This window comes from Mesocricetus auratus, unplaced genomic scaffold (assembly GCF_017639785.1).
Source record: "Mesocricetus auratus isolate SY011 unplaced genomic scaffold, BCM_Maur_2.0 Super-Scaffold_100001, whole genome shotgun sequence".
Lineage (NCBI taxonomy): Eukaryota > Metazoa > Chordata > Mammalia > Rodentia > Cricetidae > Mesocricetus > Mesocricetus auratus.
Window position 1 is genome coordinate 1,896,199 of NW_024429187.1, and position 72,089 is coordinate 1,968,287.

Below are 72,089 nucleotides of genomic sequence, written 5' to 3' on the forward strand. Positions count from 1 at the left end.
TTCTGATTGTCATAGAATCTTTCACTGACTCAGCTATTCTTACAAGATAATGGATATCAAGACTAACAAGTCAACTACTAGTTCAGTTTTTATATGAAATTCTTGCTTGATCAGGAAAACTGAGGCATCTGTCAGACATCCCTTATACAGATTAAGCATTGCCTGACCCAGACAGGATATGAATTAATTCAACCACCCAGAATTTCAACTTTGTAGTTTTTGTCTTTAAAATCCTTGGATTAACAATACCTAGCAACTTACCTAAAGAATCACAAGTTTCTTTATGATCCTTGTATAATAAAAGGTCTGCCAATCCTTGAGCTCAAATTCCCACCAATCCCCACCTTTGACATCTCTAACCTTCAAAATTCTGCCCCCCAAGAAGCCCTTTAAAAAGCCTGCATCCTGCCAAGTTCCCTGCTGGCAGTCATCTGCTTGTGTCTTTACCAAAAAATCCCAAGTAATGTTTGTTGTGTGGTGAGACATGGTTGAATTCCTTAGCATTCAACTGGTAGAATGCCTTTCTCTTCAGAGGTGCAATACTTTCATAGAAGAAACCTTCCACCTGAGAGATTCAATACCTCAATTGGGTAAGTCTTTCCTCCTCAGAGTTGTAACACTTACAGTTCTAGCCAGTGTTTTTAAATAAAAGCCCTTTCTTCTCAAAATACTATTCATTGTTAGGTTTGTGAATCTCTGAATTGGGCATGGTCAGTGTCACAGGTGCCTATATCTCTCCCTACACTGAATGATCCATAACAGTTCAGATCCTGGCAGCCAGAAAACTGACAGAGAATGTTTCAACTCATGGACACTTCCAGTGTTTTCATTCCATTAAGACTACAGGCCTATATTGCTGCCCACATTTAGGATGGTGGTTTCTATATCTGTTTTCATCAGTTATTGAATGAATACTTGCTGATGACAATTGAGTTAGGCACCAATTTTATCACAGGAGGCAGCCAGTTCAGGTTAATATCCACGATTTATGGGAGTCTTACTTGGTGTCCTCCTTGTGGATTTGTGGGAGTTTCCCTTGCATCAGTGTTTTACTAGACCCTCTAAAGCCCCCCTCACCAGCCATCTCCTTCAGTACTCTCCCCCTTCACCATTCCAGTTCAGTCCCTGAAGTTCTAATCCTAATCCACACCCACTCCAAAAAGGAGATTTCTTCTATTTTCCCTTTCCATGAAGACACAAGCATTCCCCCCGCTTGGACCCTTTTTATTACCTAGCTTATTTGGGTCTCTGGATTGTAGTGTGCTTATACTTTACTTAAGGATTGATATCCACTGTGAGTACATACCAGTTTTGTCTTTTGGGGTCTGGGATACCTCACTCAGGATGATTTTTTCCATCCATTTGCCTTCAAATTACCTAATGTCATTGGTTTTAGCTGCAAAGTATTAGTCCATTATGTAAATGCACAGAAGTTTATTTATCAATTCTTCATTTGGGGGGACATCTAGGTTGTTTCCAGGTTCTGTCATATTGATTTCCAAGGAGTTTGTGCAAGTTTGCACTCCCAACAGCAAATTAGGAACATTCTCCTTGCTCCATATCCTGTCCATAATAAGCTGTTATTCACTTGTGGTTCTCCCAGCTCTTTATCTCCCATCTCTATTATGTGCCTGTGACCATGCTCAAACGGGTGTGGTCAGTGCTACAGGTATGTAAGATCTCCCCCTGCAGTCACCCTTTTAGTCTGAAGATAAGATTTAGACTTAAAACAAAACTAAATTGTGTCAACATACAAAATGTCCCAAGCATATATCAAACATATATACATGATAAGAATAGTTATGCATCAAGCATCATTAATAGAAATAAGAGTTTACACAGTATGATGAATTACGATAAACAAATTATAAATAACTAGAAGATATAATAATCTATTTATGTCCCATCCTAAATATATCTATTCCATCTAACCCTAAACTTATCTGAAAGAGATGTCCCAGTCTAAACAACTCCTTCCAATCCCAATTCTAAACAATTTAAAGCTAACTGTAATAGGTGTATATTATCTGGTAACATCAACAGCAGGATAGGGGGCCTATTATTCTCAAAATTACTTCCTGCTGAAATGGAACAATGATAACCTCATGGGATATTGTAGGGAAAAATATATTAGTGAAGTGAAAGTCTCGAGTGAACTAGCTACAACATTTGTACCCAGTCTCTGTTTGGCAGGAGATTCTTGATTGAGGTTCTTGAATAAAGTTCTTATCTTTATTGAAGCTGTTGTCTGAGGCTCTGGTCATAGTGTAATAAGAAGGTACACTGTATTAGTTAATTTTTCTGGAGTTGACTAGAGTTATGTAGTCCTAAACCAGTTCAGATGCATCAATTGGGATCAGATGGAATCTATGAAGTAGGGCCCCATTTTCCTTCTGGATTGTTCAAAGATTGTGGCTAGGAAAGTCTTTGTTAGCTGTGGAAAAATAAAAAAATAATGTCAACAAACAAATTTAAACTTTATATGTATGCATACTAGGAAAGGCAACAATAAGGAAGATAGTAAACATGAGGGAAATTAGACTTTCAGAGAAAGAACCAAGTAAAGACGAATGACAGTCCCTAGATTTTTGTTCCCTTCTGTCTTACATCAATTGACTTCTTGATATAATACAGAAACTCTGAAAGTTTATTTTAACAACATGCTTGCATTTAGCTGCAGAGAGCCATATTCAACTCCAAAGCCAGTGTTGGTTTAAATGAATTGGGACCAAAAGAGTATTAGGAAGTAAGAGAAATAGATTTTATAATATAAGTTAAGGGAATTATACATTGATACCAAATACCAGATTTTCTTTTGTTTGGTGGTTCTTTTGGCTAGCCAGCCTCTCTTCTTTAGGTTTCTACATGATCAGTGTCTTCTTGGCCTTTGGAGATGCATTTTACTGTTAAGACAAGAAAAAACAACAACACTTCCCTTTGCTTTGTGATGTCTCTATACACCTTGTGGAATATGCCTTTGTGGATGAGCTGTCATCTTTCCTCCTCCCAAGGTTTCTCCTGTTCTCATCCAATCTTGTTCAATTTTGATGGAATCCAAAGTTTCTCTTCTCCTGTGGAAACAAAGGTGAAACCCCTACCCCAACATAACACATATCCTGGTTTCCAAACTGGGGTTATTACATCCTTGAAATACACCGGCTGATTTAGTTCAGAAGTTTTTTTATCTGTAGTTCAGTGTCTTTCTGCAGCTGTTTGTTCTTTCTCATTAGCATTAAGAAAATCACCTAATTATTTACACTAACTCCTAATTTGGGTCTGTTATCCTGTATAGAAGTTTGCCAAAATATACATTTTCTGTTTCTTTCAGTTATGATTCATTCATGCTCAGTAGTAAATCCATTATCCATAGTTATGTTATTCTTTACAAAAGGCAGTGAATTTTCTAATTGACCTAGGGGAGATTATGCACCACAGTGACTGGGAATGTTCAGACCACTTTTGACATGGGGGCCTTCAAGAGGCTCCTCAAGAAATTTCCCAATTTTAAAGGTTTACCTTGTCTGTCTGTGGTTGACCTACATTTGTTGGTCCACTGTCGGCCATTGCCACATCTCCTACATAATCCAGAAGGCTGAGTCCTTCTTTTTGAGTCATTCCTGGGAGGAGCATTATTTCTAGGAATTATTTGCCTACAATTTCTTCTTAGATGTCCTATTCTACCACAGTTAAAACATCTGGTACTTCAATGTCTATTTTAACCTCTGGAGATTCTCTTTCCTACCCAGGTTTCTATATCCTCATGGGTAAGGTATTTGGCATCTTGGTGCCTCTTCAAACTTTTAGAAATCATCCCTCCTACCCAAGTTTCTGTATCCTCACTGGTAAGGCATTTGCATCTTGGTGCCTCTTCAAATCTTTAGAAATTGCCTCTCCTACCGAAGTTTCTATTCTTGATCTTTATATTCAATGTTAGCTGTAAAGAGGATCCATTCCTCTAATGGTGCTGATCTGATTTTTAATGGCCAAAGTACTTCTTTGCATTGTGGATTTTCATTCTCATAAGTTAGAGATTCGATAAGTATTTGCCTTGAATCTGAATCAATTACATATAATTCTACTGCTCTGGACAATCTTTCTGAAAATTTAATGAATCTTTTCTAGTACCCTGTATCACTTAGGTATAGGGTTGTATTTTTTCTCCTAGTTCATGAACCTTATCCAAATCATTCAGAGTTGATATATGGAATAAATAGAAGATGTGTTCATCCTATGCATTCTGAGACTATGGGTCAAGAAAAGCACCCTCACCAAGAATCTGGAAGCTCGAGGGTTCAAGGGCTTTTTCCTCTTATCTTCATAAACTTTTCCATTGTGTTTGAGATGTATTTCCAGCATAATGAGGATCAATTGACTCCAGTTCTTTGGGCTCACCCAATTCATGCTTTCCCAAGAGTTCAGTAACTCTTTGACATAGGGAGAATGAATACCCTAATAAACCATAGCTTATTTGATTCTCTTCAGGTCCTTCATCTGCTTCTGTTCCTATTGATAAGCAACAAAGCCATTGCTGTTTTTTCAGTCACAGATACTGGGGGAGACCATAGGAGAGGACATACCAACCTTAGAAAGGTCTTCTGGGTGTCTGAGAGGTGTAGGTAAACCTCTTTCATGACCTGTTGCTATTATTTCTGTTTCTGATGTGTCAGATTGGAGTTTGTCTAAGACCTGTAACTTATTCAACATTGTTTCTATAAGTGCGTGAACTTCTTGGGTTAAAAAATTTCTAAGGACTTCAGAGAATCAGTCATTTTTTTGGATTTATCATTCATATGAGATTTCAAACATTTAATATTCTCATCCTTAGATATTATAGGAATGGTATGTAATTTGCCTTCTAGAATCAATGTTCTATCAGCTAGCTGGTAAGTATCCTCAGACACGGAACACATTTTTTTCTGCAACTTTTCCAATCTGAAGTTGTAGTCTTTGAGTTTTATTAACTGAGTCATCAGACATGAAGTGAGTTTTTTCTGCCAGTCTAGGAATGCCATCCTGAATTAATCCTATTTTGGTTATTAGGGCAGCAATCTTGAAACCAATCCTGTCTACTAGGTGGTCATTTCCCCATTGTCCTCAAGATTCTGAGTTCTTGTCTCTAATTTACCAGTAGCTTACAGGACTTTCCTGATTTCTGCACTATTATCAAGGCCTCTCTTCCAAGATATTATATGGATTATGAAGCTAATTATTAGCATTAGACAAAAACATATTAGGGGCATGTCATAATCTTCTCCCAAGATGCCATTCATATAAGAAGCAATGAGATCCCTAATGTTCTGTATCGTAAGATTATCTGCCATTGGTATAGAGTAGTTAAATTTTCCCCTCCCCTCGAGTAGTTAATCACTTAAACTACTAGAATACAAAGCTTTACCTTCAATGATTTTGAGCTGAGGTGTGGCTATTTACTTGCAGTAACTGGATTTGACCAGTAGGTGGCACAGGCGTACTGCCAAACACATTTCCATTGCGGGTGCTCTGTATTTTCCCGGTGGAATCTGAAAACATTCTAAGTAGCTTTTACAGAAATTTAATGATTTTGCCAAAAGGAAGAGAAAAGAGTCCGCACAGATTGGATGAACATTCCATTGCGGGTGCTCTGTATTTTCCCGGTGGAATCTGAAAAAATTCTAAGTAGCTTTTACAGAAATTTAATGATTTTGCCAAAAGGAAGAGAAAAGAGTCCGCACAGATTGAATGAACATTCCGGGAGAAAGGGGCAAAGTTCAGCAGACTGCTAGTAGAGGGTCATGTGGCTGTTCCAGAAACCTCAGTTTGGGATGCTGCCCCAGATGGGGAAGACCGTGAAACAAGCAGGAGCAAACACAGCAGCTGTGGTGGCTTTTGGGGTAGTTGTTTCAGTGGTGAGTGGCGGGAATCATTCTGTGATGAGTAGTTAATCTCTAGGGCAGGAGCTTGCAAAGAGGTAGAGAATGGTGGCAGTGGCGGCACTGGTGTGGACTAGTTCAATGCGTGCAGGTCCTGTCTTGCACAAGTGGAAGACTCGGGTGCTGGGTTGAAGCCAGATATAGCACAGTGATAGGGGAGCCCACACGTGTTCGAAGTCGGCAGTGCAGGCAGCCTTTGGGCTGAGGAGGAGCAGCTGCTTCTGGGCATCACCGATGAGTTAGCTTCCAGAGCCCGGTTGCGATACCAGCTCCTGACACCAGATGTCACTGAAATATAAATTGCACGTTCTATAAAGGATATAGGTGACTATTTATTGTGGAAGGTACTTGCAAGAGAAACCTGCAACGCAGGTTGGTCTCAGTGACTTCTGAGACCCAACTGGAACCCTGAAAAGAGACCATGTCTCCCTTCTCCCAAACAAGCATGGTCAGCGTTTCAGGTACATAAGATCTCTCCCTACAATGTCCTTTGCCTTACAGTAGCTTTTCAGTTTCATGAGGTCCTACTTGTTAATTGTCAATCAATGACTGGTGTTCTATTCCAGAAGTTGTCTACTGTACCAATGTGTTGAAGGTAATCCCTCCCTTTCCTTTCTATCAGGTTCAGTGTAACTAGATTCATATTGAAGACTTTAATTCATTTTCCTAAGTTTTGCACATGGTGAAAAAATGTGGATCTCTTTGCATTATGCTACATGTTGATATCCAGGTATGCCAACACTATTTGTTGAAGATGTTTTCTTTTTTCAATTGCACAGTTTTTGCTTGTTTGTCAAAAATCAAGTGTCCATATATGTAAATATTTATGCCTGGGACTTCAATTAAATTTCATTGATCAACATGTCTGTTTTTATGGCAATAACATGCTGTTATAACTACTATAGCTCTGTCATAGAACTTGAGATCAGGAATGGTGATACTTCCAGCCATTTTTTATTGTTTTAGCTATCCTTAGATTTTTGTTTTTCCACATTACGGTGAACATTCTTCTATCAAGATCTGTGAAGATTTATGTTGGAAGTTTAATGATGATTATTTTGAATCTGCAAATTTTTTGTTGAGGTTGTCATTTTAGTATTTTCATCCTACTAATCTATGAACATGGAAGGTATTTTTATATTCTTATATCTTCTCCAATTTTCTTCTTCAAAGACTTCAAGTTATTGTCATACAGGCATTTCACTTGTATTATTAGAGTTCTTCAAGACATTTTATATTGCTTGTAAATTTTGTGAAGGTTGTTTTTTCCCTGATGTCTTTGTCAGCCCTTTTATTGTTTGCATATAAGAGGATTACTGAATTTTTGCATTAATTTTGTATTCAGGCACTTCTCTAAAATGTGTTTGTCAGCTATAAGATTTCTTTGGTGAATTTTTAGGGTTGCTTATGTATACGACCTTATCATTTACAAATAGCAATAGTTTGGCTTATGATTTTCCAATTTGTATCCTGTTGATCATGTTTGTTTGCCTTATTGCCTTAGCTGGAACATTGAGTACTATATTGATATGGACGGAGTGGACAGTCTTGTCTTGTTCTTGATTTTAATGTAATTACTTTGAATTTTCTCAATTTTTTCTTTTTGGTTTTTCGAGACAGGGTTTCTCTGTATTGTTTTGGAGGCTGTCCTGGAAATCACTCTGTAGACCAGGCTGGCCTCGAACTCACAGAGATCCGCCTGCCTCTGCCTCCCGAGTGCTGGGATTAAAGGCGTGCACCACCAACGCCTGGCTTGAATTTTTCTCAATTTAATTTGATATTGGCTGTTGACTTTCTGTTTACTGATTTTATTACAGTTATATTGCTTGTATCCATGATCTTTCCAGGATTTTTGTCATGAAAGAAGAAATAAAGTAACACTTCCAAGAATTCAAGGAAAATGAGTGTAGAAAGTACTCAAACTTTTGGGTCACAGTTAAAGCACTGATAAGAGGAAAGTTCATAGCACTAAGCTCCTTCATAAAGAATTTGGTGAAATTTCACACTAGCAACTTAAGAGCACACTTGAAATCTCTAGAAAAAATAAGTGAATACACAAAGAGGATTAGAAGGCAGGAAATAAATTGAGGGCTGAAATCAATAAGATGGAAACAAAGAGAGCACACAAAGAATCAATGAAACAAACAGTTAGTTTTTCAAAAAATCAACAAGATAGACAATACCTTATCCAAACAACCTGAAAGTCAGAGAAGATATCCAAATCATCAAAATGGGAAAGGAAAGGGGGAAATAACCACAGATACTGAGGGAATTCAGACAATTATTAGGTCATACTTCAAAACTTGTACTCCACAAAATTGGAAAAATCAAAAAGTAAACAAATTTCTTGATTGATACTGCATACCAAAATTAAACCAAAATCAAAATAACCTCTATGGAAATAGAGGCTTTTATTAAAAGTCTCCTAACAAAGAAAAGCTCAGGGCCAGATGATTTCATCATAGAATTCTCCCAGACTTGAGTGCTCCTCAGTTTATTTCTCAAAGTAGAAACAGAAGGAACATTTCCAGATTATTTTTGTGATGCCACTATTATTCTGATACTAAAATCATACAACGACTCAACAATGAATAAGAATTACAAACCATTTTCCTTCATGAATGCTGAATAAAATGCTGGCAACCAGAATCTAACAACACATCAAAAAGACCATTCACCATGATGAAGTGGGTTTCATTCCAGAAATGCAGGGATAGGTCAATGTGTAAAAATCTTTCCATGTAATCCACCATAGAAACAAATTGAAAGAAAAAATGCGCATGACCATCTCATTAGATGCTAAGAAAGCCTTTGAATATTTCAACTCTTATAAAGGGGCAGATTTAATTGTGGCTGTCTTAGAGCTTCAGAACTGTATTTCGTTATCATTGTGGTCACAAACATGGCAGCATGCAGTCACACATGGTGCTTGAGAGGTTGCTGAGAGTTGTACATCTAGATCAACAGGAAGCAGGAATAGAGAGAACCACTATACTTGGCTTTAACTTCTGAAACCCCTACCCCCAGTGACACACTACTTTCAACAAGGCCACACCTACTCCAACAAGGACACACATCCTAGTCCCTCTCAAGTACCATTACTCCATAATGAGTAAGCATTCAAATATATAAACCTATGGGAGTCATTGGTATTGAAACCACCTCAGAATCCATAAACATGTCAGTTCACTAAAAAATAAAAATTCTCTGCCACAGTGATATGTTATTCTATGTATCAGCATATTTTTCAAAAAATGAAGTTAGAAAGCTAAGAGCTGTATCTAATACGAGGAAACAAAAAGTAGAAAAAGAAAGAAAAAAATCTCTACATATGAGAAAAATCAATCATTTTTTGAGAAGTAAATCTATAAATTTTTGTTTTGTTAAAAAATACACATGAGATTCTCTGCTAAATAAAATTTATAATTATTCCACTACTTGAAGGAGGGAAATCCAAGAATGAAACTAGACATAAGAATAACAGGCATGCTTTATACGTAATCTCTGTTTGGCAGGAGATGCTTGACTGAAGTTCTTATCTGAAGCTCTGGCCAGGGTGTAATAAGAAGGTGCACCATTTCAGCTAGCTAGTCTGGAGTTGTCTAGAGCATTATAGTGCCAAACCAGTTTGAGGGTGGTGTTTATTAGCTCAAAGATATCAAGTCAAATCAAGTGGAATTGATGAGGTGGGGACCCATCTTCTTTCTGAAGAGCTCAAAGATTTCTGCTAGGAAAGTTTTGGTTCACTGTGGAGGACTTAAACTTTAATATCAGCATAGAAAGTTTAACTTTAATAGGTAATATACAGGGAAAGGTAACAATAAGGAGGAAATTAAGTATGAGGATAATTATGATTTTAGAGAAAACAGATTTAAGACAATAGTAGTCCTAGATTTTGGTTACACCAATGCCCCTTTGATATGTAACAGAAACTCTTCATTTTATTTTTAACAACATGTGTAAATTTGGAGAAGGAAGGCCAAGCCTATGATTGTACTGGGAAGTAAGAAAATATGAGTTTAGTATAAATATTTTACCACTCATCAGGTTGTTCTTTGTATGATGGTTCTTTCTTGATAGTTTAGTATAAATATTTTACCACTCAACAGGTTGTTCTTTGTATGATGGTTCTTTCTTGATAGTTTAGTATAAATATTTTACCACTCATCAGGTTGTCCTTTGTGTGATGGTTCTTTCTTGATAGTTTAGTATAAATATTTTACCACTCATCAGGTTGTTCTTTGTATGATGGTTCTTTCTTGATAGTTTAGTATAAATATTTTACCACTCATCAGGTTGTTCTTTGTATGATGGTTCTTTCTTGATAGTTTAGTATAAATATTTTACCACTCATCAGGTTGTTCTTTGTGTGATGGTTCTTTCTTGATAGGTTAGTATAAATATTTTACCACTCATCAGGTTGTTCTTTGTATGATGGTTCTTTCTTGATAGTTTAGTATAAATATTTTACCACTCATCAGGTTGTTCTTTGTATGATGGTTCATTCTTGATAGTTTAGTATAAATATTTTACCACTCATCAGGTTGTTCTTTGTATGATGGTTCTTTCTTGATAGTTTAGTATAAATATTTTACCACTCATCAGGTTGTCCTTTGTGTGATGGTTCTTTCTTGATAGTTTAGTATAAATATTTTACCACTCATCAGGTTGTTCTTTGTATGATGGTTCTTTCTTGATAGTTTAGTATAAATATTTTACCACTCATCAGGTTGTTCTTTGTATGATGGTTCTTTCTTGATAGCTATCCTCTCTTCTTTAGGTATCTACAGGTTTGGTGTCTTTTGGCTATTTGAAGATGAGATTTTTTTTCTGTTTTCCTGTAAAGACAAGAACAAAACTCTCCCCCTACCTTTGTGAGGGCTTCATACACTTAGTGGAATATACCATGATGGATGACTTATCATTTCTCCTCATCAAGAGGTTTCTCCTGTTCACAATGTGTCTTGATCAAATTTGATGGTATCCGAAGCTTTTCTTCTCTTGTAGAAACAAAGGCAAAACCCCTACATCAACGTAGCATATATCCTGGCTTCCATACCAAGGTCAATATATCCTTGAAGTATATACCGGCTGATTTAGTTCAGAAGATTTTCTATAGTCCAGTGTCTTTCTACGAATGTTTTTCCTTTCACAATAGCACTGGGAAAGTTTAATGTTAATAAAGGATTATGTAATCTATATTTGTAGGGTCTTTATTTGCCCTGCCTATTCATAGAGCATTTCTTTAAAATGTGATTAGATCTCTCAGCCATTGCTTTTCATATAGGATTGTGTGGTATACCAGCTATGTGCTTTATATTATAATATTTGAAAAAATGTTTCAATTTGCTGGAGCATTGTCAGTTTTTATTTGTGCAGGTAGATCAATAATAGCCATTACCTCTAATAGGTGTATAATAACAGAATGAGCCTTTTCAGCGCTCAGAGCAATGGCACATTAAAACCCTGAAATGTGTCTGTTGTATGGTACACATTTTTTAATTTTCTAAATTCTACAAAGTGAAACATCCATTTTGCTAGATTTCATTACCCGCTGATGTAGGAGTTTGGTTATAGAATGAACGCGTAGGAAATTTTTTTACTATTTCCTAAGCTTGTTGTCAAGTGATGGAAAATCCTTTTTTAAATCTTTGCTATTCACATGGTGTTTTTTATGAAATTCTGAGGCTGCCAACACATTTCCAATTAATAAATTATCAATTTCTTCATTTCCTTGTGATGGAGGACATGGCAGACCTATATGGGAGCTGATGTGTGTTATATTTATAGGATGACTCCCATTCCTGATTGTTTCTTCTAATTGAATGTATTGTGAAGTTAATTTTGTATCATCAATAATAAATTCTGCAGTCTCAATGTGTAAGACGACTCTCTTCGAATATTAAGAGTTGTAACTATGTTGAGAGGTTCTGTAAAATCTGTAAGTTCCATGAGAATGATATACAATTCTGCCTGTTATAGAGAGTTATAAGGGCTTTTAACTACTTTATTTATATTTCCTGATTCATATCCTGCCTTAACTGATTTGTTTACATGAGTGTAGAATGTAAGGACTCCAGAGATTGGTGTTTTTCTTACAATATGTGGAAGGATCCAAAACATTTTCTTCATGAACTTTATTCTTTAACTTTTGGGATAATTGTTGCTAATTGTTCCCCAAAAGTTACTGTAAGCCCCTTGCCAATATTCATTATTTTTCCATAAGGAGGACATTTCCTCATTAGTTAAAGGTACTATAATTTCTGCTGGGTCCCTTCCTGTCAGTTGACAAAGTCTTCATTTTTCTTTGAAAATCAAATCAGAAATCTTTTCTATATATGTTTTTAGTTTTTTATTCCATTTATGTGGTGCTTTACAATATTTACTCCACAACAATGAATGTGTTTATGGTTCATATCTAATAGTAGAGGAATGGTAATCTGGATATTACATTGCTGCAATGGATCACAACCCTGTAGACTTATTGTTATATCAGCCACATATGCTCTCAGTCTTCCTCTTTGTCCTTCTGGACCCATTCATTATACCCATCATGTGCTTTGTTTTACTTGAAATAGGGTTCTGATCACTAATAATAGAACATTTACCTACTGCAGGGGCCATATTGGCAGCCAAGATTTTTGAGTTATAAAGGTCACCTCAAATCCCATGTCAAAGAGGCCCTGAATCATTCTGTTATTTATTTGTACTCTTAATTTAGGTTGTTTATCATTTATAGAAGTTTGCCAAAATATATGATTTTTTTATTGTTGTTTTCTCAATGTATGTTTGATTCGTCCTCCATAGCTAATCTACCATCCAGAGTGGTATGATTATTTACAATAGGCACTAGATTTTTCTAATTGTCCTGGGGAGAATTGTCCTCCACAGGGACTGGGATTGACTGAATCACTTTTGACATGGGGATCTTTGAGATGCCCCCCACGGAGTTTCCCAATGGTAAAGGGTTTCCTTGCTTGTCCCTGATCACTCTATATTCATTGGTACAGTGACGGCTTTTGCCACATCTTCTGCATAATCCAAAAGGTTGAGGCTTTCTGTTTGATTCATTCTGAGAAGAAGCACTATTTCTATGAAAACCTTTTCTACAATTTTTTCTTACATTTCCTATTCTATCACAATTAAAACATCTATTATTTTGATATCTTTTCAAACCTTTGGAGATTGCTTCTTCTACCCAAGCTTCAATGTCCCCACAGTTAAGATATCTGTTATGTTCAAATCTTTTCAAACCATTGGAGATTGCTTCTCCTACACAAGCTTCAGTGATATAATTGCTACATCAGTTGTGTGCAGAATCTATTCATCCAGTGGTGCTGATCTGATCTTCAAGGGCCAAATCATCTTTTTGTATTGTGGATTCTCATTCTCATAAGCTAAAGATTCTATGAATATTTGCCTAACTTCTGGATCTGCTACCCCTATTTGTTCTTCTTTAGACAGTTCTTGCAAAAATGTACTATGTGTTCCCTCAGTTCTTACAACACCTTGGTATAGGGTTCAATTCTCTCCCCTTGTTCATGAAACTTATCCCAACCATGCAAAGCTGCTGTATGATATAATCACAAGTTGTGTTCATAATATGCAGAATGAGTGTCTGCATCAGCATAAAGACCCTCACCAAGGAGCTTTATAACTTTACTTTAAGCTTTTAAGTTCAAAAACTTTAGCTTCTTCTCTCCATAAAACCTTCATTCAATTTGAGATGAATTTTCAAAGACAGATGATATTGCCTCCAATCCTTAGATGTCTTCCTATTACTACTATTTGACAATGACTCCACTAATTGCCTCATGTATGGTTAGTACATGCCATAAGAGACTACTGCTTCCTTTATGCCCTTTAAATCATTCATACAAATTGGTTCCCACTGGCATTCAACAAAATATGTTGGGTGTTTTTTTTCTTTGCTGGTATTTTAGTAACAGCCATGGGGAAAATCATAGGAGATGACATAATGACCTTAGGTAGGTCTTCCCTGATTCTGAAAGATGCAGATAATAGTCAATCCTTTTCATGCCCTATTATTTTTATCTCTGCTTCTGATATATTAGATTGAAGGCATTCTAAGGCCTGTAATCTATTTACAATTGTTTCTTTTAGTGTTTGAACTTCCTGGACCATATAAGTTTATAAAGATTTCATTGACTCAGTCAATTTCTTATTCTCTTTATTAATATATGACTCTACACAGTTAATATTCTAATCCTCAGATATTACCTGAGTGGCATGTAAACTGCCTTCCAGAAACAATGTTCGATCTGCTAGCTTGTTATTAGTCTCAGACATGGAGCAAATTTTTCCTGTAGTTCAATCTTATGTTCAATTCTTTTTGTATTTTATTTGTGGAATCATCAAGCGTGGAACATTTTTTTCTGTTAGTATTTCAATGTTATGTTCCATTTTTCTATTTTGTATGTTGAATCATTATACATGGAACAAATATTTTCTGTTAGTTGGTCATTTTTGTGGTCCATATTTTGCATTGTGCTTGTCAGATCTCCATTGCCATTTTCAATATTCTGGATCTTTTTTTTTCTAAATTCTCATTATACATCTGTAAAATCTGTATGGTTTCTATAAATTCCTTATTCTTTGCTCTATTCTCAAACCATTTCTTTAAGGATATTATATGGATTATGGAACTAATTGCCATCATTAAGAATAAGTGTAGTCCAGGTAGGTCATAATCTACTTCTAAAATTCTATCCATATAAGAAACAAAAAGCTTCCTAACATTTTGGATTGTAAGATTGTCCACCATTTGTATGGAGCAGTTAATTTTATTTATTATTATTAGCTTAAAATACAAAGAATGGAGTAATTGCCTTCAGTGACATCCTTATCCTAGAACATTGGTGTTCCCTTTAAACTTATAGATCTCAACTACATGTAGTAACTATTTGTGGCCAGAAGGTGGCAGAGGTGTACCGCCAAGTAGAGTCAGACAACAGGATGCTCTTTTTGGCTTGAAGTGTTTCTCATTTGCTAGATTCTGTGAATTCTAAACAAAACTTTTGGCAAACTCAAATTTTGTCAGAAAAAGAAAAATGTGAAGCTTGCAAAAATAGCAGGGAGCTACAGAGGAAGCATGTTCCCAACAATTCAGCAGTGAGTACAGTGGCTGCTATATAGCAGATTGCAGTAGCAATGAAAGCAAAGCTTAAACTGCTGAGGCTATGCTGTTACCACTGGCAGGGAAGCCTATGTGGCTGCCAAACTGGCCCCTGGGAGCTCACATACCAGTGGGGAGCAGGAGAGCAGGGCAGGGAGCAGGGGAGTGGGCGGGGTCAAGGCAGGAATAAGGAACCTGCAGCACAGACCAGCAATGGGCAAATTGCCCACTCCCCACTAGCTGCAGCATGTTCCAGTGGGCTAGTCAACCAACCCTGCCTGTGTTCGGGTTTGGAGGTGGGGCGCCAGATACTAATGCATAGATCAAGATTCAAGGGACTCAGCTCAGTATAGGTTAATATAATTTTATTTGGGAAGATGTCATTTGCACAAGAAGCAAACGGCTGTCGGAAGTTCCCTCTCCAAGGATCCACACCAGGATGCTCTCACTGACCCAACTGGAAGCCAGAGAAAGTCCACCTGTGCACCAACCCTAGACCTAAACCCACTCTCTGTTGTGTCTGCACCTGTGACAACACCCAAACAGGCGTGGTCAGTGCTACAGTTGTGGACAGGGTGGATATATCACTACAATCAGTTTAAATGCTGATTCTTAACATCAGAAAATATTGCACACAAGAAGATACTGGCTGAAATAGTAATGTCTTATTTTAAGAATATTATCTTTAAAAACGTATAGATTTGAAAACCAAGATGCTTATGATGTATTTCATACACACAGTGTCTTATGATTTGTGTTTTCCTAAATTAAATACTTAAGTGTCTAATTATATTTATCAAAATTGACATAATAGAGATTTAAACATTTTGTAATTTCATGGGTTTACCTTTAACATTTGATAACATCAATATCGTTTCATTGTTAACTATGATTTTTCTAACTCACATATTTGTTAAATATTTATTTCTTTTATTTTATACATAGGAGTATTCGACTGAATGCATATGAGCACCACATGCATGTAGTGTCTGCAGAGACTGAAATAGGGCAACAGATTCCATGGAACTGGACTTACAAGCAGTTTTACTCTGCTGTGTGGATGCTAGGATCCAAGCCTGTATTCTCTGCAAGAATAGCAAGTATGCTTAAACATATTCAAAACCATAACACAACATGTGTTAAAATTTTGATAACATTTTCCTGAAATGAGGTAATAATTGTTACTATACTCAAGTTAGCAATGAGAAGTGTCCTAAGGCTATTGTATTATCACAAGAATTTCTCTTTGTCATATATATGTGTGTGTGTGTGTGTGTGTGTGTGTGTGTGTAGAGAGAAAGAGAGAGAGAGAGATTTATTTATCTAAGTTGAACTATTTATGCCAAATGTGTCAAATTTGTTGGAGTAAAAGGAAATGATGCTTAGAAAGAGTGGGTTTTTTCTATAAATTGTGTGGTTACTAAGAACTTGTTTTACCAAGTTATGGCATTATTACCTTCATTTATTTGCAAATTTACTGGAGTCCCAGGCAAGAAAAAAATTGGAGGCCTCAAAATCTTTTTTGATGGACTTCAAGTATTTTTTCTTCAGAATCTATCATCTTGCCTAATTTATGGAATCTATGTAGTTTTAATACAAAATATTGGGTATAGTTTGGAAGACAACATGTAAAGATGAAGGAGGAAATAGGGTAGTGTATCTAAGTAAAATAATGTAGAAAACACAATAATAATTTAAGAAAATAAAATAATTATATTTGAAAATATTAAGAATGTCTACTTCTAGACTTTCTTCACAATTATTTTGTATTTTCTTTTTCTCTAAAACAGTAAGAATATCAGTTGAAGATTTAAGATATACACAAAATATGTACTTTTATGCATATATACCAGACACAAATACACACACACACACACACACACACACACACACACAGTATTTGCCTTAGAAAATAGTCAATTGCTTATATGATGGATTTTTTTCATCTGACAGCTGGATTGTACACATGGGAAGATACAAAGGTAGAAGCATCCATGACACAGGGTCCTGGGTGCCAGTAAATTGTGTCTAGAGTATTCAAATTCCAGGCTAATTTACACCCATAAATACAGAAGAATCAGAAATTAGATGCTTGTGATTTTATTGGTATTAAGAAGATAAATTATGGCTACATTATTTCAGTTGCATAATCTTCTTATTCATTTTCAGAAACAAACACAAAATGAAGTTATACTAAGATGAAGTTTATCTTTCCTAACATCTATAAAAATCCTGTAGATAGAAGTCCATGTCTTTTTTTCTCTTCCTCTATGGTTTGTCCCTTCCCTTTCAGGTTCCCTTTACTCATTCTTGTTACCCTCCTAGCCCATAATGCAGTCTGAACCATAGCTGGTAAAATGAAGAAAATATATTTTATTGGTTATATGGCTTTAGCATGAAAACATTCCATCTTAAACTAGTTATTATGACACATGCCTATAGTCACAGCACTTGAGGACTAGAGGTATGATGATCAGGAATTCAAGGGCATACTTGGTCTTATAGCAAGTCTGAAGGTAGACTATATGAACCCTGTCTCAGAAACTCATTACCAATTGTAAGATATACTTAGAAAGAGGGTTTCTATGACACACTCTATACTAGGGAAACACAGAAGCCAGCTTGAAAGTTTACTAACAAGATACTAGCTAATCAATGCCAACAGAGGCACAGATTGTAATGGGTCACTAATGTAAAAACCAAACCACCAAAACTATCAGCACACATATGCTGTCTCTGTGAAATATTGCAGATGTTTTAAAATAAAATTTGAATTAATATAAGTGTAATATGCAGTTGTGAAAATAATAGAAAATATCTGTGTGTGTTGCTAATGGGATGTTGAAAGAATGAGTGATAGCCTTTAATGATGGGGGTGAAGAGGGATGATGACATATACTTACAAGGGTTAGGTTGACACTTTGATTTCTGTTTTTTGTGCATATGCTGATATGAATACATTACAAAAATACAGATAACATTTAATAGCACTAAATTAACATCCTGTGTACCAGAGATACAATGAATGATCAGGAAGACTGATGTTGGCTGTTGGCATGTTCAAGGAGGCAGCGGAATTTACAGAGAATATTGTATTTTTGCACAGAAAAATAGACAATCATATTGTTAAGCATGTATAGATGTTGTTCCTTACACGCACAATACGTTGAAGACTATATAAAACAAAAATTATCTTCCTATACCACTGCAGAATATCCAAATAATAATACTGTAACAATAGAATATCCAAATAATAGTAATAATAATAGTAATGAGAACCCAATGTAAGCAATATAAATGTGTTTAAAGTTGAATTAGTATAGCTTGTGTTGGTAAAACTATAGGAATTATGATGTTTCATGAGGAGTAAATACAAATCCTACCTGACAATGTACCTTTGATTACTGAGGATACTGGCCCTGGGAAGGTCCCTGTGGTATACCTCCTTGTTGGGGTGGGCCTTTCTGGTTTCCGGACTGAGGGCCTTGGTTTTGCTGTGAGCCTCCTTGTGGGGGGTGGGTCCTGCTGCTTTCCAAGATGAGGACCTTGGTTCTGCAGAGGGCCTCCTTGTTGGGGTGGGCCTTGATGGTTTCCAGGTTGAGGGCCTTGGTTCTGTTGAGGGCCTCCTTGTTGGGATGGTTCTTGATGGTTTCTAGGTTGAGGGCCTTGATTCTGCTGTGGGCCTCCCTGTGGGGTTGGGCCTTGCTCGGATGGACCTTCCTGGGAGCCCAAAACTTTGGTTGGCCAGGAGTCCTTGGGGGAATCCTGAAATAGATGGTGTTTGATTATGGCTCTGGTATGCAGTCTGAAGTACACTATGAATACATCACTAGAAGACATACGTTTAGTGATGAAACAAATGCCTTCTTACCTTTTATTAACAATTCAGTGGCTATTACATAGTTCCTCTTACTCATTTGCCAATCACCCTCATAATCATTCTCACCTAGTTTTTATGGAAATTCTCTCTTAATTCATATATTGATGGTAGCAAACATTGTATCTTGATGCTTGCAACTACCCTTTGACGTCTCAGACAACCAGTTTTCTAGGCATTGTCTCCATGGACAAGAGAGAAGCAAAGGGATAGGATTTTCAAATTAATTATTTGAGTATCCTACCCAGAAATGGACTTACATCCTTTCTTTCTTCTGTCCCACATTCACTGAAGCAAGATGACTATTATCCACTGACTAATGCAGTACAGGATCTTCACTGCTAGACTACCAGCTGTGAGCCTTCCTGTTTACACACAGGCAAGAGAATCTGCAAATCCCACCCTTCCTTACCATCATTTAGTTCAAACACTCCATCAACTCTATTGCACGCAACAGCATCCAAGTCCTCAGTGTGGAATGAGGATTCAAATGCCCTACCTTTGCTGTGTTTCTACAACCCTGCCTTTCTGCTCATCCTCTTCTCTCTCTGCATCTTCTAGGAAGGACGTGTGATCTGTTTCCCACAAGCAAATTCACTGAACAAACAACCATGTTTCTTACCTTCACTGAAGTGTTGAACAGAGCTCAGGGCCAGCCAGGTCGCTGTGAAAAAAGAACAACCAGCATCTTGGAGAGGCTCTGAAGTTTCGTCCAAGTCTGTGCTTCCTGCAGTGGGGTAGCTGCCTTTATAAGACACAGCACAAGAATGGTGCCTTTGATCCCCATCCTGGGTGACCTCATATTTGAAAAAGTAGCATATACTGCATCCTTGACTCCTCTTCAGGACTTTTGCTAGGTAGCATAACATGAGGCCCTGGCAGTGCCACTTGGACTAAGAGTTGTTGAAGTATAACTATGATGTTTTGCCATTACATGAATTTTGTTGTAGCTGAAAGGCAGTTTATATACATGCTTGTTGTATTTTTGCAAGCATGAAGATTCCTCATATTTAGCTCATTTTCTTTCACAGGCCATCATTAATGCTGTAACTATGGGTGTGATAACTATGTCATTCCTGTTTGGATAACATACAATCACTGCAACCTCATTCATGTCCACAGAAACTGCTCATATTTCCTAATTTGTTATTTCCAAATGGAGATACTTAGAGCTTTATACTCCATAAAGCATTCTATTCCTCGGGTGTGAGTGTTTGAATGGATAAGTGTGTGTGTGTGTTTATGTGTGTCTGTGTGTGTATGTATGTGTGTTTGTGTGTAAGTTTGTGTGTGTTTGAATGGATATGTGTATGTATGTGTGTATGTGTGCTTATGTGTTTGCGCATGTGTGTGTTTGTGTGTTTGTGTGTGTGTTTTGGTGTGTATATGTGTGTATTTTTGTGTGTGTATATGTTTGTGTGTTTGTGTGTGTGTGTTTGTATGTTTGTCTGTGTGTATGCTTGTGTGTGTTTGTGTATGTTTCTGTGTGTGTGCATTTCTTTACATACATGATAAAGCACAGAGGGAGACTAACTTTTGCTCTTGGTACTCACATGTAACTTTCCACTTCATATATAGGATTAGATAACTCATTTGCCTGAAACTATCTTGTTGAGATTGTAGTTGGTTTGTAAGCTTGCAGAGACACAGGTGTCTCCAACTCCCAAATCATAATTGCTGTGATTTTAGCAGTCTGTCCTGACACTTGGCTTTTCCCTTGCATTTAGGGGAACCAGAACTTGGTTTCTCATGGTGAGGAGAAAAGTTCTTCAGTGACTAAGCCATCTCCCTAGCTTCCAAATATTATAACCTTGTTAACAAAATTGCTGTGAGATTTCTACAACACTTAAGACAAATACACAATTTGTTAACAAGCTCATGCTATTTCATGTTTATGAAATGTCCACAGGCAAATCCATTTCCAGAACACTCCATGAAACTGAGCTTATACCTTTTAACTTTTAAGAAATGTTTTCAGTCAGTGCCAGTAACCAATGATTAGACATCATTACACAATAGAATTAAGCAATTGGCTATCAACTGCAAATTTAAATCGCGTTACATTTATGTTCTCACTTGTAGTCTGATCATATTCTGTCTTCATAGACTGATCTTCAACAAAGAATAATTTCTCTGCTACATGTTGATACCAATTCATTTCCAACCTCTGTCTTAACCCGAACTGCTGTTATGAGAAGTTGTTGGACATTTTTTGCCATATCTTTTCTTACTGTGCCACCAACTTTATTTTCCAGACATTACAGGATGATTTCTACAACTCCCCAAATCATTATCATTTCTATTCTTCAGTGTGTTGTTTTGCTTGATAACAAACTGCCTCCACATTTCTGGCCAGCTGTCGTAGTTTGCTCCCTTTTACTGAGTGTTTATTTGTCATATATGCAAATAGGCAGTTCATATAATTCACATAAGACAGAGGTTTATTAGCTTAGGCAGCTGGTATTTTCACAACTCACTCATTTGAAACTTATGATATTGCTCATTTAAATACAAAATTAGTTTCAGTTTTTGTGAATTATTTTGTTTTGTTATGGTGATGGGCTATGAGAACAGAAATTCAAAGCCAAACTCATTCCTGACTGCAGATAACTGTGTACTCAGATATACACATATACACATGCATATGTGTATATCTGATATTTGTCCTTTCTGAGATTTCAGGAAAGCTTTCTCAGTATGGGTTTTGCCAGGCCGAGTAGTCTTGCAAGGGAATATATTAGGATTTGGCAACTCTCCCTTGCTTTATGGAAATCTGATTAGCTATTGGTATTTTGCTTGATTGGGTGTAGGGTTATTTTCTTGGTCCTGGAGGTTCCTTCAGTTTATTTCCAGAACTGTCTCTGATTCTTGAGACAATGTGTGGGCAAAGTACAGGATACGAGTCACCCACATACTTAGTTGCAGTTAACCTTCATATAAGATAGAAGGAGCAGAAGGAGGAGCATGCTTACCTGTGAGTGGGTATTAAATTGACATCTAGAGATAAGTCATTTTGCCCTATACTAATTCTACTACATATCACATTGTTAGTGCTATTTTCCTGAGCTTCTTCAATGTCAGCAAATTGTGAAAGAGATTAATGTATCACAAAAGAAAATATCAGTTATGAACAGAGGTGATAAAGAATACCTATGACCAAAAACCATCAACTAAGTGAGACTCCGTGAAGCCATGAGTTGGCCTTCAGCAAGTCTCAAGGTCATTGCTGTGTGAGGAAGCTCTTCGGCATTCACCAGGCTTATATTATGGGCCCAACAAGTAATATACATCTGATAGCTCTTGTTTTCCAATGACTCCCATAATAATTTACAGTCCAGGCCAGCAGACACAATAGGTTTGGAGACTACAAGGCCAACAGAAAGGTGGGAGATATATGAACACTTTCTCCTTGCATTCCAGTGGTTGGCCATGATGACATGTTCTGTGTGCACAATCTTCAGTAGTGCTTCCCGGTGGACCCATATGTTCCCTATTTCTTTTGTTAATTTTTTAAAACAGTTTTGGTAAACTTAATATCCAAGCACTGCTTTTTATATAATTTCTGTACGTTCTTTATGTATAGGAATACAAGTCAGGTCTTGTCTCTGTAGCCCCAGACCCCATGCTAACACCAGCACACTAAAACAGGTCCTAGATGACTTTGTCCTCTGCTATCAGAGGCTCTGCTTCCTGAAGCCAGGTTACTGGAGGCAAGGCAGCTTGCAGTGAATCAGGCTGTGTTCGCTCCAGCATTCATCAAAGATTTTGTTTTTGTTTTTTACCAGCAGCTAATTCCCAAATAAACACACAAACACATTTTATTTATAAATGTTTGGGTGATAGTTTAGGCATGTTACTAAGTATCTCTTGCAATTTAAATTAACCCATATTTTTAAATCTACATACTACACTAGTCAGTACCCTTGTGCAGAATGGCAAGTTCATCTTGCTTCTCTCTGCATCTCCTGGAAACCCCACTGTTCTTTTCCTGAATTCTTTCAGTCTGGTTTGCCCACCTAATCTTTTCCTGAGTAGCTATTGGCCGGTTATCTTGTTATTAAGCCAATAAGAACAACACATCTTCACGGTGTGCAGAAAAGATTATTCAACAGCAATTTCCTACTTTTGTCTGGTTAAAAAGGAAGGAAGATTTTAATTTAAACATAGTAAAATTATATACCACAAAACAGTTATCAAGTAATAATTACAGTTACAGTATGCAGCCCCTTTGTATTTGTCAAACTTGGAGAAAATATTCTATTATTTGTCTTACGTGGCATCTGCACCATGGACAAGTCTGAGGGATTGGGAAAAGAAAGACTAGAAATTCAACTGTTTGTGCTAACAGAATGTGTCTGCCGCCTTTATTGCCAGGAGAATGCGTGTGTGTATGTCTTTATTGCAAGTGCCAATCTCTCTCTCTCTCTCTCTCTCTCTCTCTCTCTCTCTCTCTCTCTCTCTCTCTCTGTCACACACACACACACACACACAGAAAGAGAGAGAGAGGGGGGGGAGGGAGGAGCTTTATATATATAGGCTTACAGGACAGTGGAAAAACCCCAGGTGTAAGAGCCAGTGTTTTCCTCGTGCTAGATGTTGATGTCAGTGGGGCAATGCAGGGACAGTAAACCAGGATTGGGAAACAGGATGCACCTGTGGCCATCAACTGAAAAACAACTCAGAGACCCTGTGGGGGCTGGGACCCAACAATGTTAGTGAGTTCAAATTTTTATATCGAATTTACCTTTTATCATCATTAAGGAAAGCTATAAGTCTAACTCCATCAAAGACCCCAGAAGGATGTAAAATTAACTAGATAGGGACATTTGGATGCCTGGACAATCACCCAAAGTTCCTCTTCAATATTGGGGCATATATCTTTGGCCTATAGCCCTAATATATCTGCCAGATATTTCTGAGAATCAAGGAATTTTGAAGAACTTTCCTACTTTGTCTTGGCAAAGTTTGGTAGTCAATTTCTTTTGTGTTCTGTTTGTCTAATTTGGACACCATATTGCCAGTAGTTAAGGTATTAGTAGTTTCTTGTCCAAGTGGCTAGCTTTATCCACAAAAAATAAACTATATATGGAGTTGTTTTGATTCCCATTATCTTCCCTGAAGGTAGTTGGTACTGTCAGGATCAAGTGTGCCTCATGATCATGGAAAGCATCAAGGTTATTAAACATTTTAAATACCATATTCTGTACATCTCTGAAGTATTTGAAGACCATCTGTGTAAACATATCTGTTTAACCTTGAAAGCATACCTAATATAACTGACTATTGGTTTCTTTATTATAGATGAAAAACTGCCAACATCTATTTCTTAATTATATATTGCATTTTTAATGAGCTTCATAAGCACAATACCCCCAGAAAGATTTGAAACACACATACAGTATAACGAAAATATCCTTAAATTTGTATTGACATACAAAAATACAAACCAAAGTAAATATTTAAGACTAGTAGTTGCTTTTGTAGTTTAAAAGTAGATTTAATAATCTAACCTGTTTTTTCTGTCATTTCTATAGCCCCCTCCTTATTTTCTTTTCAGAATGAGATCCCTCGATCTAATATCCTTTGCTCAATCTTACATTTTTTAAACATTACCAATAATAACTGGTAACTAACCCTGCCTAATGATGACAAACACCCATAACAAATCTCTTAGTGATTGGGGCATTGTAGGGGGAAATTTAGCACTCCGCCATTAACCATGTGGCATATTAGAGGCGCATACAGATGAGGTAGTAAAAGGGTGGTTTACCACAAAGCTAACCACACCCACTTTAGGCATGACTAAAGACGTTTATGGAGGTAGGCGGTGAACTATGTCACTAGTCAGGCCCATTTTTGGGCCTGGCTAGGGGCATATAAGGAGGAAGGACTAAAAAACTGAGCAGCAAAACCTCTTGCCCTCTGTTTGGCTTCCAGAGCAGTGGCAAAAAAAATACTCCACTCATCTGGGTTGCTTGCTTTTCTCTTGTGAGTAATTTCTACAATAAATACTTACCTATACTTTCAATAAGCGTGCTGTTTATCGTTGCAGCATCAAGGCATTATTTTTTCTACACTATTTTGTTGTTGTTGTTGTTTGGGGGTGCTGACATCTTTGAGAGACCGTTAGAAAATCAGGATAATGGACAAATCCCAGCAGGAATACTTTGTGTGACGTGACACTCTAGGTCACAACCTCAAAGCTGTTGATGCAGAGCCCTGAGGAAACCATAAAAGAGGAGCTCCAAGACATTGGATCACCTGAGCCATCTGTTTTTATTGGTGTGATCCCTTTTATTCTGTAAACATATGAACTTTTAAATGTAATATACATATCTATATTCACACAAGTATGGAATTGCAGTTTGCACAAATTACTTAAAGACAATGTTTTGTTTTATGTTTCAGTAGGTAAGATATTCATTGTGTGTTTTGGAGGGTGTTTTTTTATTTTTTTAATAATGTCTATAGGCAGGATTTTCATGGGGTCTTCCCCATTCAAACACAATTCATTTTAACCCTAACTGCATCAACTGCTTTTTGTTTTCTGGGAGAACAAAAGCAAAACCTCTTCCCCAAAGAAATATTAGTTTTGATTTATATTTTGAAGTCAAGGCCTTTATAAGATATATAGGCTGGTTTAATCCAGCAGCTTTTGTAATCCAATGTTTCTTAATAGCTATTGTTTCTTCTTCAGAAATCAAAAAATTCAAAGACAACACAATAGCATATAGGATCAAGACTCCCTGTGTATTTTTTTTCATGTGGTCTTTTTCTTTATATTATTTTACTCTTTTTAAAAAATTTTAAACTATGTTATGGTCATCTATATACTTTCTCTTTTTTTCTTAATCCTAAGTACATTTTAAACTTATTGTAACCTATTTAGAGATGTTTTCATCTGGATCTGTAACCATTTTTGTCTGTGTAAGCAAAAGTTACACCACAAGACAGCTTATGTCATGGCATAGTGGTGGTTGGCTCTACACTCTAGGGCCAAGAAACAAAAGAATCGCCAAGTTTCCAGTGCTACCTCAGTGGAAGAATTCTACAAAGGCAGTGACTGGGGTCTTCCCAAAATCTTCAAATTTCCATTCCCAGACCTAACTTCTACCAATAATCAACAGGCTCATGGATTTTGCCTGAAATGTATCTGTGATCCGTCACTGCTTTCCAAATTGTAAAATGTGTTAGAAGACAAAATGTACTGATTCCTGGGAACTGTTGTTTATGAATAAACTCTTTAACTGAATCCACAGAGAAGAAAATTCAGACAGCAAACAAGTTGATTTTTATCAATTTAAGTTATTAAGATAGTGTGGTTCACAAAGAGGAAAATCTGTTCATGGAGGCTCCTCAGAGAAGAAGCTCCCACTTGAACAATCCAGTACTGAATAGGATATGAATAATTTCATTCAGTTCAAATTCAGTAAACTCTGGTCAAAAGAGAGGCAGACAATAATGAACTGGCAAAGATGTTCCAGAGCCACATGGTCTACTTTCACCAGGAGGTTCTTCTACAGTGGAGACTGTTGTCTTCACCTGAGAGATCTCCAGATACAAAGAGAAATCTCCAATATTGACTGTCTCTGCAATGCACTCCAGTTCTGTGACAGCCTCCCTCAGTCCGAAATCAAAAAGGCATTTGGGAGATTGCTGCTATACAGTGTCTTCACCATCATGAGACAATGGCTAGAACAAACCAGAATGAAAAAAACAAACTGTTTTTTGAGAAACAAAATCTAATAATCTCACATTTTCCAAATTATTTGCCCTTGTTTGAAGAACTGTATATTCAAAGCTCTCTCATTTAAATTCAGGATTTTCAGTCTTTAATAGAACCAGCCATATGGTATACAGTGATGAGTTTGTCTCCTGTGACTGAGACCCTGTCCTATGAATGAAACTCAGCTGCCCTCCTACAAGCCAATGGAGGAAAAATGATTTTCTCAGCTGCAAAGGTCGTCTGGCCTGAAAAAAAAAACAGGAGAAAAGATGGAAGAAAACAATGCACATGGCCCTGAGAAGGTCAACGGACCCTGCGTAACCAGAAATATTCCCATGAAATTGATCTGCCAGTAATTTCCAATACCAGAGACCCTACAGCCATTCTTGGAACACACACACACACACACACACACACACACACACACACACACACACACACATGAGAGAGAGAGAGAGAGACAGAGAGAGTGACAGAGACAGAAACACATAGACCTACCTGGGGGAGATACTTTTAGAAGTTATCAAGAAAGCAGGTTACACAACACTAACTTCATTGACTCCTAAGAAACAGTTGACAATTGGTATAGACTTTAAGAATCTGGGGCTGTTGATAATTCTGTTTGTCTCTCACAGATTCCATACTGCATAACTACTGTTTTAGCAACTCTTCACACATATTGTTGATTTCATAGTTGACTTTGCTTATGTGGGCACTGAGTTCCTAAAGAACATTTTCCAGGGCCAAAAATTGTCAATCTAAAAAGATTTGTTTTATAACTAATATCCACTTATAAGTGAGTATATACTTTATTTGTCTATCTGTGTTTGGGTTATCTCCTCAGTATGATTTCTTCTAGTGCCATCCATTCACCTCTGTTTCACCCTTCCCACATGGGGGTCTACTGACCAGCTTGTAACTAGAAGCTTCTAGCAAAATACCTCTTGCCCCCTCCTCCCAGTATATTCTGAATGCAAATTCCTGTTTTCTGCCCATCTTTACCGTCTAAATTCAAGTTCCTGCTGTTTGCCCCTCCTTTACCAGAGGACTCTGGGGATGTGAGCTCCTGACCTTAGTAGACCTTGGTAGTTTTCCACCATGCCTTCTATTGGTATTTAATGCTCTGCTCTTATTAAAATCAATGCCATTTTCCTTGCAAGAATGAGCCAGTCTTTGTCTTCATTTAAGTCCTTAACCATTCGCCCGTATAATTGTGAAGTGTTGTAGCCCCAAAGCACAGTAAATGCTTCCTACATACTTCCAAATTTCAAGATGATGTCATTGCTTTTTATCACTGAGTAGTACTTCTTTGTGTATATGTACAAAATTTTCCTTATCCATTCTTTGGTTAAAGGGACATCTAGGTTGCTTCCAGGTACTGGTTATTATGAATAATGCTGCTTTGAACATATTTGAACAATATCATACATAAAGAAAATTATAACCAGCCTACAGTCCACAACTCCAGAGAAGCCAGGGAATAAGGAAGACCCTAAGATAGACATACATGGAAACTCCAAGAAAAGGAAGTAGACAAGATATCCTGAGTAAACTGGGAGCTTGTAGGAAGAGGGGAGGATGTTAGGAGAGTGGGGAGGAGATAAGGGGAGGGGGGTGAGAACATGAGGGTTCAGAAAAGTTGAGCTGGGGAAGGACAGAGAGAGAGAGAGAGAGAGAGAGAGAGAGAGAGAGAGAGAGAGAGAGAGAGAGAGAGAATAAGGAAAGAGATACCTTGACAGGAGGAAACATCGTAGAGATAAGTTGAAGCCTAGCACTAGAGAAATTCCCAAGAATCCACAAGGATGACCGCAACAAAGAATCTAAGCAATAATAGAGAGGGTACCTTAGCTGCCTTTTCCCTATAATTAGATTAATGACTACCTTAATTGCAATCTTAGAGCCTTCATCCAGTAACTGATGGAAGTAGATACAGAGATCCACAAGTATGCACTGGGCTGCACTCCTGGAGTCCAGTTCTACAGGAGGAGGAGTGGTAATGTGTGCAAAGGGGCCAAGACCATGTTGGGGAAACCCACAGAAATAGCTGGTCCAAGCAAGTGGGAGCTCACTGACTCCAGTGATAGGAGATATTATTCTGTATATGTTTCTCTTATTGGTAGATGAGTAAAAAACACTGATTGGCCAGGCAGCAGGATAGCTGGGACTACCAGACAAGGAGAATTCTGGGAAATGTAGGCAGAAATGAATCATAATGTGAGTCCAGGATGAGAGGACTCAAGTCAGATATTCTCCAGTAAGATAAGACCATGTAGAAATACATAGATTAGTAGTTATGTGTTAATAATTAAGACAGAGCTCGCCAATAAGAAGCTGAAGCCACCAGCCAACAGTTTCATAATTAATATAGCATCTGTGTGTTCATTTCTGGCAAGGCGGCTGCAGAACCAGGCAGGAAATCCCATAACACTCCAGACTAACAGCTGGGGAACCTGCATAAAACCAAACTAGGCCACCTGAATGTGGGTGACATTTGGGGGCCTAGGATAGTTTATGGAGTCACTAGCAGTGGAACTAGTATTTATTCCTAATGCATGGACTGAATTTTTGGAGTTCATTCCCTATGAATAGACACCTTGCTCATCTTAGATACAGGGGGGAGGGCATTGATCCTACCACAAATGATGTGACAGACTTGATAATTCCTCATGGGAGGCCTCACACTTTCTGAAGAGTACGTGGGGGGTGTTGGGAAATGATGGGTGAATGGGAAGATGGTTGGGAGAGATAACTGTAAAATAATATTGTTTTAAAAAGAAAAGGAAACCATTTGAAATGGAGCCAAATTTTTTAAATGCAGGAATACAGGCTGGCTATAAATGGATGAGTCTGGGAAATTCTTGTTACATCAAGTACAGATTTTCTTCTTGTTTATAGCTCTAGGTTATCTTTGTCCAATGAAAACTAAATTATAACCAGTTGCTTTTCTCTCAGTACCCTTAACATTGTCATTGCTTTATTGGTACAAGTTTAAATCCCACTGTTATCTGTTATATAATCTCATTAAATGATCCACATTATATTTCTTCTTCTGAGCTATTTCTACTCCTTGTTAGTAGCTTTCCTTGGCAGGTATCCCATAGTGCTGTTATCTCAAAAGTCCTTGAGTCTCCAAAGTAATCCAGGTTTCAACTTTACAGCATCAAGAAATGGCCTCTTTGGGCTTCCATTCAGGGACAACCCTGACACATGCCTGATCTCAATGGATTTTCTTATGTTTAGAGGCAAATTCCATAGCCCATTCCTTCTATCCTTAACTCCAGATCCAAATGGAAAAAGCTGTTATGGCCTGATGCTTGCTGGGGCTCTAACATGGATCCCTTGTTTCATTACCTAAGCTTGGTTGTTCTTTGACTTGCTCTATAGACCATACTGGTCTCAATCTCAGAGATTTGCCAATCTCTGCCTCACTAGTGCTAGGAATAAATGTGTAAATTACCACACCCAGTTTTAAGTCTTTCTTTAATACCTTTTACAAGTTCGAAATTTAGCTGAGTGGGATCTTGCCCCGTGGTTACCACTCCCATTTTTTCCATTTCTTAATCCATTGTTTCTCCTTGAACATAGGATTTAGCTCTATTCCTCTTTCTGGCACCCTTTTTATGAATCTATGCATTTTGAATTTTTGTTTTCTCATATTACTCCTTTGCATTACAAATCTTCATCAGAGTTAACACTAATAACCACACAACAGAATCTATACTAGTCTGTTTTGAGATTTCCTCTGCCAATAGAATTAATCCAAAACTCTTCATTTTAACTTCAGGCAGACATTTTTTGATGAGGGCAAAATGCAGCCATATTCTTCACCAAAATATCACAGGGCCAGTCTCTTAGGGCACATACTAATATTATTCTCCTCTGAAACTTCATGATCTCCACAGTTCAAAGTATGCTCATCACCATTGTCTTCCATGCTCTTGCTAGTGTGGTCTGTGAAGATTAAAGCATGCCACTGCTTTTCTAACCCAAAGTGCCAAAGTCCAAATACCTCCAAACAAAAACATGGTCATGGCTATCACAGAAGTACCCCAGTTCCAGCTACCAACTTATCTTAGTTAGGGTTTCTATTTCTGTGAAGAGACACCATGACCACAGCAACTCTTTTAAAAAAGCCTTTAATTAAAATGGCTACTTCTAGTTTCAAAGGTTTACTCCATTATCAACATTGTAGGGAGCATGTCAGTGTGCATGCAGATATGATGCTAGAAAAGTATTTGAGAGCCCTATTTTTGCAGGAAAAAAGAAGTGTTCCATGACACTGGGCACTATCTTGAGCATATACTACCTCAAACCTCAAAGCATACCTCCACAGTGACAAGTATCCTCCTACAGGACCACATCTACTCCAATAAGGCTGTACCTTTTAATCATGCCACTCCCTATGGAAACCATTTTTCTTTCAAACAACCCCACTCCTCCTAGGATCAAAGGACCTGCTACAATTCACTGCTCCTCAATTCAAGGTTGTCCACATTATGGCTGTAAATTATTCCTAGTAAAAATAACTGTAGAGATTTAGACAAAGCAGAGCCAGGAAAGTTAACAAAGACTGTTTCCTGAGAAAATCAGAGAGCTAGACTCTCTTCCAGGAAAAGAAAGGTACATAGCTATTAATAGACTAAGGGATAAAATGTACCTATTATAATGGAAAAGGGAAGGCATTAATGGATTTTAAGCCATATAGTACTCTGCTTTCTATTGAAGTTTCCTCAGTGGCAATGGAAAGCATAAATAAGTGTGTTTTAAAATTTGATCACAGACAAAGCCTTCCAAAAGTGACATCAACAGCAACGAGTAAGTGTGCTGCCATGATCATACTGTCATACACTCTAAAAATAGAGTCAGATGGTTTTATTTTTACAGTAATTTGGAAAAAATAAGTATCATAAAACAATATCTATATTTTTGAAAATTGGTGAAAAAAAGCTAATTAATGGAAATATGACTGAAATGTATTATGAAACATAATTTGTTCTGTTACTCTCGGTGTTCCTATTGATTACTTAAACATATTATCAGAATGATTAAATTAAATGGAAATTCTGATGAAATTTAAATTAGATCTGCTATACAAATCAGCTAAAATACTACTACACATAAATCCAGAGGACTTTATTACCTATGATAGGGACACATAACCATGTTCATTACTGCTGTTTCACAATAGCTAGGAAATGGAAACAGGTTAGACATATATCAACTTCTGAATAAATAATGAAAATGTGATGCATATGCACAATGGTACTTTATTCATCACTAAAGAAAAATGAAATTAGGAAAATTTCATTAGAAAAAAATGAAATTGATACATTTTATCAAATACTGTAGCTTAGAGAGAGAAATGTCATTTTATGAAATAATGCAGTTCAGAGAGACAAATGTCATGCTTGTTCTCTTAAATGACTTGTAACTTCATAGTGACTTTTGAACTTAATTTGGAGTATCTTTTGAGAGCAGAACACTGGAAATGGTCTAGGGTGGAGAGGTTGGCCTGGAATAGGGCAAATGCTAGGACTTATACAAATTAACATTGTAGCAATAGAAAATGGGGTGAAATGTTTTTAATGAAATGGTTTTGATTTATTCTTTAAGACATTCATGAATATATTTATATATTTAGGTCATGCTCATGCATATAGTTCTCTCCAGACCCTCAACATGGCATCTTACAAAAATTATATCAGCACATTACTTCTTATATTCCATTAGATTCAATGGGTGTTGCCTATATTCTAATAGGTGTGAGGTCATCCCCTAGAAAATAGTCAACTTACCAGTAGTCACACTCCTAAAGAAATCTGACTTCCCCTCACTTAGCAGTCATCACTGATAAAGAGTGGTACATTTCAACCTCCCCTATGCATTTTGAGTTGGATTAATCTTGCGAAAACCTTCCACAGGTAATCAGAGATGCTACAATTTCAGTGGATATTGGTAGATGCCAGGCAAATGGGGTTTACTCTCTTCAGTTGTTTGTTTCCTAGAGAGTCCACCAGGATCAAGTGGATAGTTCTGCACCAAAAGGCAAAAGAATACATGGTGAAGCTCAGTGAATAACAGAAGATAATGAAAAAAGACATGAACCTAAGAAGGGGCTTGTAGGAAGGAGGAGATTTCACAGGGGTGGAAGGAAACTGGAAAAAAAGTCATAAATAAGCATCATCAGACTGTGTTATATACATGAATCAAACTTTCAAAGAACAAATGTAACTTGTTAAAGCGTGAAAGACATGGATCATTTATTAGCCAGTTACTTCCAATTGGCTGCGTCTTATAAGGAAAGGGCACTAGATAACACAGCCCCACATGAGCAGTGGGCAAACATCATATAAGCAAAGAGAAGCAAGGCAAGGAAAAGGGTCTTTGAGGAAGTGGTCTTCCATGTAATATTGTTCTTGGACACGTAGAGGAAAAACTTATGTGCAAATATGCTCTGTTTATGCCAAAGGGATTCCAGCTTTTACTCAGTGTCAATATTGAACTGATATACAAGGATTCGGATAAAGAAATTACAAATTCTAAATTAGTAGACTCTTTAGATATTTTATGTAATGTTGCCTCTCTGTATATACATACATATGTGCATACATATACAATATATATATATAAATTCACAGTGAATTTAGATATATGCTGTGAATTTAGAACATGTATGTATGCACATATGTATGTATATACAGAGAGGCAACGTTACATAAATGTGCTTCAAAATTTTACTATGTATAATCAAGTCTGCTATAGTTCTCATGGCTTTAAGATCTCAGTTCTTCTAGATTTTTGCCTCTGTGGTATGTGATGATATTTTTCTTTTCATTATATACTAATGTCTTTCACACACTGCTGACACTAAGAAGGTCAAGGAAATGTCCTGAACAGAGTGATATTTGGAAGAAACAACTACTGTGTTCCAGGATGCAAAAATTCAATTATAAGACTGACTTTTACCAAGAATGTCAATACTGGGTACTAACACATCACATGTATCTTAACTATGTTCCATATCTGTGACTTCCTGGACAGGACATATTATCTTCAGACTATCTTGCTCTATGGTTTCTAGGGAAGATATAGGACATAGTGTGTTTATAAAGAGAGACCTGTCATGAGGAAGAAACTCATTTTTCCCAGAAATCCCATGAAAGCAAGGAAAACAGCTATGCTTTTAGCATAACCACGAAAGGATGGTGAACTTCAAAAAAAACTAGAGTATAGATGTAATTATCCTAGAAATGTAACTGTGATACTGGTCATCTTGAAAAAGTCACATATCATGTAGCATCTATAGCCCATTTTTGATGGACCTTTTCTGTATTGTTCACCACAATCAGGTGGAAAAGAAAAGACTGTAATTCACATACATAGCATAGAGTCCAGTGGCCCCAAATGCACAATGGGCCCAATTTAAGTTTGTCAATTACATATCCTTCTCTGTCTCTAATTAAACAGTCCTCAAATACCACAAACCCTGTGCTATACCTAAAGAAGACACAAATAAATTTTATAGGGACTTTGAGTTGGTAAGAAAAGAATGAGAAAGAAACTTATGAAGCATATATTTTGTATATGTTTAATCAGATCACAGAATTAGACAAGTTCTTTTCTAATGACTGAAAAATGTCCAAGTTTAAGAGTAAAAACAATAAAGAGGAGCAAATTATAACACAAAATATGAAGAAAAAGTGTTCAGAAAGAGAATCTTGAGATGTGATACTCAAAATGACAGTTCACAGAATGGGAAAAGATACTCACCAACCCCATATCTGACAGAGGGCTAATATCCAGAATATACAAAGAACTCAAGAAGCTAGTCACCAAAACACCAAATAATCCAATTAAATAGTTGGGTACAAAACTAAATAGAGAATTCTCAAGAGAGGATTCTAAAATGGCTGAGATACACATAAGAAACTGCTCAGTTTCCTTAGCTGTCAGGGAAATGCTAACCAAAACTGTTCTGAGATGCCATCAAACTACTGTCAGAATGGCTAAAATCAAAAACACCGATGACAGTTTATGCTGGAGAGGATGTGCTGATGGGAGTGCAAACTCGTACAGCCACATTGGAAATCAGTATGGCAGTTACTCAGGAAAATGGCAATCAGTCTACCACAAGATCCAGCTCATGGACACCAGACTGATAGCTGGGAAACCAGCATAAGACTGTTCTAGACCCCTTGAACCAGGACGTCAGTTTGGAGGTCTGGTTAATCTATGGGGCCTCTGGTAATGGATCAGTAATCATCCCTAGTATATGAATGGACTCTGGGAGCCTATTCCTTATAGAGGAAGGGTCTAGGCCCTGCTCAAAATGATATGATAGACTTTGGAGATCCATCATGGGAGGACTTACCCTCCCTGGGAAGCAGAAAGGGGATGGGGAAAGGGGGGTTGTTGGGGGGCAGACAAAGAGGGGGAGGGAGAGAGAACTGGGATTGACATGTAAAACAAGCTTGTTTCTAATTTCAAAGAAAATGGAAAAAGCTATCAGAAAATCATACATAATCTGTGATATAAGTTACCCTGAGGACCCAGGCTATCACTGATTTTGAAAAAATGTGAATGTATGCAGTTGAATCTTTGAGGGAAATAATAAGGCTGCCTTGCTCAACTCTGTAACTGTGGCCTTTAGTAATTTGGAGAGAATACTTTGGACAATGGAACTTTGTACAGATCTTATAAATATAAAATGGTAGCATGACTCATCAAGGAATTACATATTCATGGTTCTGTGGCCACTTCTGGTGGGATTTTAGTGGTGTTTTAAGTCTTGTGGATTACTGACCAATGTTCCTGTTATAGGGTCAGATCAAGAAAATGTTGGGAAGTCGTGCTGAGGCCTAGCAGTCTAGGAATTCCAAGTGTGATCTCCTAATTAATTCAAATTTGTGTAAGAAATGCCTCACCACCATCACTGTTAACTAAATATAACATATAGCCCTTTATGTGTTATACATATAATGGTACAGTTTCAGCCATAATACTGATGAGAGACAGTTACCATCTTCTCATTGCTGACAATATAAATACTTGTGTGCACACACTGCTCCTACCCCCAAATGCACAATGGTGTACAGAAAATACTCATCATATAAAATGAGATTCATATAATGAGAGCCTTTCAACTTTAATATCTGTGCTATTCCCTTGCATATGAATCCTTTCCATTTTAATCTAATCATCTATTCTACCATTTCAAAAGGGGACACTTGGCACCTCTTCCCTACCTCATCCTGCTGGGCAAAAGTCCCAGTATAGCGTTATGGTTGCAAGATTTCCTGCTTTTTTAAGAACAGAATATCATAGAGTGAAATTCAATGGCACCATTCTTCTGCTCCTCCTTATAAAGACAGTTGCCTTGCTTCTTCCAGAACAGACTTGGGAACAACTCCAGAGCCTCCTCCAAGATGCTGGTGGTCCTGCTCACAGTAGTCTTGTTAGCCCTGAGCTCTGCTCAGAGACAAGGAGAAGGTAAGAAAATATGAGTATGGGTGCTGTGATTCTGCTTAAAGAGCAGGAGACAACATTGGAGGGGACAAGAGAGACAGGAGGGAGGACAGGAGATGAGAGATAAATGGAACCACAGAGTATATAGGAATAGGAAAGCCTCAGTTTTGAAGACACTGGTAGTTAAAATACACTGAAGATGCCAGTAGCCTTGCTGTACTGTGTGTTTAGGAGAAAAATGACAGAGAGAAACACAGGCCACAGCAATTTAAGTACAGGAAATTAAACAATAAAATTGTGGACAGAGAAATGGAGTCATCCTCTCAGGTCTCCTTTTTCCCTACTCTTATGGAATATTTCAATGTGTCATCAGTTGTGAGTGTAAAGATTTGCAAAAAAAGATTCTTATTGTTGTTTGAGAAAACATGGGAATATAAAATAAGAAGTTATTAAATAAAGAAGATATAAAGACAGTACTATTTTAAGTTACTGAACATGTATATTACTTATATCTCACACACATATCATAGATATCTATGTATATGAATATTGACATGTGTGTGTTATTAGAATAAACAATAAAATTCTAGGTAAAAGAGGAAGGACCAAAGGGGAATTTTATGTTATGAGTTAGTGGTTGACAATCAGCGTAACAGTCAGTGGCTAAAAGTTCCCTTAGGGGATATACAGAGTGTGGCTAAAATCAGTTGTTACCTGTAGGATGTTGCTTTAGTGACCTCATTTTTGATCATATCCTTGCTTTATATCCCAATGATTTCTGTAAATACCCTTCCTCACTAATATCAACACATCATCAAACTCCTTTTCTGTATGTAGTAAGTATATTTTAATTATACAATGCCTGTCACTTCTGTTTTTACTAATTAATGAATTCAGGTTTCCCAAAGTTACAAACATTCCCCAACCTTGATAGTAAGGACTATTACCAGGGAGGGCAATAATGTGAATAAACTAGAGGTCTGGCACACTCAAAGTAGGAGGAATTTGCCTTTTCGTAATCAGAGGGTCAAACAAACAAGAGGATCGGCTCCTAAGAGCATGGTCAGAAACTAGGCCTCAGATTCAGTTTACTGGAACTGAAGGACCTTTTCTCAGAAAGACTCAGGGACAACCAATCAGCAGTTGCCCCACAACCTTCTGTTAGCTGAAGATAGTTTTTTTTCTACTCTGCCACTGGAAAGTCCCTAACCTCTAAAACCAGAAAACAATCCAATAAAGACTGGGAGACTTTTTATTTAAACCTACCTCAACACCCAGATTAACCTCTCTTTCCTGAAATTCCCCTAACCTTGCTTAAAAGAAGCCTGTGAGCTAGTCTACAGGTGGCTGTTTTGCCATGGTATCTGAGGACTCTTCCCTTAATGCTAGAAAAAAAACTCTTGTTGATTGAATATCTCTCTGAAGGTCTTTTCTGGGACTTCTTGTAGCAGGAGTGGTTGCTACAGACAGAACTTGGATGAAGTGCCTGATTATGACTCTTCTACATACCAAGACTACCTCAATAGCTTAGTCCATCTCCATGTTTCCTCAATGGCAGTGTTTTATGGTAGCAAGAAAAATGCACAAATGTGAATGTTTCTATCTGATTGTGTATTCAGATAGTGTATTGAATCCATAACTGATAACCTCTCTTGAATTCACTCAGTGAATACTGTGTGGAATGCTACTTTTGTCTTTTTCTTCCCATTGCTACTATTCTACACTCTGAGCCAAGACTTATGAATGAGTTGCTTGAGTTTTAACACAAAAATGAGCTCCTTGATTAGGGGTCACAAAACCAAACCAAAAACCAAACAGTTGTATCATAAAATATAACATGAAAGGGAACTTAGCATGTGTGAGTTCATTTCTTTGTTTTACATTTATTTAAGGAAACTGATTAAACTGATTCTGAATAATCTGTGGACTTATTCTGGAATCTATATCATGAATACATATATGTCATCAAATACACAGATTAACAAGAACTCTTCAGGAAAACATAAGCGAGGCTGCTGTTGAATGGGAGTTTCCTGGAAAATATGCTATGTGAAAAAGCCATTGAGGTAAAGGAGAAGAAAATTAGCTGGTACTAATCTTATCTATGATTTGCTTTACTCATTCAGGTTTTCAGAGCCTAAAGCAGATCCTCAATCAGAGACCACCTCATCAAGGACTTCCACAAAGACATGGACCTCCAAAAGGAGGAAACCAACAGCAAGGTGGCCATGCTCAGCCTGGGAACCTGCAAAGCCCACCCCCACAGGGAAGTCCACAGCAGAACCAAATCCCTCACCCTGTAAACCAGCAAGGCCTAACCCCACAGGGAGGCCGCCAGCAGAACATAGGTCCTCAGCCTGGAAATCAGCAAGGTCCATCCCCACAGGGAGGTCCACAGCAGATCCAAGGCCCTCATCCTGGAAACCAGCAAGGCCCATCCCAGCAGGGAGGCCCACAGCAGATCCAAAGTTCTCAGCCTGGAAACCAGCAAAGCCCATCCACACAAGGAGGCCTGCAGCAGATCCAAGGTTCTCAGCCTGGAAACCAGCAAGGCCCATCCACACAAGGAGGCCCACAGCAGATCCAAGGTTCTCAGCCTGGAAACCAGCAAGGCCCATCCGCACAAGGAGGCCTGCAGAAGATCCAAGGTTCTCAGCCTGGAAACCAGCAAAGCCCATCCACACAAGGAGGCCTGCAGCAGATCCAAGGTTCTCAGCCTGGAAACCAGCAAGGCCCATCCACACAAGGAGGCCCACAGCAGATCCAAGGTTCTCAGCCTGTAAACCAGCAAGGCCCATCCACACAAGGAGGCCTGCAGCAGATCCAAGGTTCTCAGCCTGGAAACCATCAGGGCCCATCCCCACAGGGAGGTCCACAGCAGATCCAAGGTTCTCAGCCTGGAAACAAGCAACGGCCATCCACACAAGGAGACCCGCAGCAGATCCAAGGTTCTCAGCCTGGAAACCAGCAAGGCCCATCTGCACAAGGAGGCCCACAGCAGATCCAAGGTTCTCAGCCTGGAAACCAGCAAGGCCCATCCGCCCAAGGAGGTCCACAGCAGAACCAAGGCCCTCAGCCTGGAAACCATCAAGGTGCATCCCCACAGGGAGGCACACAGCAGATCCAAGGTCCTCAGTCTGGAAACCAGCAAGACCCATCCCCACAGGGAGGCACACAGCAGAACCAAGGCCCTCAGTCTGGAAACAAGCAAGGACCACCTCAATCTTTGTAATGATTCAGACCACCGGAATGCTCCCAGGCCTTTGGTCCTCAGTAAACTAAAATTCAATGACAGGTATGACTTACATTTATCATCCTGAATAAATGCCAGACTCCTTTATTTCTTAGAACATGGTAAATTACCAATCAAAATATTTAGAAATTATATAGTCCTGGATCCAATTTCAATTATTTTTGGTAACTATTAAATGACTTATTCATGAAGCAATGTCTATTTTTAGAGGAACATCACTTCTACATTTTGTGTTTCATAATTATTTTGTGTCTCATTTGTTTTTTAAAAGAAAATCCCTTTTCTTCCTAAGGTCCTCTCCCTCCTTGCTTAGACTCATCAGTTCATATGGATACATAGACCTCATGAAATTTTTCCTTTGACACATCCCTGTTGTTTATTTTTGACATGCCAAGTCCTCTCTGTAACCTGCCTTCATGATTTGTTTATTTCAGGAAGTAAGAAGATAACTCCCTCACTACATTCTTCTATTGGACCATCAGGATCAGAACTATAACTTTACTACCTTAATAAAATGGTCAGCATACAAATTGTCATTGTTGTCTTTCTTTTTGGGTATGTTTGAGCATGGAATTTCAGGGTTGACAACAATGCAACTCACAGCATCATCAGTACTCACTCTTTTATGGATTCTCCCATGAGGCTTCCCTTCTCATTTGTACATAATCCAGTTGCCAGTTGCCAGTGTTCCACTGTTACTATACTTGCCTGGTCTCTATAACAATGGATTTTTTGAACCATGTGATCCCATGTGCTGTGATCTCCTTTGTGTGGACTGTATCTTTTAAGACTCAATGAATATTTCCTGTCGTCATTGTCACCTTGGAATAACAGAGATCTGTCTACCTCTTAATTCTTTGTTCTGGTATTAAAGCTGTGTATCACCATTGCCTAGCTTCTGTAGCTAACTACTATAATTGGCTTTGCATACTGTACGAATCATGTAAGCTTTATTAAATCATTAATAATATATCACTACATTTCTCTTATCCAGAAAAAAGAAAATCAAAACTGTTTCCAAACCCTAACTTTGGGGAGTTTCCAAATCTAATCTGTCAATTTTGATTCATGGTTTATCTTGAAATCTTTGTCTTTCTGCTAAAGCTCCTCTATCATCCAGAGCAGTATGGTTTTCACAAAAGCATAAAGGTTATTTAATTGCTCAGGGAAGGAATTTCCATGGTAACAGTTTCCAGAAAATGACTGAACAGATTTTAGCATGGGGGCTTTCAAGAGGCTCCTCATGGCATTTCCTGAAGGCAAAGGATTATCTTGAATGTCTTTTGTTGACCTACATTCTTTAGTCCAGTGCCTGCATGTCACACCTTCTGCATAATCCAGAAGGGAGGGCATTCTTTTTTAATTATGTTCATAAAAAGCCTTGTTTCTATGAATGCCCTGTTTACAGTCACTTTTAAGGTGACCTTGTCTGCCACAATTAAAACATTTGACACTTCTATTTTTCTTCAAACCTCTTGAAATCACGTCTCCTATATATGCATCATAATAATGATCATGAACTTCAATATTAATTCTATCTCAGATCCAATCCTCCAAAGGCACTGACCTTGCTTTTTAAGGCCTAATGATCATTTTACATTGGTCATTAGTATTTTGAAAAGCTCTAGAATCAACTACTATTTGTCTAGCTTCTGTGTCTGATATCATTCTATTTACTGCTGATGACAGTCTTTGTAAGAAATTAGTGAAGGTTTCCTTTGGACCCTGTATAACTTTTGTAAATGACTCAATTTTCTTTCCTGTTTCTCCAATTCTATCCCAAGCATTCAAAGTTGATGTACAGCATTAACCCAAGAGATGATCATCATATAGACATTGCCTTTCTAAACTTGCATAATCTCTTTCTCCAAGAATTTGATCTTGAGAGATATCTATACCTTTTGCTTTAGTCTGTTTTTCAATAGTCTCTGAACTAGGAAGTCCATTGTAACTTTAGTCCAGGCTCTAAAACAACATTAATCAAATCCATCCACTCTATATGGATAACTCTGTTACAATCAAACCATGTGTTTATCATCTGCTTCACAAATGGTGAATGCATGCCACATGAGACTACTACTTCCTTAAATTTCCCCAAATCTAACAATGTCACAGGTAACCAATAAGCTTTCGAAGTACCTCTATCATTTGTCACTTCCTGTAAGGTTACTAGATATATTAAGGTTGCTTTTCACAAGAACTTAGACTGATCAACTTTAACTTCATAATTCAATGCTGAACTTGATTCTCCATTAAATTCCTTAGTCTGGTTTTGATTATCTTCATGATCCACTTTAAAATGTTTTTCTAAGGCCTCCATCTTGGCACTCCTATCAACAAACTCTTTTAAAGATAAACCAAGAATGACCAAACCAACAAAAAACATTATTAAAATGATAATTAATAGTATGCTAATTCTGGTGTAGTTGATTATCCCTTTATTTACTTGTTCCACTTTGAAGTCATCCATCATGTAATCACACAGAGACCTATTTTTCTCCATTGTAATAGTGTTTCTATTTTCATGTGGGAAAAGAAAACTTTTGTTTCTAACTATTCCTTTCTTTAAGAATTCCTAATGGTCTTACTAAATCTACCGAGAGTGTCAGTGAACAGTAGAGGTAGCAGCCCCTAAGGAGGGGAGCTATAGGAAAGCCTGAAACATACAGGGAAGAAGGGAAGGAGAGGCAGAGAGAGAGAGAGAGAGAGACAGAGACAGAGACAGAGAAAGAGAGAGAAACTGGGCCCGAGCAGTGGCCTCAAAGCAGCTTTTTCATGAATTTGTACCTTAACTTTGGGTGTCAATATGGAACACAAATAATAAAAACCCAGAGAGAGATAATGGAGTTCAAGCTTTAAGATTGTAACAGTTAAAATTAAAAATTTCAAGCAGGCCTCAGCAGTCTTAGTAGAACCAGACACACCAAGGACAAACCTATCCCCCTTAACTTCACAGGCACTGTAACTCCAGGAAAATTTTTAAAAGACCAGCTCCGGGAAAGATATATAACTTCACAGTAACCATAATACATCCTCAAGAAGCTACAAAATGTCCCTTTCCTGAGCCAACAAATGCAAATAACAAACTATACTACCAAAAAAATGTGAGTCCCCTAACACTGAGTAAATGTCAACCAATCAGAAATGAACCCATCTTTCCCCCACCCACCACCGAAGTTTTGTTGTTGTTTTTTCCCAGCAGCCATACTAGCTAGCCATAGACACAGATAGTAGTGACACACACCTAAATTCCAGAACTCAAGAGACAAGCAGATGGACCTGTTAGCTCAAGGCCACACGGAACTACTTGAAATTTATCCAGTCCTAAAGGTAAACAGCTCACACAAAGGTGATCTCAGCAATTGGGATCACATGCCTTTAATCTTATATTGGCCACCAGATTTAACACAATTTCTTATTTGTCTTAATAATAAAAATCTGGAGTCAGACATTAGGGGTGTGAAAGCTGATAGATCAAAGAAGCAGAGCAGCAAGTCACTAGTTCTTACCTCTACCAAAACAGACAAAATGATTCATCTTGTCTCTATAAATCCTCAGACTAAAGGCTGTCTCTAAGAAGCCTCAGACTGAATGCTCTGAGCTCCTGTCTCCTCCTGCCTTTTATTTCTCTCTCAGCTGAGTGATATCATTCTTGCCTCCACCCTTTTCATGCTGGGATTAAAAACTTGTGACTCCCAAGTACTGGCATTAAAGGGTTGAGCCAACACCTCCTTGCTCTGTTTCTCTTTGAGAGTGAATCAATTGGATATAACCAGGTTGTACTTGAACTCAAAGAAAGTCCTCTGCCTCTGTCTAGGTGACCCCATCTCTAGGAATCCTCAGATTCATTGCTTTGATCTCCTGTCTTCTTCTGCCTTATATTCCTGTCTCTACCCAACTATATCACTCCTGTTTCCACCTCCCTATTGCTTGGATTAAAGGCATGTAACTCTCAAGTACTGGCATTAAAGGTGTGAGCCTGTCTCTGTTTTTCTTTTGGACTGGATCAGTCTTCTGTAGTTCAGGGTGGCTTGGAACTCACAGCATCCTTTGCTTCTGCCTCCAGAGTGCTGGGATTAAAGGTGTGTACCACCACTGCCTGGTCTCTATGTCTAACTACATGTAGTTTGCACTCTGATCTTCAGGAAAGCTTTATTTGTTAGATCAAATAAAATATCACCACAACTAATGGCAGATGTGCTGCTTCCAAGATGTGAGGATTTCTCCTACTAGTTTCTTAACATTAGCTCTTCAAGCAGCTCATGTCCCTCCCTGCATGCTCCTGAGCAGCTACATTGAACCTCTGACCTAGCATGCAATTATCACAGCTTGGGGTACCCCACTGCACACCAAACAGATATGCAGTTTTAGGTGTCTTCAGTCAGGCTCATGTAACAGAGAAACAGCCTACTGTGATCCCACCAATCACCATGGTAGTCTGATGGACTGGGTGCCCAACATTGCCACAATACTGCAGCTACAACTGGCAATAATTCTCCATACTCCCACCCCCTTATACACACACACACACACACACACAGACACACACATTTCTGCCTATACTGCCAACATCATGAGTTGTGCTAAGGCACTTGAGAATTATTAAACAAGAAACTAGATTTAACAAAAAAGAAGGGGTAAGTCTTTCATATGTTAAGTATCAGAAATATCACAATGTAGGGAGTTAGGACCTTCTTTAGAGTTACTATCAATATCTTACAATGGGAAAATAAATTAGGGGATCAACAACTTAGCTGGGATTCCATAACATTGTTCATAATTATTTTCAGTTTGCTAATTCATATTTTATCCTTAAAAGTGGTTTGATAACTGTCCCAAATATGATATTTGACTGATAAAATATGACTCTTAGAAGGAACTACTATTGATAAAGTACAAGCTGGTCATCCTGCCGTATCTTCTCTTATGATTCATCCCCCCTACCTACAGGCTACTAGGTTAGGGTAGAGAGAAGAACAATTTAAGTTCAGATTTTGTTGAAAGCATTAAGAAAAGGAACTATTTATTGTTTGTCTATGGAACGAGAGAAATACTAAGTAGTAGAAGAAAAAGGTGTGCTCAAAGGTAGAAAGACTGACTGTAAGTCAAAGCTGACTGAAATGATTACCTAAATTGTTCCAGTATATTAAAAACTCAGGAGTCAGAAATTGAGCTAAATAACTGATAAATTCAAGGAAAGTAGAGAGCATATTGACTGACCTCTTTTCTTAGTTCTTTCCAATCAACCAGGCCCAGAAATTCTTTCTCCTCTCCTTCTGTCCTCTGTATCAGACCTGGTAAGTACTCCAAGAACTTTATGGCTAATGTTGGTCAGTCAATCATTGACTCTATCCTTTGATTTCAGGTGACTTTATTGGCCCAGTGGATTGGCTTTATGAACAATTCTTCTGCAATATTTCCCTCTTTTTGTCTCAACACAAATGAAAGGTAGATATGTTTCATGGTCAAGAAAAGGCTTACCAACAGACACCACTGCACTGATTAAAGAAAGAGGTGAGAGATGGGTGTCCTGGCTGGACAACCCTGCATCTAGGCCTTAGGTCCCATTCACATACTGGGCCCATTCCTCACCCTTTGCATCCCTACTAGCCAGTTAGCAGGTAAGACTTCTGTGGGCAGGCTGTCCCATAACCCCCTCCTCCCACTGGATACTGTAATCCACAAGTCCCATTCTACCCCACAAAGACAACCAGCTCCTAGAGTATAATATTTTCCTAGAGGCAGAAACACTGCCTGTCCCAATTAGAGGAAGAGGTAAGTGACTGGCCTCCTTGCCTGACAGCCCCATCTCTAGGCCTTAGACTTTGTGGCACATCCCATTGCAGCCCCATTATCTAGACAGCATGTAAGACTCCTGCTGGCAAGCCACTACACCAACCCATTTCCTATTGGATTCTATAATCTTCAAACCCCACTCCACCACACAAACTCATGGAACCCATCATTCTCACAACCACCAACCATCCCCCATAGCATCAGTGGACCCCAGAAGCACAGGGACCACCCACACGAATTGGAGGAATAGGTGAGTGACTGGTCTCTGGGCTCCTTGCTGGGCAGCCTCATATCTAACTCCTAGTCCCCAGGCGACATTCCATCAACCACCCCACCAATCACAGCACCACTAGAAGGTAAGTAGGAAAGACTTCTGTGGACTGGCTGCCCTACCATCCCTGCCTCCAATTGGACCTTATAATCTACAATTCCTGCTCAAGTTCACAAAGCCAACCATCCACCCCCATGGCATAAGCAGCCAATAGAAGCACAGGCACCACCTGCACTGATTGGAGGAAGAAATGGGTAGACAGCAGTGTAAAAATACATTTAACAACTTAAAGAACAGTATGGTACTAACAAAACCTAGTGGTTATATAAGCAGCAAGACCTGAGTATTCCACCTCAGATGAAGCAGAATAAAACGACCTTAAAATACCTTTATAAAGATGATAGATTCCCTTGAAGAGGAAATGAAAAATTCCCTTAAAGAAATCATGGAAAAGATAAACAAAATTTTGAAGAAAACAATAAATTCCTCAAAGAAAGGCAAAATAAGCAACCAGACAGGGGAAGGAAACAGTTAAAGATTGAAAATTATAATGGTGATAATAAAGAAAAAGCAAACTGAGGGAATTCTGGAAAGGGAAATTTGAGTAAGCAAACAGGAACTACAGAAGCAAGAATAACCAATAGAATGCAAGAATGGAAGAGAGAGTCTCTGGTGTTGAAGATATCATAGATGAAATAGATTCATCAGTCAAAGAAAACATTAAAGTCATAATTCAAAATGTCCAGGAAATATTGGGCATCATGAAAAGATGAAACCTAAAATAAAAGGGGGATACAATAAGGAAAAGAATACTGAAAGTCACAGAAAATATATTCAACAAAATCATAGAAGGAAGCTTTCCCAACATGAAGTAGGACATGCCTATGAAGATACAAGAAGTTTGTACATCACCAAAGAGCAGATCAAAAAAAGTCACCTCATTGTATAATATCAAAATACTAAACATACGTAATGAAGAAAGAATGTTATGAACTGCAAAAGAAAAGGGACATATAATATATAAAGGCAGGCCTATTAAAGCAACACATAAAAAGACCCAGAGACTGATGTTGGGGTTCAAATCTTCAAGCTGAATATCAGCAAAGCAAAGCAGCTTGCCACTATATTTTTACCTCTATGTCTGGGCTGATAATTTCTCCATGAGCTCTCACCAAGCTTCAGACTATAACCTCTCATCATCTTGACTGAAGAATGAATACTTTATATTGAATTGTAAGACCCTGATTATATCTTTTATACCCATCTAGTGCTGAGAATAAATGAGTGGGAACTGCTACTCTTTTAGATTGATTCAATCTCATGCATCCCTGGGTGGTTTTGAGCTCAGAGTCCTGAGTCCTAGGGTTAAAGGTGTGTACCACCACCTCCTAGCTTCTGGCTGCTGAAATTAAAGGTGTGTGCCTGGATTTTATGGTTTGTGGCTAACTTTGCTTTCTGAAGCCTCATGCAAGCTTTAATAAATCATAAATAATATATCAGTACACATCACAATAACACTTGACTTCTCAATGGAGACTCTTAAAGCCAGGAAGTCCTGGACAGACTTTATGCAGACACTAAGAGATCACAGATGCCAACCCAGACTATTATACTTAGCAAAAATTTCAGTCACTATAGATGGAGAAAACAAAATATTCCACAGCAAAACTAGATTTAAGCAAAACCTATCCACAAATCCAGCCTTATAAAAAGCAGTGGAAGGAAACCCCATCCCAAAGAAGTTAACTGCATCCATGAAAATACCAGAAAATCCCAAAGAAAAGACCCCCCATACACACACACAACCAATAACAACAACAAAACCAAAAAACAACAGGAATTAACAATCAGTGGTAATTAGTACCATTAATTATCAGTGAACTCAATTTGCCTATAAAAAGACACAGGCTGACAAGAAATATACCTCGACTTCAAAGATAGACACTCCCTCAAAGTAAAGGGTTGGGAAAAACTTTCCAATCAAATGAACCTAAGAAGCAAACTGTTGTAACTAACCTAATATCTAACAAAATAGACTTCAAGCTAAAAGTAATCAAAAGATAGCGAGAAGGACATGTACATTCACTACAGGAAAAATATATCAAGATGAAGTCTCAGTTCTGAAAATTTATGCTCCAAATATTTGAGCAATCACATGTGTAAAAGAAGTATTACTAAAGCTTTAATCACACATCAAACCCTATAGACTAATTGTGGAAGGCTTCAACACAATACTCTCACCAATGGACATGTCTGTCAAATAAATTAGCAGAGATATAAGGGAACTAAGAGATGTCATGACTCAAATGGGCTTCACAGTTGCTATAGAACATTCCACCAACACAAAAAATAAACCTACTTCACAGAACCTAATGGAACCTTCTCTAAAACTAGCCACATACTTATTCACAAAACAAATGTCAATAGATGCAAAAAATGGAATAATGTCTCTCTATCATATTGTACCACCATGACTTGAAGATAAATGCAACAACACAAAATACAGAAAGTCTACAAAATCTGGTAAACTGAATAATGCTCAAGTGAATCATCATTATGCCAAGGAAGAAATAGAAAGAAACTAAAGACTTCCTAGAATTCAGTGAAAATGAATACATAGCATACTCAAACTTATGTGATACTATGAAAGCAGTCCTAGGAGGAAAGATCAGAACACTAAATGCCTACATAAAAATCTTGGAGAAATCTCATCCTAGCATATTAACATACTTGAAAACTCTAGAAGAAAGAAGGCTGCTCATTCAGGAGGAATAGATGCCAAAAATAATCAAATTGAGGGCTAATATCAATAAAATAGAAATTAAAACAACAATACAAAGTATCAATGAAATGAGGAGTTGGTTCTTTGAGAAAATCAACAAGACAGACAAACCCTTATCCAAACTGACCAAAAGGCAGAGGGAGAATGTCCAAATTAACAAAATCAGAAGTGAAAGGGGGGACATAACAAAAGACACAAAGGAAATCCAGAGAATCATCAGGTTATAGTTCAAATCCCTGTACTCTACCAAATTATAAAATTAATAGGAAATGTACAACTTTCTGAATAGGCACCACATACAAAAATTAAATCAATACTAGATGAACAATTTATTTATTTTTTATTAATTTCTTAAGTTTAAATTTAGATTAGAAACATGGTTGGTTCACAAGTCAGTTCCAGGTCCCTCTCCCTTTCCCTCCCCTCCTTCCGTGCCCTCCCCTCAATTCCTCCATTATCCCCTCATATCCCGAAGGATGGTGAGGACCTCCATGGGGGTGTCCATAGACTGTCATTTCATCCAGGGCAGGGCCTAGACCCTTCCCCCAAGAGTTCAGAGTGAGAGTTACAGATGAACAATTTAAATAGGCACTGTAACTGTAACTGGAAACTGCCTGTCCTCACTGCCAGTCCCACAGTCACATAAAATAATCATTCAGAGGCTTAATGCTGAGTATAATTTTTGGTGAATGACTCAGGATTATTTTCTAGCTCTTACATTTAAATTAACCAATTTCTATTAAGCTATCTATTGCCATTACCTCATTTCCTAAATATCTTGCTTCTTTGGTGGCTGGCCTCTCCCAGACTCTGCCTTCTTTCTTCCTGAATTTTCTGATGAGCTATATTCTGACTCCCAAGTGCTGGGAATATACTTCATCCAAAGATATCTGAAAGCATTTTGGAGAAAAGACATCCATATTCCCAAAAGTTAGATGGTAATATTATGGTCTTTGGTTATTTCATGCTTATGCCTTTTTGTTATATTTAGGGAAATAAAGTCACATAGGATAAAAGAAAACTACTAGTCTCAGATATTTTGCATTGGCATGGATTTTGGTATAGTGATACAAACTTAAATTCAATTTTGTTATACCATATATATGTTCTATTCTTGTCTAAAGGGTTTTTAATATTGAAACAAATTTAAGGTCAATTTTGTCATACTATATGTATGTTTGTACTCTTGTTAAGGTACAATGTTCATGCAGCTCATTTAAAAATGTAATAGTAATCTATAATAATCAAACTAATAGTCATTTTAGTTAGGTTTTCTAGATATGCAGAGATATATTTAAATTGGATAGTTAATCTTCAAACACATTGGCTCTGGAAGCACCACTTACTTTAAGAGGAAGATGGGCACTGAAAAAGCTCCTTATAGAGTTTGTTTTCAATGTGGAAAACCTACTCATTTGGGCAAGAAAATGCTCTTTCTTGGGCTGCTTGATAATGTGCTATATAAAATGGACTTGCAGGACCCACAAGAAGATGACTTGTAGAAATAAGATGGGGCAGTCCTCCAGGGTTCCTTCTTCATGAAAGAGTCTGCAAAACATTCTGCAGGACATAGAAGAAAGAACTGATGAATTTTGCCAAAGTAGGTGGGAAAGATGTTCAAATTTTCTGCTTCACTGAGAAGTCTGCCAGATACTCTAGGCCAGTAGACTGAAGATAGATGTACCAATGTGACAGAAAACCTTTGGGTGACTCTCCAGGCACCCATATATCTCTGTCAGCTCTAGCGTTTTGGAAGTAACTTAGGTAGTATACTTCTGGAGTCTTTGATAGAATTGAATACTACTTATAATTATAGTCATTGTTAGCTACGAAAAGACAGAAATCAAATGTAAAACTTTAAACTCACTAAATATTATAACTGCAATTCGTGCTTGATACCTGTTTTTATATGTACTTTTACAAGGTTTAAGTTAAAACGTATCTTTTTAATTAGACAGAAAAGGAGAAATGATGTGGAATGTCCTTCTGTATGCTGCAAATATGCGTTACTTTGTGGATTAATGAACTAAGTTACTTTGGACTATGGCAAGGCAAAATATAGCTAGGTAGAAATTCAATCAGAGGTACAGGGATGTAGAATGTGGAGTCTGGGAGATGCCAGCCAGCCACCAAAGAAGTAAGACATCTAGAAAGTGAGGTAACAGCACAACCATGTGGCAATACATAGATTGATACAAATGGGTTAATTTAAATGTAAGAGCTAACCAATAATAAACCTGAGCCACCAGCCAAAGAGTTATAATTAATTATAAGCCTCTGAGTGAGTACTTTATATGTGGCTTTAGGGATCTTGGGTAGGATGAGAAGCTTCCAGTTACAAATGGCACCCAATGTAAGGATATTTAATATTCTCCATGGGAGAAACTTCCAATGATATATTTTATAAGCTGGGAATTATAAGTAGGCATTGTGAAGACAATTTTTTTCTGTTTTTCCTTGTAAAGGTATAGTGAAGAAACAAATTAATATCGATAAGAAACCACCCTTTAGGTAATAGGGAAGGCCAAGGAATTTCAGACTCTAGAAAGCCGATTGAGGTGAATCACCTTATTTACAATTCTTTTGTGGTGATATCTTGCTTATAAAAATAAACCCTGTCTGAGGGTCAGAGAACGGAGCTTGCCACTAGCTAACCATAGATATCTAGAGGTCCAGACAAGAAGTGTACTAGCTGGGCAAAAGCAGGATATAAATAGGGAGAAACAAGAACTCAGTTTCTCTTGTCAGCAAAGATGCCAAGGAGGTAAGGTGTTATTGTGGCTTGCTCCTTCTCTCTGATCTTTCAGCATTTTCCTCTATATCTGATCATTTTTTTTATTCCTTAGAACAAATAAGGACTCCATGTAAACTCTTAGGTCTGTTACCATTTTCCAGATTTCTTTTTAAGGTTTATATTTAATAACAAATAGAGGAGAATTACAATAGTTTATTGATTCTTTCAATATGCTGAGCATTTAACTGCTCCTGTACCAGCTATTGTAAGGTCTGCAATATTAGGGGGTGAAAACTGAAAGATCAGACAAGCACAGCAGCCAGCCACTATAGTTCCTACCCCTATAAAATCCTCAGACCAAAAAAAAGAGCCAAGAAACTATTTTCTCCTGCCTTATACTCCTTTCTCTGTCAAGCCTTATCACTTGCTATTTAACAGTCCAGACCTCCAGCCCTACAGACCTTTATGCTTAACTAGTGACTAGCTTTGACCCTGATTTACAGGCTAGCTTTATTTGTTAGAGTACAAACAAGATACAACCACAATGCCTATAGAAGCAGTCATTGAAAGTCTCTCAACCAAATAAGCACAGGGCCAGATTGTTTCAGTGCAGAATTCTACTAGAATTTCAAAGAAGGTGATACCAATACTCTTCATTGAACCACAGACAGATGCAACAAACAGAGTTGTAAAGCAATCTCCCCCATGAACGTTATGCAAAAATACTCAACAAAATACTGGCCAACCAAATTCAAGAACACATCAAAAAATCATCTACCATGATAAAGTAAGCTTCACCCAAGAGATGCAGGGGTGGTTCAACATAAAAAATTTGTCAGTTTAATCCACCGTATAAACAAACTGAAGGAGACTACATTTACAATTTCATTAGATGCTGCAAAAGCCTTTGACAAAATCCAACATCCTTTATGTTGGTCTTGGATAGGCCAGTGATACAAGGAACATAACTAAGCATAATAAAGGTAATTTATAGCAAGCCAACAGCCAACATCAAATTAAACATAGAGAAATTCAAAGCAAAATCAGGAATAAGTCAAGGCTGTACATTCTCTCCATATCTACTCAATACATTACTCCAAGTTCTAGCTAGAGAAATAAGAAAACAAAAGATCAAGGGGATACTTATTTGAAAGGAAGAAGGTAGGTAATAAGGAGGACCCTAGAGGGATGCATGGATAGCTGTAGGAAGGGAAAATAGATGAGATCTGAGTAAACTATGGCTGGAAGGGGGCAGTTGGGTGCAGGGGATGGGGAATGATATCATGAGGGAACAGGATTGTTGAGTTGTGGGAGGGACAGAGAGGTAGTGAAAAGAGAGAGATATCTTAATAGAGGAAGTCATTGTGGGGTTGGTGAGAAACCTGGTGCTAAGGAAATTCCCAGGAATCCACAAGGATGACCCCTGATAAGACTCCGTATAGTGGAGAGGGTACCTGAACTGGCTTTATCCTGTAATCAGGTTGGTGAGTACACTATTTGTCATCATAGAACCTCCATCCAGTGATTGATGGAAGCAGATGCAGGGCTCCACAGCCAAGCACTGGGCTGTACTCCAGAAGTATAGTCAAAGAGGAAGGAGGAGGGATCCTTTGATCAAGAAAGGTCAGGAACATTGTAGGAAAACCCACAGAGGCAGCTGACTCAATGTTGTGGGAGTTCATGGACTCTGGACTGACAGCTGGGGAGCCTGAGTGGGACTGAAGTAAGCCCTCTGCATGTGGGTGACAGTTGTGTAGCTTGGTATGGTTGTAGGGTCTCTGGCAGTGGGACCAGTATCTATCCCTGATGCACGATATATATTTTTGGAGCCCATTTCCTATGGTGGGATGCCTTGTTCAGCCTTGATACAGGTGTGGAGGGGCTTGGTCCTACCTCAACTTGATATGTAAGGCTTTGTTGACTCTCATATGAGACCTTGCCCTTTCTGAGGAGTAAATTGGAGCAGGTGAGGGCAGGTTGTTGGAGTGAGAAGAGGGTACAGAGGGGGAACTGTGGTTGGTATGTAAAATTAATAGAAAATTTAAAACAAAAATAAAATAGAAAGTTTCATGTTAATAAAACATTAAAATGCCATATTCTGTATGTTTCTGAAGTGTTTGAAGACAATGTCTCTAATTTACCTTGAAAACATACTTAACATGACTACAAGTTTAAATTGTACAGTTGACTAATGACTGAACTGTATTTCTTAATTATCCTAAATAGTTTTTAAGGGCTAGAACTTTATAATACATTTTAAATGAGCTTCATATGTACAATACCTTAAACAAGAAAAATATACAGTATAAGAAAAATAATATTAAATTTATATCATTACACAAAAGTCCAGACCAATATAAAATATTTGAGACTAGTAGTTGCCCTTCTGGTTTGAAAGTAGATACAATACTCTCCCCTTTTATGATATCATTTCTATAGCTCCCTTTTATTTTTCAGTACTAGATCCCTGAAGCTAATTTTCTCCGCTTAGTTCCCTTCCTGACCATGACCAATAACAACTTGTAACTAACCCCTTAAAAGATGACAAACATCCATCAAATGATGAAAAGCCATCCAACTCATCTCTTAGAAATGTGCGCACCATGTTCTTAAAACTACTTTCTGTTGTCTGGAGCAATGGTATCTATAGGGGACTATGAAAAATTAAGATAAAGATCAAGTTTTGGGAGAGCTAGCTGCTGTTCAGGCTTGGCATTACAGGAGAGTACAGGGATTATCTGACATCTTGACTGGAGTATTCTACAAGGCTAAACCTTCTTAGCTAACCACTTTGAAGCATTCCTGAGCTGTTTGTGATCTAAAACTGATTTTTGGGTATTTGTCAGCTTAGTGACATTATCACACTCCAGGTGGATTCATCATTGTGGGGCCCCAAAGACTTTGTGGAAAATTCAAAGGACACTGTTAGGAATGGTCATTGTTCACTGCATGGACCTTAAAAATTTTAAATGTCATATGCATCAGATATTGGAGAGGATAAAGAACCATATTCTATCAAATATATCCAGAGTACAAAAACTTAGTCCTACTTACCTGCTTCAGACTCAAGCCTGAAATCACATATAGGAAGCTAGATGAAGCCTATTTGTAGATACAGATAATACTCTCTATGACCATTAATATCACCACAGAAAGTTTAAATGAATACTAAATATATAACTTTTGAGATAATATTTAAGTCTTAGGAAAAGTTTTAAAGAATCAATATAAACCCAAAGGATTATGATATTAGTGCCAATAGAATAGTTGCTATTTTTTATTTTTCTTTTGTCGTATGCTAGATGGCTCTTCATAAATTAGACAAAGGTTTTAGATTTACCTTAGACAAGCAAGCTTGGGTTGAGAGAGAGAGAGAGAGAGAGAGAGTACCATGTTCCAACTCCAGAGCCAGCTTTAATTTTCAATTGAATTGAGACTACAAAATGTCCATTTGCCTTATATGTCTGTCGCGAACAATAGAGACAAACATTTGGGAAGACTGGAGATTTTATCTTATTGAAATAATGCTACACCATTAAGCCAGATTACTCCTTTGCTTAGGGCATTTCTCTGGATGATTCATTATTCTTCTTTAGATGCCTCATTTGTCCAGTGGTCTTCAGATTCCTTAGTTGGATGTTTTTAGTCTCCTGGAAAGACAAGAACAAAAATCAGACCAAACATTAACTTTGAGGAGTTTCTCTTTTTGGCAGGTTGAAATGTCATGGTGTTTGATGAAATTTCACCTCTTCTAATCAAGAGGTATCTCTTGTTCAAATAGTTTTCTTTTCCTCTGGAAACAAAAACAAAATCTCTTCCCCGATACAGAACATATGGTTTCCATTCTGAGGTCTGCATATTCTTAAAGTATACAAGTTGATTTAGTTCAGTGGGTTTATTTTTATTCTGCTATCCAATGTCTCTCCACAATCGATGTTCCTTTGTCATTAGCATTTAAATCTTTAAAATTAATAAAGCATTGTTTAATATCTCTCTGATTTACTTATTAAGCATATCTTTTACAGTGCAATTAGATATTTTTTATTACTGTTTCTCCTGCATGATTATGCAGTATACCTGTAATAATATTTCTGTTCTAATATATAAAAAACACTTTTGTTTTACTGGATACATATATATGATGGTGCATTGTCAGTCTTAACTTGTAAAAGCATTCCCATAATGGTCATAACTTATAATAAATGTGTGATTACCGAATCAACCTTTTCAGAACTCAATGTATCTATGGTATGGTACACATACTTTAATTTTTCAAATTCCACAATCTGAAACACATCCATTTTTTGAGTTCCCTTCAAATTCCCTACTACAGGGACTGGAGCTTCATTATACCAAGAACAAGTAGGGTATTTAATTATAAATTCCTTGGCTTGTTGCCAAGTGATACAAAAATCTTTCTTCAAATATGTGCTATTAATATGGTGTTTTTTTATGAAATTCTGAAACTTCTAGCACATTTACTCCCATTATCTGATCAATTTTATCATTACCTTGTGCTAGAGGGCCTGGTAGACACATATGGGATTTTACGTGTGTTATATACATGGGGTAATTTCTATTTTAATTATTTATTGTAATTAAATGAATAGCAAAGCTAATTTTGAATTGTCTGGAATATGTTCAGTGGTTTAAATACTTTTCTATATACTAAGAGTCAATTACTAAATTAGGTTGTTCAGGATAATCTAGTGATAACACAAGAATAGCATATAATTCTAACTTTTGAATGGAAACATAGGGACTTTGAGTCACTTCACTTAAATTCCCTTTGTGTGGTGAAAATATCCATTCTAAAATAGTATATTCTCTTTGCACAAGAATTCTATAGGAGAACTCACAGAAGGTAGTATGAGCAGAATATATTTGAGCTCTGGATCCAAGCAGTCCACATGTGCATCCTCTCCTTTTGTTTTTAATACCAAAGTCAATTCGTTCAGCCTCATTTGTCAATTTACTTGACTGTGTTACCCTGTAAGATTTGAAATAAAGCACTTAGATCTTGATTTGTTAATCTGATTGTGGGCCAGTTAATATCTCCCATCAATTTAAAACTTTATTAAGAACTTGTAATTGATCTCTCTTGATTTGTACTCTCTATGGTTGAATTTTTGTAAACCTATCTTATATCCTAGGTAATTAATAGAATCTCCCCTTCGTATTATTTTTTCAAGAACAATTTTTATTCCTTAACAAATCAAAATTTCTTTGCTTATTTAAGCATTTTTCTAAGATATTTGCATCTGAATCAGCTAGTAAAATACCATTCATACAATGGTAAGTTACAGACTGAGGAAACAGTTTATGAATTATTTCCAGTGGTTCTTGTACAAAGTAATGACACAAGGTGGAGCTGTTCAACATCCTTTGTGGAATAATTTTCCACTGAAAACTTTTAAAAGGGTGGCGTTCTTATAAATAAGCATAGTGAAGGCAAAGATTTCTCTATACCTTTCTTGTAAAGGTATATTAAAAAGCAGTCTTTTAAATCAATCACTATAATATACCATCCTTTAGCTCATAGAAAAGGCAAAGGAATTCCAGGCTATAAGGAGCCAATTGACTGAATGATCTTATTCACAGCTCTTGAATCTGTTAACTGTATCCATTTTATAGATTTCTTTTTAATGTCAATATAGGAGAATTCCAAGGATTGTGTGGTACTTCAATATGTTGATCATTTAGATGTTCCTGTATCAGATGTTCTAAGGCCTGTATTTTTTGACGTCATAGGCCACTGTTCCACCAGACAGTTAGCCATTTTAAAAGTAGGGTGGTTGGTACCTTTGAAAGATTACCAGCTGTTGTGTACTGCTTATGTACAATCTGAATGGTCTATGATTGTTCTTGATAATACCTGTTATTATTTCTTCAGAAGAAATTTTAATTTATGGTTGTTATTTGAGATTGGAGTAATGTTAATCTGTGTTTTTCATTGCTGTAACAAATCATATCCCCATAAATTCATTGTCATGTTGACCATGTGTTTTTAACATTGCTACCTATCCTTCTGGCCCTATGCATTCAATCAAAATATAGTTTATTTTACCTGAGATAAAGGGTTAAGTTCCAATCACAAGAAGTTGAATATTTAACTCCTGAAGAGGCCAATCTGGATGCCAAGATTTGGGCAGATTTATTTTTACATCTGTATATTTGTCTATCAAACGCTCAATTTCAATGCCAATTACATGTATTTTTAACTTTGGTCTCTGATCATATATAGTAGTTTTCCAGAACATTGGTTTTCTTCCTCACCCATTTGTTGTCTCTATAGAAGATGTTCTGTCTTTGTTTATATCCAGAGCAGTGCGGTTTTTAATAATAGGAATCAAGTTTTTTAATTGTGGATGATTTTTCCATTGCTGACAGGAAATGATTGAGCCAAATTTGTTACTGGAGCTGGAGGGAGACCACTTATGGTATTTCCTAATGGCAAAGGTTCCTTTGCCTGCCCCTTGTTAATCTACATTCATTAGTTCAATATTGACCTTTATCATACATTGCTGTATAATCCAGTAGGCTGGGGAATTCTGTTTCAACTATCTCTAGAAACAAGACATTGTTTCTAGGAATGTCTCATCTATAATCCCTTTACAAAAGACCTTCTTTACAACAATTAAAAACATCTGATATTTTGATTTTTCTTAAAATTCCTAGAAATTACTTCTCCTACCAAAGCAGTATCATATATGTGAGATCCAATATCAGTTGTATTTCAGGTACAATCATCTATGGGTGCTGATCTTGCCTTTAAAAGCCTATTCACCTTTGTGCATCCTGAATTAAGATTCTCTGGAACCAAAGATTCAATTAATATTGGTTTTACTTCTAGTTCTGATATCATTCTATTTACAACTGAAGTCAAAAATTGTTAAAGAAAAACTAGTGAAGGGGTTTTTGAGCATTTTATAATTTTAGAAAATGAATCAGACCACTTTCCTGATTCTTCCACCCTGTTCTGACCATTCAAAGCTTCTATAAAACATTGTGTCAAGGAATAATCATCACACCAAGGTGTCTTTGCATATCAGCATATTTGTCCTCTCAGAGAAGCTGGTCTCAGGAAATTTTATTACCTCTATGACTATTTCATTGTTCTATGGCCCTAGCTTCCTCTCTCTCCCATGTTTTCTATTATAACTGAGGATTCGCTTCCAATATTGCTGTAACTAAATATCTACAGTCTTCGGGAGTAATTCTGTTCCTAGTTTCCCAGGAATTTAATATATCCTTCACAAATAGTGAATACATATGGTATGAAATGTCTGCTTCCTTCCAATCTAACATTTCTACAGCATCTCTGGGAAATTCTGCATAGCCTTGGTGTTACTTTTTTCAGGTGGTCATTTTTGTATGGGAACTGGATAAATTAAAGTTGCTTTTAAATAACATTGGGAATCACCTTTTCAGTTTCATTATGTAATGGTGCAATGGTGCAGTATGCTCTATCTAAATTCCTCTGTACCTGAGTATTTTCTTATTAAAATTAGTAGGTATTTCCATGACTTCTATTTTATCAGTAGTGAGTTTTTGTAAAGCTTGTGTCTTATCAATAGTAAGTTCTTATCAGTCAACTCATCATATTTGTCAGTGAAACCCTGTCTCACAAAAACAAAAAAATATCATATTTGTAACAGTTATCAAACCACTTTTAAAGGATAAAACTGTGGTAATATTTATGATTTATTAAAGCTTGCCTGAGGGTCCAGAAATCAAAGCTAGCCACAAGCCATGGAGGTCAGGCAATTGTGATATACACCTATAATCATAGAGCACAAACAGCCAAGCAGTAGTGGCACATACGTTTAATCTCACTCAAGAGACAAGTGGGTGGATCTCTGTTAGTTCAAGGCCACACAGAGATACATGAAACTGATTAGGTCCTAATGAAAAACAACTCACACAAAGGTGACTTCAGCATTTGGGATCACATGCTTTTAATCCCACAATTTGAGAAGTTTAAAAGGAAGAGGCAGCAATCTAGGATTGCAGTCTGAGACTTGGTGAAGAGAGGACTGAAGTCTGATGTTTGGTGGAGAGATTTATTCTCCAGCCCTGCTGAAGAGAGGACAGCACTTTCAGCCTGAGGTAGAGAAAAGAGCTAGTGACTGGCTTCTTTGCTTTTCTGATCTTCAGCTTGAAGTCAGAAGCCCAATATCAGACTCTAAGTTTTTATTATTCATGCTACATAAGATATGACTTATCAAACTGATAATAATTGTGATTGACGTTATGTCATTCCCAGCTAAGTTGTTGATTCCCTAGTTAACTTTTTCCATTACAAGTCATCTACAGTATCTCTGAAAAGGGTCCTAACTCCTTGCATTGTAAGTTTTCTGATTCTTAACATATGAAAGATTTACCCCCTTCCCTTTTCTTGAATCTAAGTTCCTGTTTATAAATTTTCAAGTATCTTACCACATCTGACAATGCTGACAGCACAGGCAGAGATATGCTGGCATAAGGTAGGGAAGGGTTGCCAGTTTTAGCCCAGTGCTGTGGAGGGCAGGGGACAGGGGGTACATAGGCAGCCAGAATAACATGGCAGGTCCTGGAGTCACAGCAAGTTGCTACTGGGCTACATGGGCCTGGCTGAGAGCACTTGAAGTTGCTTATCTTTTGGGTGTGTGGTGGCGTGTTCCAGGACATGCAAATTACACACTTGGACAGAGGTCCAACATGGTTACTAACATGCCATTCAGGGACAGGTGTGAGCTGTTTAAAGAACTAATATAAAGAAACCAGTAGGAGAAATCCTCACACTTGGGAAGCAGCATGGGATAGTGTAGGGAATGATTTTACATATCCTTAGCGCTAACCATTCCCATGTGGGTGTGTTCACAGGTATGTAGAACATATGGAGGTAAACAGAGGTAGGGGGAGGAAACTCTTTCTCTTTGGGATTCAGTTTCAACCTGGAAAGCAGTGTGTGAACCTTCGGCTCTTAGTTTTCTTGACTTTTCACATAAGTGATTTATATCTCAATAAATACCATAGGACATCCATATTTTGTGTAGCTTAATATTTCTGCTTCAGATAGGGCCACCATGCCTGTCATTATAGGTGTAGAGCAGGGCCCAACATGGGAGAAAATCAAGGAGGTTTTTGCAAGTTTGGGATAGAAGTATAGCGGATCTGGGGAAGAAAAGAGGTTATCAATGTACTAAAAATAGCAGATTCTTCTCTCATACACTACATCCTAGCCACAGCTTCCCTTCACTCCAGTACTACAGCTCCTGCCTCTCCTCAGTTCTTCCCTAGATGGACTAGCCCTCCATTTCCCTTCAGAAAATAGCAGACCTCCAAGAAACAATAACCAAGCATGACAAATCAAATTACAATGAGACAAGGCAAAAGCCCTCATGTCAAAGCTATACAAAATAAAGCAACAGGAGGAAAAGAGTGCCCAAAACGAGTAAAAGAGTCAGAGATACACCTTCTCCTACTGTTAGCAATCCCAAAATGATATGGCTAACAACCATATCAATTATTTTTGTTGTTGTTGTTTTGGTTTTATTTAAGTTAGCAGTAAACATACAACAAACTGGAGAATGATTATAAAAAGAAAAAAACAAAAACAAAACAACAACAACAAAAAACATTTCTGGGGATAATGGTCTTAAAATGTAATGTGTTTTCTTTACCTTTTAAATAATTGGAATGGAAAGTAGCTAATGTGATTCATCAAGATATTTTCTTTTGCCCGTGTGATTTTTTGATTGCTATCTGTAGAAGAATCTTAACACAAAAATAAAATACCAACAATGTTATTTTACAACTACCTAATGTTCATTTGAATTGGGCCCTTTGCAACTGTTATGTGTCTCACAGTGAGCTCCCATTTACTCAGGTGGGTTTTCCAATTTGAAAGTTTGATAACTGCCCCAGTCTAAGTTTAATATAAATTATTTTGATTCAAAGTAACTAGGACTTGAAAGACTGATGAAAGGGACATCCCAAAAGTATTTAGTGTTTGTCTATGGAAAGAGAGAAACACTAAACTCAACTAATTCAGATTTTTGAAATGTCATCTGTTAATGGGAAATAGGAAATTATGTTTAATTTTCTTGAGCTATAAATATATATGGCATTCCTATGCTTCTTAGAAATTTAGGAAATTTCTAAAATCTCAATATCACCTAGTATCATTTTATGAGTTACAATTTTATCTGTTAACATACTGAGAAATTATAGACCTTAAAACAAGGTAGTTGAACTACTGTCTTAAAGACACTGGATTCCTGCCTCTTAAAATTTCCATCTGAGTGTCTCTTTTTGGCAATCCACCTAGATATTAATACAGATTACAGGGGGTGAAGGAAGAAAAAGGACAAAGAAATGATAAAGTAGAAGAAAAATGTGCTTAAAGGTAGGAAAGTAGATTTTAAATTAAGGTTATCAGAATCAGGGATCCAGTTGCCTGCTCCTTGAGTACCAGTGTTTGAGAGAAGAATCTTGACAGAAAAGGAAGTTTATTCAATGCCATCCCTGAGGAGGGTAAAGATATGTTTCTGTGTAGAGAACTCTGGGACGTTGTGTCCTCCAAGACCTTTAAAAAAGAAAGGACCAATGGCCTGCAGTAATTTGATGGGGGAGGAAAAAGAGCATGAAGCTACAGACTAGTTCTAGACTCCATCAGTGACAGGCTGTGACCAAACACAATGGATTTCAATCAGTTACTAAGAAAGGACATTGCACTTCTACATAGGCAAGCACCTTTCCTAGTGTTTAAATGGTAGGTAAGTGGGTAAGGATGGTAAATGATTAGGAAAAGTGTGGTGAATGTAATTTTGCTAAAGACAGCATCTAAAAGGGCTGTGTTGTGGAGCCAGTTAAATCAGGCTCTGTCTATGCTGTCCCCAGTTTTTCTGATAATTAAAATGTATACCAAACATTAATTCCCTTGCCTCTGACTTACCAATTGTTGGAATATTAGCCAAATACTACTATTCATGGCTAAAATTTTCACTGATCCCTCAACATATGCTGAGGTCTGTACTTTGTTCTGTGTTCCTAGTCTACTGAAATTATGAGTCTGCTATTCAATAATGTGGAAATAATTTTTTAAACTCCGTTATGTTGTGCAGACCAGGAAAGAGTGGTAACAGGAGAGCACTTGCACCTGGATTATGGACAAGTGAGAAGGGAAGTTTTACAAGAGAATCCATGAGAGAGTGAATCCTGATGCTCTTAGATTGTTGTCAACCCTGAAATGCCAGGCTCAAGGATACTCAGAAAGACAAACAACAACGAAAATTTGTATGCTAATCATTTTATTAATGTAGTGAAGCTATAGTTCTGATCCTGCTGTGGCCATGGAAGAATGTTGTGATGGAGAGGTAGCGTTTAGCAGTACACCTCGGCCATCTGCTGGCCAAGCACGGTAACTACAGGTATTTTAATTTGAGATAATAAAGGAGGTGAATTTTTCCAATTTAGGAATCACCGATTGATGGTAAGAACATCTAATTATAACATGGCAGGTAATTTAACACTGCAGGATTTTGGAGATTTCATTACCAATGTGAGGGATTATGTGGTAAAAGACAATTATGATATTTTTCTTACGTATATGTGTGCCATGCTTGTGATTAGTGTATTAATACATATAATCACTTGGAAGAAACATGAGCTTATGTTTCAAAAATTAGAGTCAAAAATTCAGGAACAAGTGGATTTGGCTACATTTAATTCAATGTCCGCTAAGACTGATTCTAACCAGGTGGAACTTTCCAATTTAGCAGAGTCAATTAAAAAATTAGAGTTAAAAATTCAGGAACAAGGGGACTTGGTTAAATTTGAGCAGGACAACCTTCGAGACACATTCAATTCGATGTCCACTACATTTATGGCTAAGATGGAATATAACCAGGAGGAATTTTCAAAATTAGCAGGGTCGATTCAATCTATGTCTGATAATAATGGCAATCTAGCGGATCGAATGTGTTTTCTGGAAGGAAAAATAGATGCCTTTGGAGTTTTTAGGGAGGATGGTATGAAAAGCTTGGAATTTCGTTTAACTGAACAATCCAAAGAGTTAAAACAATCTTTAATGCAGAAAATCCAAGACCTTAATGAACAATCTGAGGACTTGGGACAATTTTTAATGGAGGAAATAGAAGACCTCAATGAACAGTCCAAGGAATTGGAACAATTTTTAATGCAGGAAATACGAAACTTAAAGGATGACATGGTTGCAAAATTTCAATCTTTAGAAGATACATCCTCTGAAATATCAGAAGTGGAGTCAATGGATGCTAGGCCACTAGGAAATAAACGAAATATGGCTACTAGACATCCTAAGGTGGCCTTTCCAGTAACTGTAGTAGAAAGGTCATCATCACGGAGGCACCAATCTGGTTCCACTACACAGAAATGGGAACCTATTCCCATAAAAGATATGAAAACAATTAAAAATGCGATCATGACTTTTGGGGTCCACAGTACTTATGTAAAACAGTTACTAAACACATGGGCAACTACTAATAAGATAACTCCCTCAGATTGGAATGATTTAATATCTGCAGTGTTGGACCAGTCTACACAAATACAGTGGAAAGCTTTGTGGAGACAGGAAGCCAAGGCCCTTGAACTTCAAGGTTTGAAGGATGGCTTTGATGCTTCTGAAAGTAAGATTATGGGAGAGAAGCAATTTTCTGACCCGCAGGTCCAAGCTGGTTATGATGAGCGTACATTTGATTTATGCAAAACAGCAGCACTAAATGCTTTGGATAAGGTTCAGTGAACCAGGGGAAAGAGTTGAAGCATACTCGAAAGTGATACAGGGTCCGAGAGAAAGATTCTCTGAATTCTTACAAAGATTATCCAGAGCAGTAGATTTACAAATAACTGATCCTAATATTAGGCGACTTCTTACAGAATCGTTGGCTTATGAGAATGCAAACCCACATTACAAACAGATACTGTGGCCATTAAAGGTAAGATCAGCACCATTGGAGGAATGGGTCTTATATACAACTAATGTTGAGTATGACAATCCAGAGGCAGGAACTTGGATAGGAGAAGCCATTTCTAAAGGATTTAGGAGGAATCAGGATGAAATATGGCCTACCCAAGAGGAGATACCAAATTGGGTTGGGCAAGCAATCTCTAGAAATTTTAAAAGACATCAAAACTTTAGATGTTTTAATTGTGGTAAAATGGGACATCTGAGTAGGAACTGTAGACAACACATTCCTAGGAATAATTCTTCTACCAGGAATGTGTCAAACAGAAGGCCTCAACCTCCTGGTCTCTGCAGGAGGTGTGGAAAAGGCCGGCATTGGACAAATGAATGCAGATCCACAACAGATAGACAAGGTAGATCTTTAAAGCCAAAAAACGGATCTCAGGGGCTCAACCGAGCCCCAAAAGAGAGATTATCCGGTCATTCCCAGTGACAGTGGAGGACAGCCTCTCCCAGGACAATTAGAAGATCCACTGCCCATTGTAAATTATACGGCACTGGACAATACATTAGCTCCAGAGGATGAATCAATTACATCAGGAGGAGATACAAAACATATATTTTGGCAAACTTCTATACAATATCATAGACCCAAGCTGGCAGTTAAGGTAAATAATAAGGTAATTTATGGTCTACTGGACACAGGCAGTGATGTCACTATCCTTAATCAGCAGTCCTGGCCACACGACTGGGCTTTAAAAGAGGCTAATGTTCAATTCTTAGGGATTGGAACCCTATCTGAAGTTAAACAGAGCGTTAGATGGATTGACTTTATTGGGCCAGAAGGACAGAGAGGAAGGTTAAAGCCATACGTTGCAGATATTGCTATAAACCTCTGGGGTCGTGATCTACTCCAGCAATGGAATACACAGATTAACATTCCTCCTGTATCAGCTAGGAATCATAGACAAGCTTCTAGTGGTACAAAGAATAAAGTAAGGCAGTACAGAAAACAGATGCCAAATGTACAGGCTGTACAGATGCAAGATGCTAGTGCCAAACCAACAGAGCAACCAAAAGCTCTACCCTTAAAATGGCTGACAGATGAACCCGTCTGGGTGGGTCAATGGCCTATGACATCTGAGAAGTTAGAGGCTTTGGAGAAGTTAGTTCAGGAACAGTTAGATGCTGGACATATTGAGGAATCAACTAGTGCATGGAATTCACCTGTTTTTGTTGTCAAGAAGAAGTCTGGTAAGTGGAGAATGGTTACTGATCTTAGAGCCATCAACAAGGTAATTCAGCCTATGGGGTCTCTACAACCTGGGATGCCGTTACCTTCTCTAATTCCTAAGGATTGGCCAATTATAGTTATAGACTTAAAAGATTGTTTCTTCACCATACCGTTATAAGAAAACGACAGAGAAAAGTTCGCCTTCACGGTACCTACCTATAATAATTCCCGTCCGGTACAGAGATTCCAATGGAAGGTACTACCTCAAGGTATGTTAAACAGTCCAACTTTGTGTCAATATTTTGTGAATAAACCTCTAGAAATAATTCGTAAAAAATTTCCACATTCGTTAATATATCATTATATGGATGACATATTATTGTCTGATTCAAATAAGGATACATTGGAAAAGATGTTTGAAGCAGTAAAAGAAACTTTGCCTCGCTGGGGATTACAAATTTCCCCAGAAAAAATACAAAGAGGAGATTCTATTAACTATTTAGGTTATAAAATAGATGCTCAGAAAATTAGACCACAGAAAGTACAGATTAGAAGAGATCGTTACCGGACTCTTAATGATCTTCAAAAACTATTAGGTGAAATCTCTCAATTACAGACAATTATCGGTGTAGAAGGGCATGATTTGAAACATTTGAAAATGGCTTTAAAAGGAGATAAAGATCTAAACAGCCCACGAGTACTATCAGCTGAGGCTGAAAAAGAATTAGAATGGGTAGAAAAGAGAATATTAGAAGCACATGTGGACCGTGTGGATCCAAACCTGGATTGTATTCTAGTTATTTTACCATCTAGAGAATACCCCTTAGGAATATTAATGCAGAGGGAAGACATCATACTAGAATGGGTATTTCTGCCACATAAACAGAATAAAAAATTGAAAACATATATAGAAAAGATCTCTGATTTGATATTAAAAGGTAAGTTAAGGTTTCGTCAATTGACTGGGAAAGATCCAGCTGAAATTATTGTACCTTTAACAAATGATGAAATTTCCTCCTTATGGAAAGATAATGAGTATTGGCAAATAGCTTGCAGTGACTTTTTGGGAACTATTAGTAATAACTATCCCAAAACAGAGAGAATAAAATTCATAAAGAAAACAATTTGGATTCTTCCACGTATCGTGAGACAAACACCTATTTCTGGAGTTCTTACCTTCTACACGGATGCAAACAAATCAGGTAAGGCAGGGTATAAATCAGGAAATATAAGTAAAGTAGTTCAAAGCCCTTACAACTCCGTACAAAAGGCAGAGTTATATGCCATTCTCATGGTACTTAAAGACTTTACAGAGCCTCTAAATATAGTCACGGATTCTCAGTATGCGGAAAGAGTTGTCTTGCATATTGAGACTGCAGAATTTGTTCCTGATAGTACAGAATTAACCTCATTATTTTTACAATTACAGGAAGCCATCAGAAACAGGACTCATCCTATATATATAACACACATCAGGTCCCATACAGGTTTGCCAGGTCCTCTGGCACAAGGCAATGATGAAATTGATCGTTTGTTAGTAGGTAATGTGTTGGAAGCTTCAGAATTTCATAAGAAACACCATGTCAACAGCAAAGGTTTAAAGAAGGATTTTTCTATCACCTGGCAACAAGCCAAAGAAATAGTAAAAAATTGCCCCAGTTGCTCCTTCTACAATCAAACTCCATTACCAGCAGGTTGTAATCCTAAAGGTATTCATAGAAATGAACTTTGGCAAATGGATGTATTTCACTTCCCAGAATTTGGCAGTTTAAAATATGTACACCATACCATAGACACGTTCTCAGGATTCCAATGGGCTACTGCCCTCAGCTCTGAAAAGGCTGACTCTGTTATTACACACCTCTTAGAGGTGATGGCTGTTATGCGTATACCTAAAACGATAAAAACTGACAATGCTCCAGCATATGTCTCCAGTAAGTTGGAACAATTCTTCAAATATTATAATATAAAACATGTAACTGGTATACCTTACAATCCCACAGGACAAGCAGTGATTGAAAGATCTAACCGAACCTTAAAAGAAATGCTTCATAAGCAGCCGGGGAGAACAAAGACCCCTAAACACAGGTTACACAATGCTTTACTAACATTGAATTTTCTTAATGCTGATGAAAAAGGACAAACTGCAGCAGAAAGACACTGGACTGCAGAGAAGACTTCTGAATTGAACCAACCAGTGTATTTTAAGGATGTTATGACCTCAGTCTGGAAACCAGGATATGTGTTACGTTGGGGAAGGGGCTATGCTTTTGTTTCCACAGGAGAAGAAAAGCTTTGGATCCCATCTAAATTAATTAAGATTCGATCAGAACAGAAAACGTCTCAGGAGGAGGAAGGATGACAGCTCATCTACAAGGTCTGTTAAGCATAAGGAGACCTCATAAAAGGAAAGAGAAGTATTCTGTTTGTGTATTTACAGGACAATTAGAAAACCCTAGATATATGGATACCTAAAGAAGAAAGGATAGCTACTCAGAGGACCACCAAACATGAAATAATGTGATGTGTTATCAATGTTTACATCTCTGTATTGTGTTATTATAATTTCTATTTCTTCCACTTCTTAATATGCCTGAGTCCCAATTCATTTAATTATTGCTGGCTTTGGAGTTGGATTGGCTCTCCTACTTTAAACCCAAGCATATTGTTAAAATGTAATTCAGACTTTCTGTATTATATCAAAGAGCCATTGATATAAGACAGAAACAACAACAAAAAAAGACATACATATATGGGGACTGTCATCTGTGTATATTTGATTTTTCTAAAACCCTAATCTCCTTCATGTGTATTATCTTCCTCAGGGTTGCCTTTTCCAGTATTCATACACATAGAAGTTAAGAATTTCTGTGCTAACATTAATATTTCAGTTTTCTAGAGACAAAGGGATTTCTTGACAGTGATCTTCAACTGCTTCAGAAAGACAATGTGGATTCACTTTCCCAACTCTGCCTGATTCGACTGGATACATCTAAACTGCCCCACATCATCGACCCCACCTGACAGGCACCATCCTGAAACCAGCTTGGAGCTACATCACCCGACACATCGTCAGGCCAAGAAACTGATACAGTGCATCTTCTACAATCTGATCAGAGCTTCAGACAAGAGCTTCAATCAAAATCAGAAATCTAATCCAGAACTTCAGTCAAGCCTCTCCTGCAAAACGACCTATTTAAGACTCTTGTTATACTAACAATTTTTCCCACAGGTCCCCATGATTGTCATCGTCCCACTTCAGCAGGAAGTAGCTTTGAGAATTCCACGTCCCCTCTCCCTACTATTGACATAAAAGGATAGTTTACCCCCGTTAGTATAATTTGCAATTATTTAGGGTTGGAACCGGAAGGAGGTGTTCAGACTTAGGCATCCCTTTCGGATAAGTTTAGAATTTAGGTGGAATGGATATGTTTAGTTTAGGATAAGTAGATTATAACTTAATTATCACCCTCTATGTATATATGTTGTATATGTTTGAGTTTGTATCAAATTTAAATCTTCTATTTAGACTAAAAGGGGAATTGTAGGAGTGAACCCCACAAAGCTACTCGCCCAACAGGGCGGGGTCAAGGTAGAGATAAAAGGTAGTGAAAGGAAAAGGGGCCTCCCTCTTTTTCTCCTGGAAGCCAGCCACGCTTCTAACTCCTGGTATGTGCGACTCTCTCTCTCCCTGATAAATAAATATATTGTTTTTCCCTATATAGCCTCGATTATCGCTATAGCTATCTTCTTGCACATTTCCTGAAATAAATCATGAAGGCAGGTTACAGAATAATAAAATGACAAAAGAAAAAAAAACCATGATGAGATCTTTCTATAACTATGAAAGTGATGAGTCTAAGCAAGGAGGCAGAGGACCTAAGGAAGAAAGGCTTCTTCTTTCAAAAAATATACAAGACCCAACATAATTGTGAAAGACAAAGTGTGGATGTGATATTCTTCTAAAAATAAACTTTCTCATGAATGAGTCATTTAATAGTTAACATAATTGAAATTGGATCCAGGACTATATAATTTCTAAATATTTTGATTTGTTATTTCCTGTGCTCTGAGAAATAAAGTAGTTTGGCTTTTATTCAGGAGGATAAATGTAAGTCATACCTGTCATTGAATTCTAGTTTACTGAGGACCAAAATCCTGGGGGTGTTCCAGTGGTCTGAATCATTGGGAAGACTGTTGTGGGCCTTGTTGGTTTCCAGGCTGAGGGCCTTGGTTCTGCTGTGGGCCTCCCTGTGAGGGTGGGCCTTGCTGGTTTCCAGGCTGAGGACCTTGGTTCTGCTGTGTGCCTCCTTGTGGGGGTGGGCCTTGCTGGTTTCCAGGCTGAGGACCTTGGTTCTGCTGTGGACCTCCCTGTGAGGGTGGGCCTTGCTGGTTTCCAGGCTGAGGACCTTGGTTGTGCTGTGGTCCTCCCTGCTAGGGTGGGCCTTGCTGGTTTCCAGGCCTAGGTGGTCTGATCTGCTGTGGGCCTCTCTGTGGGGGTGGGCCTTGCTGGTTTCCAGGCTGAGGACCTTGGTTCTGCTGTGGGCCTCCCTGTGGGGGTGGGCCTTGCTGGTTTCCAGGCTGAGGACCTTGGTTCTGCTGTGGGCCTTCCTGTGGAGGTGGGCCTTGCTGGATCCCAGGCTGAGCAGGGCTACCTTGATGTTGATTTCCTCCTTTTGGTGGTCCGGGTCTATTTGGCAATCTGTGAGGAGGTGGTATCTCAAAACCTGAGTGAGTAAAGGAAATCATCCATGAAATTAGTAATAGCTAATTTTCTTCTCCTTTGTATCAATGGCCTTTTCACATAGCATCATTTCCAGGAAACTCCCATTCAACAGCAGCCTTGCTTATGATTTCCTGAACTATTGTTAACTCATGGATTTGATGACATGCCAGTATTCACGATGCAGATTCCAAAATAAGTCCGTGGGCTCTTTAGCCCCATAGATTACTCAGAATCAGTTTCCTCAGACAAAAGTTAAAATAAGAAATCAGCTCACAAGTGACTATTCTTTTCAGGCTATATTTTGTGGCACAATTGTTTGATTTTGTTTATGTTTTGTGACCCCCAAATCTAGGAACTAATTTGTGTACTAAAGCTAAAGTAGCTTAATCAGAACCCTGGCTCAAGTTGATGAATACTAGGGAAGAAAGGAAGAAAGTAGCAGTCAACACGGTATTGACTGAGTAAATTCAGCAAATGTTAATCAGCTATGGGCTCAATATATTGTTTGAATACAGAGTCAGAGAGAAAACAGGCAGTTGCACATTGTGCACTTTTCATGCTGCAATCAAATAATGCAATAGAAGAAACATGGAGGTGATGAAGACATTGAGAAACACTTGGTGCCGTAGAAGAGTCAGAATCAGGTCACTGCATCTAAACTTTGTCTCCTAGCAACCACTCCTGTTTTCAGTATGCCATATCTCTGGGTTATGCACATTATTGTCCTGCCTGATAATGTTCCTCAGAATCAAGTTTGGATAATATTTGTCTGTAACTTTGGGAAACTGGCACTCATTAATTAGGAATAGTAGAAGTGATAGGCACTGTAGAATTAAAACAAAATATCTCACTCCTTACTAAATACAGAAAAGGAGATTGACAATATGTTGATATTAGTTGGGATGGTATTCATAGTAGGCCATTAGAATGTAAAGCAAAGGATAAAATCAGAAGTGAGTTTGCCAAAACAACAAGAATCCTACAGGAATCAAGTAACTTTTAGCCACACTCTGTACATCCCCTAGGGGAACTTTCAGCTGCTCTCTGTGAAATGATTAGATAGCAGAACTTTATCCATAGTGACTCATTCTGAATGTCAACCACTAACTCACATTAAATTCCTTTGTGGTCGTCCTTCTTTTCCCTAGTATCTTATTGCTTATACTCATAAGTCTCGTGTGTGTGTGTGTGTGTGTGTGTGTTTGTGTGTGTATGCCTGTCTGTATGCATGTATGTATGTATGACAGAGATATAAGTCATACACATAATTAGTAACTTAAAATATTCCTCTTTCTTTCTGTCTTCCTTATTTAATAAATTCATATCTTTCTATGACTTGTCAAACAAAGAAATATAGAAAATAATTTTAGTAAAACATCACACACACAAGTGATAACACATTGAAATATTAAATGAGAGTGAGGAAAAAATGGAAACTGACAGGATGCTTTTATTCTCTGTCCATTAATTTCAATTTTATTATTTCATTTCCTGTCCTTAAAATGGCTGTGGCCTGTGTTTCTTTCTGTCATCTTCCCTGAATACACAGTACAGCAAGGCTGTTGACATCCATAGTTTATTTTAACTACCAGTGTCTTCAAAACTGAGCCTCTCCTATTCCTCAGTACTCTATGACACATTTATCTCTCATCCCTTGTCCCTCCTCCTGTCTCTCTCCTCAGCTCCAATTTTGTCTCCTGTTCTTTAAGTAGAGTCACAGTACCCACACCCATATTCTCCTACCTTCTCCTGGTCTCTGAGCAGAGCTCAGGGCCAGTAAGGCTGCTGTGAGCAGAACCACCAGCATCATGGAGGAGGCTCTGGAGTTGTTCCCAAGTCTGTTCTGGGAGAAGCAAGGCAGCTGCCTTTAAAAAGAAGAGCAGATGAATGGTGCCATTGAATTTCACTCTATGATATTCTGTTCTTAACAAAGCAGGAAATCTTGCATCCCTGACTTTACACTGGGACTTTTGCCCAGCAGAATGAGGTAGGGAAAAGGTGCCAGTGTCCCCTTTTGAAATGGTAGAACAGATGATTAGAGTAAAATTGAAAGGATTCACATACAAGGGAATAGCACAGATATTGAAGTTGAAAGGCTTTCATGATATGAATCTCATTTTATTTGAGGAGATTATCTATATAACACTATGCAGTGGGGCGTAGGAGTAGTGTGCACATATTGGCAGCAATGATCTATAGTAAAATTGAAGATGGTCACTGTCTCTCATCAGTAGTCTGACTGAAACACTACC

General features: G+C 37.7%; 1 protein-coding gene across 1 annotated transcript; it reads left to right on the forward strand.

The window, feature by feature from the left end:
- Positions 1 to 5,771: 5,771 nt before the first annotated feature.
- On the forward strand, positions 5,772 to 39,891 carry LOC101844292 (basic salivary proline-rich protein 2-like). The gene is made up of 4 exons (XM_040743697.1): positions 5,772 to 5,885; positions 36,038 to 36,137; positions 38,240 to 39,408; positions 39,801 to 39,891. The coding sequence occupies exons 1-3, from the start codon at positions 5,772 to 5,774 to the stop codon at positions 39,343 to 39,345; spliced, it is 1,320 nt and encodes a 439-aa protein (XP_040599631.1). The 3' UTR covers positions 39,346 to 39,408; positions 39,801 to 39,891.
- The last annotated feature ends 32,198 nt before the right edge of the window (positions 39,892 to 72,089 follow it).

Coding starts and splice junctions, on each gene's coding strand:
- LOC101844292 (XM_040743697.1), top strand. CDS start 5,772: ATGTGGCTGTTCCAGAAACCTCAGTTTGGGATGCTGCCCCAGATGGGG. Junction 5,886..36,037: donor TTGGGGTAGTTGTTTCAGTG/GTGAGTGGCGGG, acceptor TGCTTCTTCCAG/AACAGACTTGGGAACAACTC. Junction 36,138..38,239: donor TGCTCAGAGACAAGGAGAAG/GTAAGAAAATAT, acceptor TTACTCATTCAG/GTTTTCAGAGCCTAAAGCAG.